We start from the raw sequence: 72,089 nt of genomic DNA, 5'->3' as shown, positions 1-72,089 counted from the left end.
GAATTGAATTGAACTGTTGGACACCAAACTCATGTTAGAAAATTGGTTAGAGTTAGACAAAACACCTCAGAAACACCCATGACTCCACTCCATAAATTCCAAAGCAGTAGAGTGCCTGTTTTTCCAGGAGCTAATTTACTTTGCCATTCCTTTGCCAATGGAAAAAGTTAAATGCAAACACCCCCAAAGGCCACAGACCAATAAGTCATAGTCCAGTGCTTGAGGGATGAGGAGGTATATTAGTTTCCTCAAGCTGCCTAACAGAATGTCACCGGCTGACTGGCTTAAACAACAGAAATGTATCTTCTCACAGTTATGGAGACTAGAAATCCAAGGTCAATTTGCCACTGGGTTGCTGTCTGGTGAGGGGTTTCTCCCTGGGTTGCAGATGGCCACCTCCTCACTGTGTCTTCCCATATCCTTTCCTCTGTGTGCCTCTGGAAAGAAAGAGAGAGAGGTCTCTTCCTTTTCTTTTTTTTTTTTTTTTTTTTTTTGAGACGAAGTTTCACTCTTACCACCCAGGCTGGAGTGCAGTGGCATGATCTTAGCTCACAGCAATTTCCTCCTCCCTGGTTCAAGCAATTCTCTTGCCTTAGCCTCCCAAGTAGCTGGGATTACAGTCATCTGCCACCATGCCCGGCTAATTTTTGTATTTTTAGTAGAGACGGGGTTTCACCGTGTTGAAGACTGGTCTCGAACTCCTGACCTCAGGTGATCCGCCCATCTCAGCCTTCCAAAGTCTTTCTCTTCTTACAAGGACAGCAGTCCTACTGGATTAGGGTTCCACATTTAGAACCTCGTTTAACCTTAATTGCTTCTCTGAAGGCCCTGTCTCCAAATAGAGACACGCTGGGGCTTAGGGTTTCAATATACGGATTTGAGGGATGGGGAGGACACAACTCACTTCATAACAGGAGGAATGCCTCTATTTGTTCTCCAGCACCAAGCTGCGCCACTGCTTCCAGTTACTGAATCAGAGAAATACAGAACATTAGAGGTGGGAGGAACGTTAGCTGCTTCATCTAATAGTGAGGAACTTGGGTTCCAGATGGGTGAAGTGGCTTGCTCATGGATATAGCTACTGAGTGGTAAGTTTGAGAATGGAACCCAGACTCCCTCCTGCCGGGTCAGCACTACTCTCCACTGACTTGCACAGGCTCCCAAAGGGGGCTCCTAAGAGAAGACATCAAGGGTTCAAATCTTGAGTTACTAGTAAGGGAGGGCTTTAGAATATTACCTGCTACCTTATCATGAAAGGTTTTCCTCAAGGGAGTCATGAAATATATGATCAGTAAAAACTCAATATATACTCCTAAATACAAACGCTTGGGATTTTCTCCCATTAAACTGATGATCACGGTGTTAGCCAAACTGGATTCAAAGATTTTAGCCAACTCTGTATGTATAGCATGAGCAACTCCCCCTGAGCCTATGAGGGTTTTCTCAAACTTACAGGTGTCAGCGACCCCTCTTACTCCTTGACCTCATTCCCCAGGAAACCTGCTATTACCATGTTACAGCCAGAAAGATCTAGTGTCCTCCCCTCCCCTGGGTCATTCTCAAATCTCTTTGGTGAATCAGGAGTCAAATGACCAGGCTTGCCTATACGCCAGTTCCTATTTTTGTCCCAGCTTTGCAATACCAGGTGCTTCTTGCTGGCAATCAAAAGCAATTCTCTCGTGAACTTCAAATCGTGTTGACAAGACACTCACATGGCCCAGGCCTATGTGAGGCAACAGATCTCTGCAAAACTCTTGAGTGGTTTTCCAGGACCATCTTGACACCAATAGCTGAGCCAGGTGTCCCCTAATAGCTGTGCTACCCCACCTTATCACACCGCAGACGCTGAAACCCAGGACTCCTTCCAAACTCCGCTTTGTGCATTCTGTATCAGCCCTGACCCTTACCCATCTCTCCAGGACTCATCTTCTCTAATTCTCCCCAAATACTGCAGCCCAGTTAGCCTCTTGGATTACGTTTTATATTTCTCATCTTCAAAATTAAAAAAAAAAAAGAAGTTCAAGGGTTGTACTGTGGCCATAATTAATCTTTCCAATTCGTACTGGCACTCTGGGAAATAGCTTATCTCAAGTAATGGAAGGAGAAAATTCTCCTTCTCTTTTTCCTGAGTTTAATGGTCTTGTCATGCTCCAGCCAGAGGCCTCTCTGCACAATCACCATCCTACTCCACCCTTAGGGGTAGGAGGAAAGACAGAGCTTGCATCCCAGAGTGCTGCCCCTCCTGTCCCCACAGGACCAGGGAGGAATCAGAAAACAGGGGCTGACTCCATTACTGTACTGGGAAAATGACACCCACAGTATTCTCTCCCTCAACTCTGCCATGAGTTGGTGAGTTGGCACATTTGGTCACCTTTAGCCTAGCTTCTAAAATAAACCTCCAAAGAAAACTTAATAATGGAATAGGTGCAGTTTTGTTACTGTTTTCCCCTCTTGACTCCTCCATGTGCCTTTTCCTGGATAAGGAGGATGCAGGCACAGCGCCATACTTGCAATAGAAAGAAGGTTGATGTTGGACACAGAATCTGAGCTTCTGAAAAGTATGAATATGATGCATGGCACATAGAGCCAATCCGAGGGATTGGGCAAGGCATCCTTGAGGAAGTGAGTTTTAAGCTGAGATGTAAGGAATGGAGAGAAGTTCCCAGGGCACAGGGAGTTTCTAGCAGAGCAGGCAATAGATGCAAATGCCCCTAGTAATGAAGACCATAGTGCTTTCCAGAAACTGAAAAAGACTCATGTGGTTGAACCAGAGAAAAGGAGAGGGAGCTCAGCATGGCAACAGGCAGGTGAAATAGACATGGAGCTCCAAAGAAAAGAAGCTAGATATGAGGCAGCCATGTGGGAAACTTGTGTCCTCTTTCTGCATGAAGCTCTCTTGAACTGCAGACACAGAACATAAGGTGCAGGTGGTCCTTTCCACCAGCCTATCCCCTCTTCCTGCGATTTTCATTTCTTTTCAAACCCAGAGCCCACCTCATCCCCTCTAAAAAGTCCTCCCTGATTTCCCATGTCTACTGCTCACCTACCTGTCCTGACCTTCATGGCACTGCCCCGTTTCCTTTGTCACAATCAGTGGCTTTCCCTACCCCAGTTGATGCTAAAAATAAAGCAGTAGAACAATAGAAAGCAGAAATCGCTCCAACTCCTGGTCCCCTTTTCCTGTAACCTGCGGGAAAATGCAAGCCTCACAGGATTTTTCAAAATGATGGCTTTTAATGCAGAGGGAAGAATTTCCTGGCTATTAAAAACACATTAACAAATGGTATCCAAGCATCCAGGTCCTTCCTCATGCATGTCTCAATACAAATTTCCTCCCTTGTTCCAAAGAAATAATTATTTATCATCACAAAAAAATGTTTTATCTACCAAAAACTAAAGCAAACATACTGAAAAAATGAAAAATGGCTTTTGTGTACAAAAAGGAGGTGTGACTAGTTTAACAAAAACATCAGCTTTGTGTCTGATGGTATCACAGCCTACTCCCCTGTAACTGCAATGAAACATATGAACCCATAGATGGCAGAAGGTGACTGCTAAATAAATATCTAGTTCCAGACCTCTCAGAATCAGTCAGGTCTAAACAGCTCTAGGCGAGAGCTTCGGGTCCGTCCATCTTTGCAACAACCACTGTACTGGTAGTGCAGCTTCCACTTCCCTGTTACAGTTGGATAATGAATCATAGAGGAGGACTCAGATTTCGCCATTTTCAAAAACACTTTCTGGCATTTTAAATTCCATGCTATATGAAAATTAGCCCAATTCTTCAAATCCTGATGCAATCATCCCAGCCCCATCTTCAGTGAGTAACATCTGGTACACATGCACTACATTAGAATCCCAACTGGCGAGGCACCGTGGCTCATACCTGTCATCCCAGTACTTTGGGAGTCCAAGGCAAGAGATTCACTTGAGAGCAGGAGTTCTAGTCCAGCCTGGTCAACGTAGCAAGACCCCATCTCTACAAAAAAATAAAAACAAATAAAAATTAAAAAATTAGCCGGGCATGGTGGCACACACCTGTGGTCCCAGCTACTCGGGAGGCTAAGGCAGGAGGCTTGTTTGAGCCCAAGAGGTCGAAGCTGCAGTGAGCTATGATCACACTATTGCACTCCAGCGTGGGCCACAGAGCGAGACCCTATCTCTAAATAAATAAATAAAAATTCCAACTCTTCCTCATGTCTGCCCTTGGCCTCTGAACTCCCTCCATGTTTTCCACAATCTTCCTCAGTTTTAGTGTCAAGACCTGGCCACAAACACCAAATCAGTCTGGGGCAGTGACTCTCAGAACTTCAGGGCTTACTTCAGATTATAACTCAAAGTCTTGATATATTTGTTTAGTGATAAGAGTTTATCAAGCCTGATCTTTGTTTTAATAAATCCTCACAATGGTGCCATGCACTCAATTCAGAAGGGACAAACAAATTTAGATACCAAGTGGCTAGCATTTTCTAGCCTCTGACATTGGGCCAAAATGGTCCAGTGAATTTTCAACCCATTCAGCTGTGCTTCTCCTGTATTCATGTGTGTCCTCCTAAACTGGTTCTTTTTTTTTTTTTTTTTTTTTTTTTTTGGTAATTTCCAAAGTTTCAGTGGTGATCCATGGTCAGTTTGCTATTAACTATTATTGTTAAGATAATTTTAGTCAGGTATGGTGGCACGTGCCTGTAGTCCCAGCTACTGGGGAGGCTGAGGCAGGAGAATCGATTGAACCCAAGAGGCAGAGGTTGCAGTGAGGTGAGATTGTGCCACTGCACTCCAGTCTGGGTGACAAAGCGAGACTCTGTCTCAAAGAAAAAAAGAGAAAGAGAGAGAGAAAAAGAGAGAATTTCCATTTCTTAGGTATAAGCATAATGTCAACACCACTACCTTGACCTCCCATTACAGAGCACTTCCAGGGTGCAGGTACCTTCCTAAAGTACTTGCTTCTACACATTAATTCAGGTGAACCTCACAACAACCATATGAAGTAAGCAAAAGCATTGTTATTAAGCTTCAATTTACAGATGAGGAAGCTGAGCACAGAGAAGTTTAATAATTTCAATGAAGGTCACACAGAAAACAGTAGAGTTGGGATTTGAGCTCAAGCCACCTGGCTCTGTCTGCCATGTTCTTCACCACTATGATAAGGCTCACTTTGTACTATCACAGGGCACAAAATGAATACAGTTCATCTTCTCTCTCCCTATTGAATTTGTGACAGATTGGTTTGAGGGTGAGCAAGGGAGTGGAAATAGCTCCTGCCTGGAACCTTATGGTGTGGTCTTTACGAGTCCAGACTGATCAAAGAAATCCACTATAGACCCAATAAGGCTGCCCACAAGCACTCGGTGAGGCTTCCTAAGGGCAGAGCCAGAAGTTTGATTAGAGGAGTTCTGGTTATCAGCGGAAGAGTGGGTTATATCGCTGGCTTAGCCTCCTATTTTTGTTTCTCATTTCTAAAATGGGGATAATTCCATCTAGCTCACTTCAGCATACATTGAACAGAAATCCCCGAATAGATACAGTGGGCAGCAGCAACCAGCTGGAGAGTCACCTGGATCCAGAGGAGGCAGCCCCTCTAGATCAGGTCCAACGTTGGTTTCAACAACCATAAGTCTGTAAAAACAACATAAAATACAAAATGTGAAGGGCATCTGGCAGCCCCTCAAAAGGTTAAACACAGAATTACCACATGATCTAGTAATTCCACTTCTAGGTATATACACAAAACATTTGAAAGCATGGACTCAAACAGATACTGGTACACCAGCGTTCCTGGCAGCGTATCCACAAGAGCCAAAAGCTGGAAATAACCCAAATGTCTACCGACAGGTGAATAGGTAGATAAAATGTGATATATCTATAAAATAGAATGTAATTCACCCATTAAAAGCAATGAAGTTCTGATACATGCTTCAACCTGGATGAACCTTGGAAATACTATGCTAAGCAAGATAAGCCAGATGCAAAAGGACACATACTGTATGATTTCATGTACATAAGGTACTAACTTCACAGAGACAGAAAGTAAAGGAGAAATTCCCAGTGTCTGAGAGCCAGGGCGGTGGGGAAGGAATTACTGTTTACCAGGTACAGTGTTACTGTTTGAGATTGAGTGATGAAGCCAGCTGGACTTCTGGGTCATGTGGGGACTTGGAGAACTTTTCTGTCTTACAAGAGGATTTGGTAAAATGCACCAATCAGCACTCTGTAGTTAGGACTGTAAAACGCACCAGTCAGCACTCTGTGGTTAGCTAGAGGTTTGTAAAATGTGCCAATCAGTGCTCTGTAAAAATCCACCAATCAGCGCTCTGTGGCTAGCTAGAGGTTTGTAAAATGGACCAATTAGCACACTCTAAAATGGGCCAATCAGTGTTCTGTATAATGGACCAATCAGCACTCTGTAAAATTGACCAATCAGCAGAACAGGGGTGGGGACAAATAAGGGAATAAAAGCAGGCCACCCAAGGCAGCAGGGGCAACCCACTTGGGTCGCCTTGAAATGTGTAGAAGGTTTGTTCTTTTGCTTTTAACAATAAATCTTGCTGCTGCTCACTGTTTGAGTCCGTGCCGCTTGAATGGCGTGAACCCAGGAGGCCGAGCTTGCAGTGAGCTGAGATCCGGCCACTGCACTCCAGCCTGGGCCACACAGCGAGACTCCGTCTCAAAAAAAAAAAAAAAAAAAAAAAAAAGAGTTAAACACTCACTGCGAAGGTCTGCAGCTTCATTCTTGAAGTCAGCGAGACCAAGAACCCACTGCAAGGAATTAACTCCAGACAGAAAATGAGGGAAATGTTCTGGAAATGGATAATGGTGATGGTTGCACGACATTGTGAATATATGTAATGCCAATGAACTACACACTTTAAAATGGTTACAATGGTTTTATGTTACGTATGTTTTACCGCAGTAAAAAATAAAATACAACTTTTAAAAAATGTGAAGTGCCTGGGACATCTGGGAGACACTGCCAGTTACCTAGCCAATATCCGTTCTCCTGTATTATTTTATTAACAGAACCCGGATTTGGTGGCGACAGCAATGAGCACAGCTAAAAATCTGTTTCCCAGGCTCCCTGCAGATAGGGGTGGCCACATGACTATAAGCTGTCCAGTGAGATGTCAGCTTCCAGTGTTTGAGTGGGGCTTCTGGGACAGTTCATTAAAAGGTAGGAGCGGGAGGTGTCAATTCATCTGTCATGCTCCCTTTCATCTTTGACCCCTACGTCGTTCTTCCAGCATGAAACAGGCGCAATGGCTAGGGCTCCAGCCACCATCTGGGAGGATGGAAGTCAACAGTCGAGAGGCAGAGCAGAAACAGAGGCTCCTGACCCAAAAGGCAGTGCGGAGCTGCTATACCTTTACATGGGATGCTTATCCCTGAACTTCATGGTACCTGAGGGAAATGAGAACTCATGTCTGGTTTAAACCAGTGTTTTTCAGGTCTCTGCTACCTGTGGCTGAACACAACCCCTAACTGATTCAGCATGTTAACCGCTACTGTTGTCATTGTTGCTATTGGTTTTATTATCAAGAAAGAAGTGCCCCGGGCCAGGGGTGTTTTGACAATGTCAGAAACACTTAGAGGACCCGAGATGTGAAATGAGTTGTCCATAAGCATAATTCATTTGAAGCTGGAGGATCTGCAGAAACAGCCATGCCTGTCCCCGTCCACAGATGCCATCATAGAAAATGGAGACATCATGGCGGGTCCCCTGAGGCAGTCATTTTGATTGATGCGCCTTTCTCCTCAGAGAGTGCAAGTGTGAAGTGTTTTTTCTCTGCTCCTCAGGGTAGACAATGGACTGGGAGGCATCTGGCGCTTCCCTGCTAGATTTAAAGGGAAGCTGAAGGTTTCTCTAACAGCATTTCTCCAGTTCTGATGAAGAGCTCATCAGCATAGACTGGCTGACATCACCGGTGTGAGTCATCCACCACTTCCTAGCTCTTTAACTTCCTCTGCTTCACTGACCTTTGCCTGCACTGTGCCCCATGCCACCCACTTCCTGGTGCGGGCACACCCTGGACCTTGTCCTCAGCAGGAACTGTGCCACCAGAATCTTGATGTCTGATATTCCGGGCCTCACTGCCCCACACTCCTCTTCTACTCCCTACCCCTCCACTTCCGTTCTTTGGCCTCCTAATGGTCAGTCCCATGGGATTGTACGTTGGGTCCAGGAAATTCTGCACTATCTATCAATATTTTAGATGCATGTGTCATTCGACCCAGGAATTCTATTCCCACACACTTACCCTACAGATTCCTGGAATGTTCTCAGTAACACATGTACAAAAATACTTAGTTCAGAAGAAAACAATTTTTAAACAACTTAAAAGACGTGTTAAATAAATTGTGGTGCATCCATAAAATTGAGTGCTATGCAGCCATTTTAAAAACTGAGGCAAAGCTACATGCAGTAATATGAAAAGTTCCCCAAGATATATTTGTAAAAGGTGCACAATATATTATATGCTACTGCTTGTGTAGGGCAATTTATGTAAAAACATAAATAACATACATGTGTACACACATATATACACATATATATTAACTGTACCTGTAATATGCATACATATATAATTACCTACCTGTATAATATGTACACACACATGCACACACAACACTGTTGTACTATCTCTGAAAGGATATATGAGAAAGTGCAGCAGAAGACAGAGGTGGGTAGTGAGAAAAGGAGACTTACACTTGTCACTGTGTACTTTTTATACTTGAATTTTATACAATGTGGAGTATTATCTATTCAAAATAATTTTCAAAAGGATGTTCATCAAGTAATTTTCCTTGGCCGGGCATGGTAGCTCATGCCTGTAATCCCAGCACTTTGGGAGGCCGAGGCGGGAAGATCACTAGGTCAGGAGTTCCAGACCAGCCTGACCAATACGGTGAAATCCCATCTCTACTAAAAACACACACAAAAAATTAGCCCGGCATGGTGGTACATCCCTGTAATCCCAGCTACCCAGGAGACTGAGGCAGGAGAATTGCTTGAATCCAGAAGGCGGAGGTTGCCATGAGCTGATATTGCGCCATTGCACTCCAGCCTGAGCAACAGTTGGAGACTCTGTCTCACAAAAAAAAAAAAAAAAAAAAAGAACTTTTCCTCTACTTCCTAGGAGAGAAAGTAGGGAAAAATTTTCCTCATAGCTTCACTGCCTCTCTGCCCTAGCCACACACCCATGATCAATCAGGAGCAGACACGGTCGCTTCCCTGTCTTTACTCCTTCAGGCCTTATCTTTCAGTGGACACTGGTGGATGGATTTCCAGCAGCCACCAACTCTTAGTCTGTGGTCTTTCTCTGGCCACCAGAGTCATGAGCAGCTCTCCACCCATGAGCACCCCGGAGCAGACCAACCATGGCTGATGGGAATTGATGACAGGCTGGTGAACACGGGTGCCTGTCGGGGGAGATGACTCGGGTGTATTCCACACTGGCTCCCAGAGGGCATCAGCAGGATTAAGCTCCAGTTGTCCACAGTGCACACGCTTTGTTGGCTTCTTTCCCTCCTCTGCCTCACCCCTCCCCTCCTCTACCAGGATCACCTCCCAGTAAACTTATTTGGACCCAGACACACTCATAAAGAAAAGACGGTGTAACAAGCTATAGGGAGAGACGCTGGGACAGAGTCTCCCTCATAGCCATAGGAAGGAACCAAACCTGCTGACACCTTGATCTCAGACTTCCAGCCTCCAGAACTGTGAAACAATCAATTTCTGTTGTTTAAGTCACTCAGTCTGTGGTACTTTGTTAGGCAACCCTAGCAAACTAATACAGATTAGGTGTCCTGTATCCAAAATGCCTGAGACCAGAATTACTTCAGAATTCAATAATTTTTCAGATATGGGGATATTTGCATTATACTTACCCATGCAGAGCATCCCTAATCCAAAAATCAAACATCCAGAATGTTCCAGTGAGCATTTCCTTTGAGCATCATATCAGCACTCAAAAAGTTCCAGATTTTGGAACTTTTTGGATTTGAGGCTTTCAAATTATGGATGTGTAAGCTATATAGTGGGTATCTGCTAGTTAGATGGAAGGTCAGGGAAGGCCTCTCTGAGGAGGTAGTATGTAAGCTGAGGCCTGACTAAAGGAAAGAGCCAGCCATGCATAAGTCTAGGGCAGACCATTTTAAACAGAAGGCACAGCAAAGGCAAAGGCCCTAAGCTGGGAATGGACTTGGAAAGTTCAGAGAACAGAAGGAAGGCCAGTGTGGCTAGATTTCGTGAGTAAAGGGGAGAACAGTACAGGAGGAGGTTGGAGAGCTCAGCTAATGATTCAACCATCCTTCTGCCTTGTTTTCACCTCCTTATTCTCACCTCCTCCTGCTTCCACTCTGCATTTTTCTCCAAGTCCCACAATCATTAGATATAGTTATGACAACTGTCACTGTGGAGAATAAAAAAAGGAGAGCACTAGGAATTAGGATTTTAAGTGGCATTAATGATGTAGTTAAACTAGAAGACACTACTCTTATGTTATGCGAAATACTTGGTGGATGGCATATTTGCTTGATGAAACACTAATTTCCTAGTGGAGAACAGACCAAAAATCCCTGGGCCGGAAATCAAACACTTGTTTGCCATTCGTTCTTGGATAATAAGTCATTTACTATCTCTGTGTTTCAGTTTTCTAATCTATCAAATGATTATGAAATTAACACTGTCCCTACCCAACTCGCTACATACAAAAGAAGACTATCCTCAAAAGTATCAGAAGGGAAAAAAATGAAATCAAATAGAATACTGAAAGAATACCCTATCATGATCAAATAGTACTGATCCCAGAAGTAAAAAGATATCTGAACATTTAGGTATCTATTAACATTCACTATATTAACAGATCAAAGGAAAGAAGTCAAACAATAATCAAGAAAGATGCCCAAAAGTCATTTGAAAAAATTCAACATTATTTATGATTTAAAAAAAACTGTTATCAAGTTAAAGAATTTTTCTTTTAATTTCCGGCTTGCTCAGTTAGTAACATATCCTATGTGTTTCTTATAAACATAGTTGTAGGGTGAAGCATTTCAAAAGCCCTTGCTTTTAATGCTTTGTAATTTTTGTAAAAGCTACAAAAAATGGTTTTCAGTGATAACAAGCATGAAGGAATAAAATTTCATTATTTAATATTATTTTAAAGGCTTATACTTATGTCGCTATTTTTGTGCATGTCATGGCCTTAATTTACTAATGCACAGTCTTAAGTCAGAAATGCCATCTCCAATAACTGTGTGAAAGAGCACCTGCTCTGGAAGTAGGAATGAGGTTAGCAATAGACAGCCAGGGGCACAAAATGAATTTGGATGTATCTTTTTTTTTTTTTTTTTAAGGAATTGGCTGCAGACATTCCTATCTCTTTCTAACAACTCAAGCTGACTGTATCTAATTGGAACACAAAGGCCAGTCATTCAGCGCTCCCACCCCTGGCTTTTCCCGCTGCTTGCACACCATGGAATGAATGCTGGCAGCCCTGAATCATTTCCAAGTCACTGGGAATGCACTGAGGTCAGCAGAGCTTGTATTTATGTCAACTTTCTTCAGTGCAAAAGTGATTTGCCTGTGCTTCAAGCTATAGAATCACAGCGCATTCTTATTGAAAGGGGTCTGAGCAACTCAGTCTAGAACAGTGGTTTTCAACCCTAGCAGCATATTAGAATAACTAGGGGCCTTTTAAAAAACTTAGTGATGCCCAGACTTCCCCCTCAAAGTGTCTGATTTAGTTGGTCTGGTAAGAGACCCTTTCTTTTGTATTTTTGAAAACCTCCCCCGGGTGATTCTAACATATAATCACAATTTAAAACCACTAGTCTAGTTTTGTCTTTTCATTAAATGAGCAAATGTAGACCCAGGGTGGCCAACTATATAATGGCAGATAACATCTACTTACAGGTTATTCTTGTGATTATATATATTAAAAAAAAAAATGTGTCCAAAACCTTTTTTCCCAAAACTTGGAAATAAGGCAAAAAGACGACTTGTGTCCATTCAATCCCTTATTAAAACATTGCTTTTAGCCCATCCAAGGATCATCTGACCCTCTAGTGGAAAGTAACTTTTACCATTACTACTATTAAAGATCTAGACATTTTTAAGTCTGTAAAGGATTTGATGTTAATTTGTGGAAAACAAATATGATGCAAATGAGTTTTTTATCATAGAGATAAAAATTATTTCTGTTCAGCTGAGATGATAACTCCAAAGGTTATGATTTTATTGCCCTGTGGGACATTAACCAGTTTTGTATGTAATTTAGCAATTTTATTCCAGCATATTTTTCCATTCTCTCTTTCCCCATCTCTCTCCCTTTCTCTCTCTCTCTGCCTCCCCCCCTCCCTCTAATACGTCATTCACCTGTCCCTCCCTGCCTTTTTTTTTGAAACAGAGTCTTGCTTTGTCACCCAGGCTGGAGTGCAATGGTGCCATCTCGGCTCACTGCAACCTCCGCTTCCCAGATTCAAGCGATTCTCATGCCTCAGCCTCCCAAGTAGCTGAGATTACAGGTGTGTGCCACCATGCCTGACTAATTTTTGTATTTGTAGTAGAGATGGGGTTTCACCATGTTGCCCAGGGTGGTCTCAAACTCCTGGTCTCAAGTGATCCACACGCTTCGGCCTCCCAAAGTGATGGGATTACAGGCATGAGCCACTGCGCCTGGCCATTTGCCTTCTCTTTGTGTCACTTTCCTAACTGGCTTTATCATTCTTCTGGTTACCTCATTAATGAGAAATGAAACTTTGACACTTACCCACTAAGGGGTAATATGAAAACTATGAGTATAAATTTATAATTGTTTTGACACTTACAGTTGATGTAAATTTTAGTAAACCATCTTAAACCATTCAGAAAGCTTTAATTGATCATTCAAGGTATACTTTATTTTGTCTGTAAAAATATTACTTATCAACCACATTCAGAAGCCATAATGTTCAAGACTTCCACTTCAGGCAAAGTGAAGTACAAAAGACCTAGTTCATCCTGTCTTGAAAAATGCTAAAAAGTAAATGGGCAAAATATCAGAAAGTATAGTTTTTAGACACTGAACATCAGACAAGACAGGACAGTGATCCCTAAGAGTAGGAAAGCAAATAAGGTGAGCTCTATGATTGTTCCAGCTCACAGCCTCAAAAATTTCCAAGACAGTGCAGAGAGGAGGTCTCAGTTGAGAAGATGGAGCTGGGAGTCTGGAATCAGTAGTGAGAAAAATCAGCCTTAGACCAAAGGCAGCTCTCATCCCACCTCACGAAGCTTAAAAGCAAACTTCAAATTGTTTTCAAGTAATTTACATGTATCTCAGAACAAACATTAAAAATATTTATGAGAATATAAAAAAAAACAATACCCAACAAGGTAAAATTTACAATATCTGGCATCCAATCCAAATTACTGGGTATGCAAAGAAGCAGGAAAATATAACTCATAATTAAAAGAAAAATTGTTCAGTAGAAACAGACCCAGAAATGATAAAGATGTTAGAATTAGTAGAGAAAGACATTAAGATATGTAGTTATGGTTAGGCTCAGTGGCTCACACCTATAATCCTAACACTTTGGGAGACCAAGGTGGGAAGATCGCTTAAGCTCAGGCATTCCGTACCAGCCTGGGCAACATGATGAAACCCCAGCTCTACAAGAAATGCAAAAATTAGCTAGGTATGGTGGCACGTTCCTGTAGTCCCAGCTACTCAGGATGCTGAGGTGGGAGGATCTCTTGAGCCCAGGAGGTCCAGGCTGCAGTGAGCTGAGATCATGTCATTGTAGTTATTGTAATTATATTCCATATGTTCAAGAAGGTGGAAGAAAGATTAAGCACATTAAAAAGAGGCATGACATCTATTAAAATGACCCAAATAGAACTTCTAGAAATGAAAACTACAACACCTGAAATTAAAAATACATTGGGTAGGATAAACAGTGGATTCAACACTAAATAAAATGGTATTAGTGAACTTGAAGGCATAGCCATAGGAACCATGCATAATAAAACTCCTGGAGAAAAAACACTGAGAAATGAAGAGAACGTCAGACACCTTCAAGCAGTCCAATACACATATAATTGGAGTACCGCAGTCCAATTAGATATTATTTTCCTGTTGGAAGACAGATGTGAAGACAGAAAAAATATTTAAATACATTTTTTTAGATGTCAATTTGTCTAAAGCTATAAACTCACAGATTTGAAGCTCAACCAACACCAAGCTTAGGAAACAAGAAGAAAATTTCATGAAGGCATAATGTTATCAAATTGCTTAAAATAGAGAGAAAATCTTCAAAGCAATCAGAGGAAAAAACCATGAAGTTGTGTTGCCTCCCCCAGATTGTGAAATGTTCAATTCCACACACCCTGGCCTTGGGAAACCACAGGAGGTAGAGCTCGGGACTTGTGGACCTAGAGAACATGGCTTTGCTTCCCAAGTAGAGTTCAGAATGCAAACAATATCTAATATGAACTATAAATATTTTTTCTCATTTATTAACATTTCCCCTTAGCAGGGCAGGAGCTAAGATGAGTTGACATGTCAGGTACAAATTTTAAGGAGCACTAAAAAAAAAAAAATTAAGTAACATTTTCATGTAATATTTTAAAGAATAAAAATGAATGTGGCTGGGCACGGTGGTTCACACCTGTAATCCCAGCACTTTGGGAGGCCGAGGTAGGCGGATCACGAGGTCAGGAGATCAAGACCATTCTGGCTAACACAGTGAAACCCCGTCTCTACTAAAAATGCAAAAAAATTAGCCAGGCATGGTGGCGGGCACCTGTAATCCCAGCTACTCAGGAGGCTAAGACAGGAGAATGGCGTGAACCCGGGAGTTGGAGCTTGCAGTGAGCCGAGATTGTGCCACTGCACTCCAGCCTGGGCAAAAGAGCAAGACTCCGTCAAAAAATAAATAAATAAAATAAAATGAATGCAAGAAAAATAAATTATTATCAAAATATCACATTTTTAATGAAGACAGGATCTGACCCTGTGCTTGCATGACTCACTTCCTTCTCCTTGGTCCCAGCCCTACTCTTTAGAAAGAGACCTGACATATCTTTAGGGCAATTCCTTCATATCTCCCCCACGCACTGCCCATAGTAACTCCAGCCCTCCACCCACTCTTCACTGATTTCATTTTGGTGCCAAGACAAGAAACCTTAAGGCCATCTCCTTTCTTTCTTTCTTTCTTTCTTTCTTTTTTTCTTTTTTGAGATGGGGTATCACTATGTTGCCCAGTCTAGTTTCAAACTCCTGGGTTCAAGTGATCCTCCTGCCTCAGCTTCCCAATGTGCTAAGATTACGGGGATGAGTTGCCACACCTGGTCTTTCTTATTAGTTCATGTTTTCTTCATGTTTCTCCCCTCTAGAGTCACAAGAGAATTATCTTCTTCAAGTACAAATTATATTCCTAAAATGTTTGTCTCTGTACTAGAAAGGGTTATCAAGGAATTGAAATCTTTTCACAGGGGGTTTCTAAGCAAATGGATAAAGGGCAAACAAAAATAAATGCCAAACTTTACTTACTAGCAAAAAGTGGAGTTTTTTAGTTCATTGACACAGATTTTGTGTGTGTGTTTTAACAGGGCTATTGTGTTGCTATGGTTGCAAGTTTGCATTGGTATTTTCACTAGGAGACAGTGTGGTCTGAACATTCCTCCCACTTTTCGCATCTGCCCACGTGTTCCACACAGGGATTTGGTAACCTGGCTTCTAGCCCTAGCCTCCTCTGCCATCCCAGGGAGTGTGCATTTTTCAGCCCTTTCTCAGAAAATCTGAATTCCTCTGAGATGTGGTGAAGTTAAGTCCTGAATCCTGCTCAGAGTGCAGATTGTCAAACCACAGAATGTTGATCAGCTTCCTGTGTGAGGCTCGATGAATTTTTACCTTTTTGGCATGATATTTATACATGAGATCGCTATGAGATAATTAATTTAATAATGACCTCTTCAAAATAAATTTAGAAATTAATTTTATCACTAGAGAAGATATCGAGCTTAAAAATTCTGGGTGTTTTTCTTAAAGCAATCATTATGAAATATTTTGCAAACTAAGAATGACCTCTTAATGATTCTTCTAAGTTTTAGATATTCATATATCTTTTTTGTTTCCTCTCTTCCTCTCCCTGCTCCTTTTCCTCATCTTTTCTTCTCGTTTCCTTACCAGTTTTTCTTATAACACTTATACCCATCGTCCAAGCTTGCCTCTCTGAAATTTGATTCTCAAATCTGATCACAGATGTCTCCTAAGAAGTAAAGAGGCAGTGGGGACAATGGTCCCAAGTATTGTGTCTTCTGAAGACCTGCCCAGTGGCAGAAACTGAAACTGGTCATCCTCAAGCTTGGGAAGAACTTCTAGCCAAGACCTTGGTTCGGGCCCTTATCATTTTTTAGTGGCCTCTATTCCTGCATCCCTTTTCCAGCTTTTCTCCATACTCCAACCTGAGTGATCCTTCTAAACTGCAATTCCTCCTGCATGGCTTGAAATCCTCTAGTAGTTCCCCAGTGTCAACTAGATGAGGTCCAAGCTCCATAAAATGGCATTTGAGGCCTTTAGTGATCTGGATCTTCCTCCCACACTGACCTTGTCTCTCAGGTTCATGCTCCTCCCTATCCCTAATCTTCCCTTCCCCTGCCTCCCATACACACACACACAGACACACAGACACACACACACAGCCATACCAAACACACTCCTTACCCAGCCACACCAAACTCCATATCTCCCAGTCCCTGTAATGCACCATGTTTTCTTATGCCACCATATAAAGCTTTCTCAGCCTAGACTCCCCATACTATAAAATTATGATATAGTTTCAAGACTAATCTTTTATCCTTGAAGAGTGTACATAGCACTCTTCCTTTCATTGTCTCATTACTTTCATTGTCTCGGTTTTTTGTAGCCAAATATATTTATAACTGTTCTGACTATAAATTAGAATTCTCTGCAATGTAATTTCATGATATTACGTGCCAGCAGGAAACTGAACACTTAAGTCAGTGATCCACATGTCTGACAATATTTGAATGCTTAACACTGTGTAGCTCTGGTCTAAAAAGAAATGAGTCATTGTGGGTCCTTGGGTTGCTGTTCTCTGAAATCTCCAAGTACTTTCAAGAACATGCACATTCTCACATTCACTGGCCTTCCTCGGCTCCCACATGGCATCATTCACATTCTGATGTTCTGCAAACGATGCTTTTTATATGCAAAAGCAGCAGAAATTCGGGTTGCCTGAGCCATTGGCGAGTGCATAGTGGTTTGAACGCTCCCTGACACAAGTCAACCACTCTCCCGAGCACTCCTGAGCAGTGACCACAGGGCCGTTCTAACCCAACTACCTGGGAAGGGCTGTGATGTAATGGACAGAGTATGAGAGTGCAGGTGACGAGACCTAAATGCAAATGCCCACTCTATACCTCTGCTTCTATCATGTGGCCTCAAGCAAGTCATTTCCCCTCTGTGTGTCTCAATTATCTCATCCAAGACCAGTGAGTTGGGCAGTATCAGTATTTTTCAACTAGAACCACAGACTGCCTGCATTGGAACCACCAGGGCTGCTTTTTGGCAGTGTAGACACGTCGGCCCCTCTCCTGACATACTGAATCACATTCTTTAGCTGAGGAATGAGAAGGGAGTTTAGAGAATAGGAGAGATCCAGAGTCAACATTTCTAATAGCTTCTAAAGTAACTCTTGTGCTTACCAAAATCTGGGAGCCACTGAAATAGATGATCTCTTAAGCCGGGCTGTCTACCAGGCTCTTGCCATACAGTGCTAACTTTCTATCTGTTGTAAGATGTATTACAAACAAAAAAAAATGAATGATTTTTCTAAAGTATTATAATTTAGAATTGCATTTAGAATATAAAATTGAGAATTGCATTTAAATTTAATTACAGGGGATTCAATGTAATCACTATAAATTGCACCACTTCTATTCATTTTCCTTTTCATTTGCTTGAGCAGGAAAGCAAGGCACAAATTTACCCCTAAAACTCCAGAAATAGTACCTAACCTGCAACTTATTTTACCTATTCACAGGCTATTGGAGCAGATCTCTTTGGTGCCAGACATCACCTGCCCTGAATTCACCTCTGATTTCAGCCATGGCAGTGGTGGGGCAGCTCATGAGAGCTCAAATTTATCTTCAGCTGGCAGTGTCCCACCTCCAGCACTCACCAAATAGTTTGTTTGATTTTTTTAAATAACAGCCTATCAAGATAAAATTCACAGTCCATAAAGTTCACTCGTAAAGTGTTCAATTCAGTGGTTTTAGTATATTCTCAATATTGTGCATTAATCAGTGCTATCTAATACCAGAGCATTTTCATCATCCCAGAAAATACCCATTAATGGTCAATTTCCATTTCTTTCTCCTCCACCCCTGGCAACCACTAATCTACTTTCTGTCTCTATGGATTTGTCTTTTCTGGATATTTCATGTGACTGGAACCATACAGTACATGGTGTTTTGTGATTGAATTCTTTCACTTAGCATAGTTTCCAAGGTTCATCCATGTTGTAACATGTATCAGAACTTCATTCCTTTTTGTGACCAAATAATATTATCTTATATGAATGTACCACATTTTGTTTATCCATTCATCCCCTAATGGACATTTGTTACCACTTTTTGACCATTATGAATGACTTCGTTATGAGCATCCATTGTATGTGATGAGTTTTTTCTTGCTTTTTTCAGTACTCTCTTTGTCTTTCAAAAGTTTGACTATAATGTATGTACCTAAGTGTCAATCTTTTTGAGTTCTCCTGCTTGGAGTTTGTTGACCATTTTGGATGTGCAGATTAATGTTTTTCATCAAAGATTGGAAGCTTTTAAGCCATGATTTCTTCAAATATTTTATCCCCTTCTACCCCTTTCTCTTCCTCCTCTCCTTGGACTCTGATTATTTGTATGTGGTATGCTTGATGGTGTCACACAGGTCTTTGAGGTTCCATTCATTTTTCTTTATTCTTTTTCATTCTGTTCCACAAGCTAGGCACTCTCAGTTGACCTGCTTTCAAGTTCACAGATTCTTTCTTCTTCTAGTACAAAGCTGCTGTTGATACCCTCCAGTTAATTTTTAATTTTGGCTATTGTACCTTTTACTTATTCTCTTTGGATTGCTGTAACAAAATATTATAAACTGTGTGGCTCATAAAGAACAGAAATGTATTTCTCACAGTTCTGGAAGCTGGAAGTCCAAGATGAGATTGCTAGCATGGTCAAGTTCTGGTATGGCTCTGCCCTCATGACCTAATCACCTTCCCAAGGCCCCACCTCCAAATACCTTCTCACTGGAGATTCAGTTTCAACATATGAATTTGGGGGACATAAACATTCAGGCTATAGCAACATTCCAAGCCCTGAACTTCTATTTAGTTCTCTTTTTTCTTGTAATTTATAACTCTTTGTTGATATTCTGTATTTAATGGACCAACATTCTTATACTTTCTTTTAATTCTTTAGACATGGTTTCTTTGAGATCCTTAAACATACTTCTGATAACTAATTTGGAGACTTTGTATAGTAAGTATAACGTCTGGGTTTCCTCAGGGGCAGTTTCTATTGACTGCTTTTTTCCCCCACTGTGTGGGCCATACTTATGTGAGGCCTTGGAAATAAACAGCCTTGAAACCGAGAACTGTGAAAACGCAGCTGAAAATAGCAGCTACTGCAGGGTGCAGAACAGGCTCGGAGTTCCCCAAAAGCCCATCTCTAGAGAGTTGTCACTATTTGACCTGTCAGCTTATCGGTTTTTTTCTTGAAAACTAGATATTTTAAATGATGTCACCTCTGGAAATCAGATTCCCCTCCCTTTCCAGGGTTTGCTGTTGTTGCTCTTTGTTGTTTTTTTCATTGTTGTTGTTTATTTAGTGACTTTCTTTGACTAATTCTATTTAGTCCATATTCTTTGTCCTCTGCAGCCACTGGAGTCTCGGCTTGGTTAGCTTAGCGGTCAGCTAATAATTGGACAGAGATTTCTTTAAATTCTTTGAACCAGTGATTCTCCCAGCCTTTGCCTACAGTATCTGTGTGTATTTTGGGGCACTCCTTCAACATTTTATTTTTTTTATTTTTTATTTTTTATTTTTGAGATAGAGTTTTGCTCTTGTTACCCAGGCTGGAGTACAGTGCCATGATCTTGGCCCACCACAACCTCCGCCTCCCAGGTTCAAGTGATTCTCCTGCCTCAACCTCCTGAGTACCTGGGATTACAGGCACCCGCCACCACACCAAGCTAATTTTGTATTTTTAGTAGAGACGGGGGTTTCTCCATGTTGGTCAGGCTGGTCTCGAACTCCCAGCCTCAGGTGATCCTCCCGCCTTGGTCTCCCAAAGTGCTGGGACTACAGGCGTGAACCACTGCGCCTTAGCCAACATTTTAGCAGCCATTTCCAATTCTGCCTTTACCTTCACTTCCTGCATGTGCAGAGCTTTAAAGTCAGCCACAGGTGAGAGCCTAGGGTCTTCTAGGCCTTTCCCGAGCATGTACACAGCCCTATGCATGCATGTGGCCTTCTAGATTTGTAGAAACACAGCAGAACTTTTCAAAATCCCCTACAGATATCTAATTCACCAGTGTTCCTCTTACATTTTGTGCTTAGCCTTCTGTTAGCCTGAATTTGTAATGGTACCTCAGGTAATGCAATGTTAAACAACTGCCTTTTGTTTATTGTTGATAAATGCCCTATGGGTGGGGCTGGTTGCATGGAGCAACCTCTGAGTCAAATGAAACAAAGACAAGCCCTGAGCTGTCAGGTCAAAAAGTGACAGCTTCTCTAGGGATGGGCTTTTGGGGAACTCCGAGCCTGTTCTGCACCCTGCAGTAGCTGCTAGGCTGTGTTTTCACAACTGCTGGTTTTAAGGTTGTTGATTTCCACGGCCTGACCGAGCTGTGAGAGTGGGATGGAATTAGGGCAACTTGGAATGCCACAGGTCTTGCTTTTCTTACTGAGATTCAGCTGTTTTTCATGAGTAAGCACCCAGATTGCTGTAAGCCTTTAAGTAATTTCCAGAGTTCTGAAAAAGTTGATTTTGACAGTTCTCACTGCTTGTATGAAAGAGCAGATTTTTGAAGGTCTTTATTCCACCTTTCTAGAAGATCCCTCCACCCTGATTTGTTTTGTTTTTGTTTTAACTCATGGCTCTCTCTGGATTCCACCTCACCATGTGCAAGCATAAACCCAGAATTTCAGAGCAGTAAAGCTCAGGGCAATCCTCAACAGCATATGACTGGAGAACCCTTCAGGTGGATGCTTCTGAGACGCATTCGGCATGCTTCTCCACGGTCCAGGGAGAATCAAGGCCCCTTTGCTTAATGTGACAGACTCCATCATGTGCTCTTATCTTAGCTTTTCCTCCTTTCCCACCTTATCTCATCACTCCTTACTCCTGCTTCATAGAATCACCTCTCAAATAAACTGCCTGGGCCGGGAACAGTGGTTCACTCCTGTAATCCCAGCACTTTGGAGGTTGAGGCGGGTAGATCATTTGAGGTCAGGAGTTCAAGACTAGCCTCAAAAATAATAATAAAATAATAATGATAATAATAATAAACTGCCTGCATCCAAGTCTTTGTTTCAGACTCTGCTTCAGAGAAGGCCCAAACTGAGACAGCTACCAGCTCTGGTGAACTGCACATAGTTCTGTCACTCATGAATAAGTGTGGTGCTTTGCTTTACCACAATTTGCTGTTTTTGATCAAATCTGGATACATTCAGTGGAAGTATGTAGCATTCATGTGTATCCCCGCAAAAAAGGGGGGAATGGGCATTAAGAAGAGGTATTCTAAAACACTATGATTTCTAGGACAGAAAAAGAACAGCCCACACATCAAGTTAGGAGGAAAAAACAGGGTATCTCCATATGCCACAACTCCTGTGTTCCCTGAACCTGATTTTATAACCAGAAAAGCAGTTTCCCTTGCACTAAGTTCATCCTGCAACCAGCTAGAATGAGGCAAGCTCCTTCTTGGTTGAGCCGTCAGATAATTACCACAGAGCCATGAGAATGGTGATTTGGATGCTGACAACAGAAATAATCGTCACTATTACTGACTGCTGACCATGCTAGGCACTGTGCATGCATTTTCTCACAGAGCCCTCATCATAACCGCTGAAAGCTTAGACTACTCCAGCTAATGAGTTACCACCTGATGGGAACATGCATCTGGGTTACTTTGCCTTATCGGGTGCCAGAAGGCCATGGTGTTAGTCTAAATTGAATTTGGATTTACGTAAAGTGCATGTGTATCCCCAGACTTCCAAATGTTCTTTTAACTATATAAAGTCTCACTGGCAGCATCCTTCCATCTGGAGATTCTTGTTGCTATTCCAAGTGGCTACAAGATGCATTAGCCACTGAGACACATGGTTACTGTTACCAGGTACTCACAGAAAAACTTGCACCTAGCAGTTTCCACCAAGAAGCCTAGCAACGGACTCTGGAAAGATTTAAAGGGTCCATGTCATCACCTCACATACAGGTAAGGGGTGACTTACCTACCAGCAAGCAGCTTTTCAGCTACCACTAGGCAAGGGGTATGGCCTGTCTCAGTGGCACAGCTAGTGAACATATAGGTCAGGCCACCCTGATTCAGGGACCAAAAGACATCTTTCAACTAAGGATTTAGCACAGACAATAAAAACTAGTTTAAAAATTGTAGAGACATAAGAGACACACTGAATCTTCTTTTAGGGATAAAACACACACTGTTTTCTATGCTGTTAATTGTAAGCAGCATCTAACATACTGTGGCACCAGTTCCTCCTCACCAGAATTATTGTGAAACCATTCCCCAACAGTGGTTAGTACTAAACTGAGCACCTAATAGGAAGAATAAGAACAACGACAATGTTCTAATTTTTTTTAGTATCTGTTAGGTGCCAGGAACTTCACATTCATTATCCCTTACTTTCAGAAGTACCCTGTAAGCAAATTAAGTAGTACCCCTGGATTGTCCCCATATAACCTGCGAGAAAATTGCCAATCAGAGAGGTTAATTTGCCTTAGTATATGATATTTAAATGAATATTTTTATGAGCAAATAAGTGAGGATGAATGAATGAAATTAAGTAATTAAGTGAAAGGGGAAGCTGGGCTGTTCTAGACCTGGTCTAGTAATGCTTCTGCTTTTGTCATATTAGTAATGAAATGGTCTAGCTTTTTTTTTCCACCCTGTCTTCAATATTTCATGTCAGACTGGCATTTCCTGATAGTGGATCCAAAATACTAATTTCAGAGCATATTCGTATTTTCCTGTCTGCAATGCCTTATAGTTCTGTTTTTTGAATACAGAGATTTTTTGACCCAAATAAAGATATTTTATTTCTGCCCTTAATAGTCCATATATGGATGAAATGCCATAAATAGTGAAAAAACTCTAAAATACCTTGACAACATGCTTATAAATGTTTTTTGTCAAAGTTTTGCACTTAAATTTTTTAAGTTTCTCAGGTTTTTTTAGGTTTATTGGTTTCTCTTTTATTATAAAATATTATAAACTCATTACAGAAAGGTTGACAGCACAGAAAATAATAGAAAGAACTATTTATAAATACACATAATATCACTTTTGAAAAACAACCAGTGTTAGTATTCTGGTGCACTCTATTTCCTTTTGGTCTTCTTTCTATGCATAAGATTTTTTTTCTGCAAGGGCAGGAGATATTTTTATACCTATCATTCCTTGTTTCTCTTAACCTTTAGTCTTGAAAAGGGGTTTATCATCCTATAGTCTTTTTAAACATCATTTCTAATGACAGCCAAGAAAGATACGTATTGCATTATTATCTGGGTGACAATATCTATGTCCAACAATTGCAGAATAGTTAAGTCTATCTACCTGAATGCATCTAGTACGAAGTAATTTCTAAATTTACATTTATTTCCTTAGAAGTTGGAGATACATATAATTCTTCACCCCAAAATTTATGAGCTCTGCCCCATCTTGCTTTGTGGTGTCTCTGACTATTAAATATTAACTTTGCCAGGTTTGGTAAAAGCCATTCCTTAGTTTCCTCGCTAATAGTTTGCTATTTATCTATTTGATGTCCACAGTTGCTTAAATGTGCTGCCTTGAATATGCGAGAAAAGATGGTAGATATTCCTAAAGGCTCTTCCAAGTCTCAGGCCTGCCAAAGGACCAACTTGCCAGTTTGTCCCTGCTTATTGCAGCAAGTGAAACAATACAGTTCAAAAACATAGACAGGCAAGGCTAATTATACCCCTCCTACCCCCACTTCACTTCCACCCTCGGAGGAGACCCATACTACCAATCCAGTGGACATGCTTCCTCCTTTTTCCTTCTTCCTGGTTCATAACACCACTGCAAGCATGCATAAAGATACATGTTAGAGGTTCTTACTAAGATAGTTCCAGATGAAACTACACAGTATTTGCGATTTGCTTAAAATTGTTTATTTGCTTAATTTGCTTGAAAATTTATTAATATGTAAATATACACACACATACATCCTTTTACATAAATAGGATTATATTTTACATGGTGGGCCCTTTTAAAACAGCCTCTGTTTTTCTAACATGTTTCGATCTCTTACATCCATGTCCTTCCAGTCATCCTGCCCTACTCTCCACCCTCATACCTCATGTTAACAACCAGTGTGTGCCCTTCTGTACTTTTATATACACATAGCCACATATAAGCATATTTACCCATATACATATACACATAGATATTCATAAATCATCAGATATATGGCAGGATTTTGACACCGGTTATTTTATAAGCATGGGGTCCTAGTATGCTTATCTCTTTCTGTATCTGATTTTTCTTCTTCAACAATACTTTGTGGCAATCACTGTAAGTCAATTGTTTTCATTCTTTTTAATGATTTCGTGTTATTCCATGATGTAAATGTACTCTTATTTATCTATTTCCTTATCTTTAGGCATTTACACTATTTCCAGTCTTTTATCACTAGAGCAATGCCAAATAAACATCTCATATTAGTGTTCTTACCTACTGCTGCTTATATTTCTTTCTTTTTTTTTTTTTTTTTTTTTTTTTTTTTGAGATGGAGTCTCATTGTGTTGCCCAGGCTGGAGTGCAGTGGCATGATCTTTGCTCACTGCAACCTCTGCCTCCTGAGTTCAAACGATTCTCCTGCCGCAGCCTCCCAAGTAGCTGGAACTACAGGTGCGTGCCACCACGCCCAGCTAATTTTTTTTATTTTTAGTAGAGATGGAGTTTCACCATGTTAACCAGGATGGTCTCAATCTCCTCACCTCATGATCCGCCCGCCTCAGCTTCCAAAAGTGCTGGGATTACGGGTGTGAGACACCACACCCAGCCTGCTGCTTATATTTCTATGACATAGGTTCTCCACAATTGGGATTGCTGCATTAAAGGATATATGAATTTTTAGTTTTAAAAGATGTAACCAAATTGCTTTCTTCACAGTCTATAAGAACTTAACAACATAAATATATAAGAATTTGCCTTTCCCTATCTCCATCAAGAGTGGGTGTCTCGTACCCCTCCCAAGTAGCTGGGATTACAGGGATTACAGGCGTGCAAAACCACTGTCCGCTAATTTCTGTATTTTTAGTAGAGATTTCACCATGTTGATCAGGTTGGTCTCGAACTCCTGACCTCAGGTGACCCATCCCCCTTAGCCTCCCAAAGTGCTGGAATTACAGGTGTGAGTCACAGTGCCCAGCCAATTTTAGCTACTTTCTACATTAGTTTTCTCTTAGGTTATACACACTCAAATAGTATAGTGCATTATCCACTTTGATTTAACTATACATAGTTAAATGGATATAGTTATCCATTTCCGTTTAACTATACATATTGGAAGATTCATTTCATACCACTAATTTCTCCCCAAAGTATCTTCTTCTATCTTGAGGTCTTTGGATTTATTTGTTGTTTGCTTAAAATCTTTCCGCAAGTAAATTACTCCGATTTTGTTAAGGTCCTCTTTGATTATTTTATTTACTCTTTTTCTCTGTATGGCTGCTGGCCCCAGTGGTGAAGTGTTATTTTCTTTGGTCTGTTCTTGAAGATACTTTAGCAGTAGCAGTCTTGAGAGCAGTAGAAGTGCAGCAAGCTCTGATCCTCTGACCCATTGCATCAGTGAAAAGGTTTCTAAGCCTCTGCTGAGGAATTGGGAGGATGTTTCTCTTCTCCATGGGCCTCTCATGCTCACTCAACCTCAGAAGTGGAGAGAACCCAGCCTTCCCCCTCAGCCTCCTGGGGACCAAAAAGACAGGCACACTCATGCTAACCAATGTCAACCTTCTCCCTGAGTGCTCAGGGATGTCCATGGTCCAAGCCTTCCCCAGGAACTGCTGCTTTCAAATCTTCTCCAAGGCTTTGCCTGGATTTTATTTGGCTTTAGGGTAGTAGCAGGGTTGGAAGTTCAGCTACAGGGCTCATGCCCTCCAGGTTGCACCTACCTCCCAGTCCCAACTCCTAGTTAGCTGGGAAGAGGTTGGAGGTTGGAGTCTTCAGTAATTAAAGAGAAGGGAAGGTGAGACTTGCTGAGCCATCATCTTTCCAGCATGCCCTGTTCCATGTTTAATATATACCTTGGTTATGTAAATATCCACAACGATTTAGTGTTGTCCTTCACTGATGTAAGATGTACTCCTCCTTCAAGCAGCCCCCTCACCTTACCCAACACCACCTGACCCAACTCCATCTCCTTGAAGAGCTTCCTGCTTACTTGATGCACCGGTAAATCCAACTCTAAGGGACCTGGTTCAGAAAGCACTGGGGGCATTTATCTTCTTTTATTTGAACACCTTTTCTCTAGGGGTTAATTCCCCACTGTCTGTATCTTGAAGTAGAAGCCAGAAAGACCCAATAATTTGCCTCATCCTTAACACATAAAGGAGATTGGTTTCGCCAATCAGATGCTTTCATCAGACACTTTGACTCTTGTGGTGGTGACACAAAGATCGAGGGATGGCTGAGAAACTGTATGTGTCTCCAGATGATCTGGAGAGTCTTCTACTTGATTAGGTTCATTTGAATTTAATCAATGAAGTCATCGTCAGCAGATCAGTTAGCACAAAGTTGGTTTATTTGTTAGGATTTGGTTTAGCAAATAGTCCCAAAATAATAGTAACTTTAAAAAACAGCTCTTTATTTCTTACTCATATGAATAAAGTCCGGAGGTAAGAGGTTGTAGGCAGGTATGAGTCCCTCTATGGAGTCAGAAACCCAGATGCTTCTATCTTTGCTCTGCAGCACTGCAGTTCTGTCCTTGTCTGTATTTTCCAAGGTGACTTGCCATTCCATCCACACTCCAGACCCCAGGAAAGAGGACCCCAGTGGGGCACTCTTTTCCCTTTGAGAACATTTTCACAAAGTTACAAATTAACCTATGCTCACATACGATTGGCCATTATTTAGTCACATGGCCATAGCTCACTGCTTATATCCTAGGTACCTTTGTACACAGCTACAAATCTTGTCGCTATGGAAGGAGTGAATAAATACTGGTACAACGGAAGGCTCTTCACAGTTGATGAATAAAATTAGCTTTCTATGGAAAACAATTTTCTACTTTAACAGCTTTCCTCATTGATCATTCTACAAATGTAATCTTTTGTAACAAACATTCAAAGTCCCAAGATTATCAGTCAGCGGATTTTGAAACTATTAAAATTCCATTATTTCAGAAAAAAATCTTTGCTCTTTTTATCAAAGAGCAGTAGACAGAAACTCAATATAATAATAAGAAAGGGAATAGAAACTAAATTAACCCAAATCGGTATGGTCCCTGGTAGGCAAACATTTTCTAACTTGCTTTCTTATCTCTCACAACAAGATGTCAAGAAGCCAGCTCAGAGTTTTGTATTCCCAAAGTACATGTATCAACAGCTTTTTATTATCTCAAGATTCCTATTACTAAAGATTTTAATTTATGACTTCAGCTCAATTTTAATCATGGCTGAATTAATGAATTTGGGGCTTTTTTTTTTAGGTCTACAGTCATCCATTCTTCTGTGCCAGGGTCAACTCCAGTTGTTTTATAAGAACATCTAGAAGTGCTGTCTGCTTACTGGGATTCTCCCACAGCACATGATTAGAGAAGGGGGGGTGACTGTATTTAGATGTAAATTTTCAGTGGATTTCTCAGGTTCCTCACAGCCTTAAAGGCTTGTCCAGGAGTATAACCTGGAGCTCACTAGAAGTAACAGTTGTAAAGGACATCTTGATTGCATTGGGCACACTAAAAGTTTATCCTCAAACCAAACCATCAGAAATTTGCACACTTGTATTGTGTGCCTTGTAGAGTTAATTTCACGGATGTGAGTTTTGACATTGCGTCATAGATATTAAAGTGTATTGTAAAGAATGGCCCTTTGAAACTTGTTATTGTACCTGCAGTAAAGATGATGTCAAGGACATTATTCACCGACTTGCCCTGTGATTCATAAAAAAAAATTACTATTGTCTCATCATAAAGAGTAGTAGGTGGAATCCAGGGTGGGTTGGCTTCTGCTGCCCTGGCACATAGGCCAAAGGGCAATTGTCAGGATAATGAATTTTAACACTGCCTAGAGAACAGATGTTTGGAAATCACAGCCTTTGCTTGTAAGATAAAACCCAGAACACAACTGCTAAACTTTGAATTTACCTCTGTGGAAGGATCTCCAAGTGTGTTTACCTGAAATAAACACAGACACACACAGACACACACACATACACACACACACATACACACACACCAGTGAAAGAGGAGAAACAGGAAAGCAGATCAGCCCAGGAGAAAAATACATCAATGAAGTCCATTTCCACCAGAAGCCCTCCCTCCTTGCTTTGGCAATCATGGGAGACCCAGCCTGCCTTCCTGCTACTGCCAGACAGCCTATAGGAAACACTGCTTTTAACAATAATTGTCACCCTGGAAAAGTTTTCCCCAACACTTGTTGTTGGCAGCTTGGGGCAGAAATAGGAGCTGGATTGATTTTTGCTTTTTAGCAACTGCTAAACCTGCAGTCTGAAGGTCAATGAATGAAAACAGGAGAATCTGCATTCAGACTGACATATAAAAGGAGAAAGGGGATAACAATAATAAATAATAACAGAACCTACTTCCTAGAGTTGTGAGGGCTAAATGAGGTAATACAAGCAAAGCCTCTGCCTAGCATATGGTAAACACTGTGTAAGTAATTATTATTATCAATTACAAAGTTCAAGTCTACCTTTAGTATCAGTCAAAATAAACTGGCCTTAATATATTATGTAAATAGTCAAGTCCTCCAGCCAGCCACGGGAAGGGAAAATGAGGAAGGAGACAAGGAAATAAAGTCTAGACCCTAAATTTAAGATTAAAAAATTATCTTTTAAGGTCTGGCATTCTGTCTTGTTACAAGTTAGTCTAAAATTGTACTACATTAAGTCCACTAAGTTCATTTTAAAAAAATGATATTTTAAATAAATACTTCCTAATCAGAGGGTAGAAAACTCCTAAAGAGTTTAGAGGATTATGTCAAGGAGTGAACAAATCCATAGATACAGATATATTTGTACGTCAGGATCAACAAAAAACAAATTTGTAAAAATTAACCAAATTCTTAGAGGCTTCTTATCATTATCTCCCCAAGCAAAACACTATTATGTGGAAAAGTGATAAGGAAATTAGGGCACATGGTGTTCTTATTCTTTTATTTTTATTTTTCCCAACCCTTTGGTCAATGTACAACACGATGTTCTTCAAAGAGATTAACGCTTTTCTATTTCCAATAATGGCAGGCCAGTTTTTCAGACCAATCCTTTCCCTGAAAATAAATGAAGGTATGTATCTATCATTTTATGGACTTTCTTCCTGGGCTATTCTTGGCACAAGGCACACAAGCATGAATAAATTGTGATCCCCACGTTCAAGGAGTTCATAGGAACTCTTCAAAGTAGGAGTTTTCATACATAATTTCAGAGGTGACACAGAAAAATCAAAGTGGGGTGAGTGAAAGAAGCAAATTTTTTATTTTTTATTTTTTGGGTTTTTTTGGTTTGTTTTTTTTTGAGACGGAGTCTTGCACTGTCACCCAGGCTGGAGTGCAGTGGCACGATCTCGGCTCACTGTAACCTCTGCCTCCCGGCTTCATGCCATTCTCTTGCCTCAGCCTCCCAAGTAGCTGGGACTACAGACGCCTGCCACCACGCCTGGCTAATTTTTTTGTGTTTTTAGTAGAGACGGGGTTTCACCGTGTTAGCCAGGATGGTCTCGATCTCCTGACCTCGTGATCTCCTGACCTCGTGATCCGCCTGCCTCAGCCTCCCAAAGTGTTGGGATTACAGGCGTGAGCCACCGCGTCCGGCTGAAAGAAGTTAATTTTGAGCTATACTTGAAGGCTAGGAACTCCCAGAGTGGTGTGGGGAAGGTATTCCAGGTAGAAAGCGTAAGCAGTTTCCAGAGGGAGGGATTTAAGTCCTGGGCATGCACAGCAAGTGAACTGGCTGGGCTAAAGCAAAAGGAGCCTATTAAGGAATATAAAAATCCAGGTACTTCCATATGACCCCTACAGTACCTAGCACAGGAATTCGAGGAGTAGGTCATAAATATATTCTGGTTCATTACTTAAGTCCACCTGACTCCAAGTTTCGTGTATACTATAGTAGGCAATGAAGCTAAAGAGACATGAAGGGGTAGAGAGGTGAATCATCATGTGGAGGGAATATTATTGGCCTTCAATTCTGAAAAACTGGGGAACTGAAACTAAACTAAAAAATCTGAACAAACTCTTCTGGTATCTTAGTTTATTTTGGTCTGTCAAGTAAAGGACAAGAGATGTGCAGAGAAATTCCTCCAAGATTCTGAGTTAGAAAGGTACTAGTGACTTCTGTTGAGACAACCTTCTCCTTTTCCACTTTTTCAATTCCTTGGCCTGCTTAAACAATTTCTGTGGCTCTCCTTTCCATAAGCAACCTTGCTATCTGACAGACGTGGGTTATGGGGCCTATCCATGATTTTAACTGGCTCATGAAGAACTTCTTTTCTTTTATTAAATCTGAAGGTTATTTCTTGAGCAATTAATTCATGGTGATAAAATATCCAGCAATATATTTACCACCAATCTTTAGAATAAACATGAAAATATTTAGATTTTGTCATCTGCTTTTGTTGCTCTGAATGAAATAGAATTTTCAAAGGAAGCGTCATCCTGGTAGTCATAAGTAAATGACTAAATTAGCTTTGATTTTTAGAAGCCTATATTGATGCTTGCTTTTCTGAAAAATTCACAAATTCTAAAAATACGCAACTTAAACACTTGAATTATAGTGGTCAATATGGATTTACAATCACAAAGCTTAACTAGTTTCATGGCCTACAGAAAGCCTTTTTCTAGTTCTTCCCTTTGGACATAAAGGCAGAACCTCTGTGTTGTAATATTAAATGGAAACATCCCAGAAAAATAATCCTCCAAGTTTGTCCAAATTGCTGGTTTGGCTTTAAGATCCAACAATTTTCTTTCAGATGTACCCCAGGGCACAATGAATTGTCATCGGGTTTTCCATACCGAGAAAAGTTTCAAAGTTGCAGATTGAAAACGTCCATTGAAACAAATGCATTATGTCACTTGAAATAAGGGCATCTGTACATATTTCACAAAATAATTTTCTTTGTTCAGCAGAGGAAGGCCAGATGATGCAATATCTAGCTTCCAGCTGTGCCTTCCTCACTGGCAATTCAGCCTCTTTTAGTGCTATTTGAAAGATTCCTGACCACTTACTGTGCAATTTTGATGTGCTTACACTCAATTCTTCATCTCATCACTGACAAGGAAGAGGGAACAGAAATTGTATGAGAACGCATGTGTCCACAAAGCAACAGAATGATGGTTATCTTTCCCTTAGGCATTACTTTTTAAACACAAACAGCACCAAAGGAAGAGGGAAATCATTCAGAGGCCTTGGGGATTCAAACGAAGGAAATCCTCCCACAGGATGAAGCTACACATCCTATAGAAAGTACACAAACAGCATTATAAGCTGGCCGTTGTTATGACTTCTCTGAAGTTTTACCTTTTCCAAACTCTTTAAACCATGAATTGTTTTATTCCGCCAAAATAGATGAGCTAATAATTTGGTTTCCTGCTACTAAAGGAGGTTAAAAGACAAGCAGAGAAAAGTCCCATAAATAAAACATAACCAAAATATTTCAGTAGATTTAAATATAGTCTTGGGCACTTTAGAATCGATAATATTATCAGGGCCAAATGTTGAATAACAAATAATCAAAATAAGAGTGTTGAGCTGAAATAGCTGTCAAATCGGCCATTTAATGAAGGAGAAAAAAATGTTCCAGTTGTTTCATGATGTGAAGACATCTGAGCATCTGATAACATTTATAACTTTTCAAATTGGTATGGAGGGGAGCATTATTATTGATTGCCATTGTCTAGCCTTTGATTGTTCTGAATCTAGAAAACTGGACTTTTACTTATTTTCTGAAACTTTGCCCCAAGATAGATCTCTATGCTCCAGTTTAACAAAAAAATTTTTTTAATAAACAAACAAGATTCATGGCTTCGAAATGTCTTACGTGGATCTTCAAAGGCTTCATGGTACACCACCATTGGTGGGATGTGTCCCTGGTTTAGACTCTTAGAAGCAATCATGGGTTTTTCCCTCTTACCCCTGCCCTCTGACCTGCATCCTATCATGACTAGAGATGTGCACCAACACCAAACCCAAAAAGCTAACCGTTTTTTTGGTTTGTTTTTTGTTTTTGTTTTTTTAGACGGAGTCTCGCTCTGTCACCCAGGCCGGAGTGCAACGGTGCTATCTCAGCTCACTGCAAGCTCCGCCTCCCGGGTTCACACCACTCTCCTGCCTCAGGCCTCCCGAATAACTGGGACTACAGGCGCCCACCACCACGCCCAGCTAATTTTTTGTATTTTTAGTAGAGACGGGATTTCACCATTCACAGGATGGTCTCGATCTCCTGACCTCATGATCCGCCCGCCTCGGCCTCCCAAAGTGCTGGGATTACAGGCGTGAGCCACCGCACCCGGCCCCAAAGTTAACCATTCTTTAACCCAAAAAGCTAGGTGGGTTTTTGCTTGTTTGTTTTGTTTCTGTTTTCAAATCAGGCATGACCTGTGGCAACCAGCAATGAGAAAAATGGAAGGAGCTCTCTAATCTTGTCCGCAGCTTCCCTGCCCATCACTCATGCACACCCACATCCCCCTCAGGCCCACAGGGTTACTTTGTGATGACCACTGGCATGTTTAGATTTCTCAGATGTAGGAAGAACTTCAAAGCACAAATTCCTTTCATGGGGACACAAGTTTTAAACTATGTTTCATAACTGTGAGCAATAGAAAAAATGGGACCATCTAGGGATACACTTAACATTCCTGGGACTCTGGACATACCAAAATGCTCACATAATTCTGTAACTGGAATGTTATCGTAAGCTTTTTGCTCTAAGCAATTCATGGCAGATAATTTAAATAGGCATTGAATCGAATGTGTTGTGAAGAGAAATGCTGCCTGTGGCTCCCTGGTTCTTTAAATGAGTCAGTATATGCAAGCATCTAGTGTAGTTCCTGGCTCACATTAGACCTTGAGTCCTTCTTCCAAATGAGGCTCAGCTCCACAGAGGCTGTGAAATGCCTCCAGCTAGTTTCCCACCCATTGCAAACAGATCTTGGCCTAACACCTGCTCAAAGTCCACTTATGTCATCCCATCTGTATTTCTAACTCAGATCTACAGACCACCTCCATCTCAAACACTTGGTGGGATGAGAGTTAAAAATGCAGATTTCTGGGCCCTTCTCCAGGCATACAGAACCCAAAGCTCTGGGAAAGGGGCCTAAGCTTTGATGCACCTTTTTATCAAGCTCCCAAAGTCATTCACTAAAGCTTGAGAATCCCTGATGTAGAGCTTCACAGTTCTATCCCTCTATTAACTTAAACCTTGGAAAAAGAATTTCTGCACAATGTCAACAGAGCCTGTTACAAAAATAACTTCATTGTTACTTAAAGTTATGCTCTCTCTGTCTTTATGGATGTCTGATTCAAGAGCCATCTGAGGGCTCATTTCAGTATCTTTTATACTGAAGTTAAGATTCTGTTCACTCCATAAATCTCTGAATTTTATACAAGAACCCACACCATTCATTGGTGATTTCATTTATTTGCAGGGAGAAAAAAAATCTATCTGCTGATGGATTTATTTGGTTCCTGTTGTCAGAAAATGAAAAATATATAACTGTGTTTCTCTTACAGCTTTGTCTACTGGAAATCTTGTAGCAATTTTCTTGCCCAAGTGTGGCAATCTGTTCAATTCTGTGCTCCAAATATATTTACTCTTTCTTCGCCTTTGGGGCGAACTCTGTTTCGTTTCACATTTTAATGGCATAGGCAGTGACTTCTGAACCACTTTAGACAGAGTATAAATTTTTACAAACTAGAGAGCATTTTCTTGCAGTGTTGTATTCTTGGCATGCAGCAATTCCTAAATAGCCACGTGAGTCCAGATAAGAACTTGCTTGTTGTAGGATGCAGGACTAGTAATACTGTGTTCTGTCCATTGAGTCTCTTCATCGGTTTGGATACTTGGGTCCAGTTATATTTGTTTTGCTTATCTGCTTTTATAAATGCAAGCCAGAGACAAGGAATTATGATGCACTTCCAATGCTTTCAGAATCCACTCGCCCTTTGTAGACTATGAATTTCTGAAGCAACATAGCGTCTCCATGGCTACCTGACAAAATCACTAAGGCTGCCAGCGCCTGCTTCTATGCGTGTGAACTAAACAAATTACTACAGCCAACAGAAGACGATTTGCATCTCCAACTCCTATAGGGGGAGATGTTGAGCATCCAACTGAAGCCCAGCAATATTCCTGGCAGTGGCTGTATCAAGATTTGCTTTGGTGGTAGCCAAACCCTCATGCATAGGACGTAGCCCCATGAGTCATTTTCACCCCCAAACCTCCTACTGTTTATTAATCACTTATGGTAACCACACACTCATGGCAAAGTTTTAGTTGGAACAGCAATGAATTTTGCTTAACTTTGCTTCCCTGTGTGAGTCCTGTGCTTCCCTCAGCACCCAACACCAAAGCACTAGTTACTTAACAGAGCCTTTCAAGGTCCCCAGAAGTTTCTTTTTAAATTATTTTATTTATTTCATTTTTATTTTTACAAAATTCAGGGGGTAAAAATATGGAACACTTCAAGAATTTGCATGTCATCCTTGCACAGGGACCATGCTAATCTTCTCTGTGTCATTCCAATGTTAATGTATGTGCTGCTGAAGTGAGCACCCAGAAGTTTCTTTATACATACCTATCATGAGACAGCTTCCATTTCAGTCCAACTCAAACACAATGAAGAAATCCTCTTTGAAATATCCCTGCTGAACTGTTATTATCCACACCACCTAATCACAAAATTCCTTAATGGCAGTATAGCCTAGGGTTTAAGTGCACACACTTTGGGTTCAAAAAGACCAGGATTCAAATCCTGGTCCTGCCTCTTACTATATGTGTGTCATTGGGCAAGTTACACAATCTCTCTAAGACCAGTTTCTTCATCTTCAAAGTATGGATATTAGTAGTAGTATTTCAAGAGTAGTTATTACAACTAAATGATTTAAGATTTTAGCACATAGTAAGCACTTAATAAAACAGTGTTTATTAGTACTCAGAGCAATCTGCTCTGAGATGAACAGCTCTATTGATAGCAAGTTCTTTCTTATACTAAACAGATAAAAATTTGTCCCATTTGTCTAACTCTTTCTGCCTTCAGAAGCTATCCAGAGTAAGTATATTCCTTCTTCCACACAACAGCACTTTAAATATTTGAGGGAGCTATTGTGTGCCTCCTTTCATATATTTGAGAACAGGTATCATTTTTTTCCAGTTTGACTTTATCTAGTTCCTTCAACTGTGTCCCACATGACTTTGGATCTGTCATCATCTGTGGCAGAGCTAGCTAGATGCTCCCCAATCCCATTTCCTCTTCTTGGGCATACAAGAATACCGTAGCCATTAGGTTGGGGCATGTGACTGGGTTTTGGCCAATAAAACAAGGTTGAACATATGTGTGCTACTTCTATGCTAGGCCATGTGTCTTATGAGATCTTCCTTGATCTCTTTCACTCATTGGCTTGCTTAGTGCAGAGGATCCGGTGGAAAATTCTCAGGACACATAAGAGGCATGGAATCTGTGAGATGGAAGAAGCCTGAATCCCTGCGTCAGCACATAGAAGGCTACCTCTCATGCACCTGTCAGACTGTGGCATGAGTGTTGTATTAAACCATTAAGACTTGAGGGTTGGGCCAGGTGCAGTGGCCCACACCTGTAATCCCAGCACTTTGAGAGGCTAAGGTGGGGGGACTGCTTGAGTCCAGGCGTTTGAGACCAGCCTGGGCAACATAGCAAGACCCCCATCTCTACAGAAAATTTAAAAATTAGTTGGGCGTGGTGGCTCTCTTGTAGTCCCAGTTACTTGGGAGACTGAGGTGGGAGGATAGGTTGAGCCCAGGAGGTCGAGGCTGCAGTGAGCCATGATCACGCCACTGCACTCCAGCCTGGGTGAAAGAGCAAGACCTTGTCTCAAAAACAACGGCAACAACAACAACAACAAAAAGGCTTGAGGGTTTATTTATCACTGCAATATATCCTAGCCTGCCATGGCTAATATATCTTTGTAGTTACCATTCTCTGGACACGCACTAGCCTGTCAATGTCACTTTTAAAAGATGATATCCAGAAACGAACACAATTTTTCAAATGTGACCTAACCCTGATGGAATAAAACTGGAAAACTACTTCCTTCTTTTGTTGTTGTTGTTTTTTTTCCTGAGCACCATATTTATTTTTTTTCAGTGCTTTCCAAAGTTGCCTTATGCTTAGCAACCACATTACACATACACAGGTGGCACAAGCTACATTTGTAGTTAACTAAAAACACTGCAGTATTTTTCAAGCCAACTGCCATCAAGCTAAGTGTGGCACAGTCAGTGTTCACCAAATATCCCATTTGCTTTCCTGCAATTCCCAGCCTCCTCACAGTTTGGTAGGGGCCATGTTTATAGTTTCAGGAGGAGAAATACCATGTCACTCCTGGGCCAAGGCAGTTAAAAGTCATTATGTCTCTTCCATTCCTCTCTTCCCCTGCTGCAGAGACCTTGGAGGACACATTCCACATGAAGGTAGGCTTCCCATCAGACTTTGCATCAACGAGAAAGCAATGTTTGCTTTTTAAAATACTGAAATTTCAGAGTCTGTTCGTTGTCGCATCTAACATTAGTTAACCTGACTTCTCAGTGAGAGGTGAAGCCAGCTGGACTTCCTGGGTCGAGTGGGGACTTGGAGAACTTTTCTTACAAAAGGTTTGTAAAATGCACCAATGAGTGCTCTATAAAATGAACCAATCAGCACTCTGTAAAATGGACCAATCAGCACTCTGTAAAATGGACCATTCAGGAGGACATGGGTGGGGACAAATAAGGCAATAAAAGCTGGCCGCTTCAGCCACAGCGGCAACCCACTCAGGTCCCCTTCCACGCTGTGGATCCTTCATTTTTCGGTTTTCACAATAAATCTTGCTGCTGTGCACTCTTTGTGTCCCTGCCACCTTTAAGAGCTATAACACTCACTGCGAAGGTCCGGGGCTTCATTCTTCATTCTTGGTGTCTTCATTCGCAAGACCACGAACCCACCAGGGAACCAACTCCAGACACACCAGGCTGCTGCTTGTGAACTTTAATTTTTGCACTTTTGCACTTCAATTCAAAACTTTGTATTTATTTTTGTTAACTTTTAAATTTTTTACTCATGAATTACATACCTACAGAAAAGTGCCATAAGTGAATTAATTCAATAAATTTTCACACACCCACTGAATGCACATGTGTAACTAACAAAAAAAAATACCAACACCTCAGAAGCCCCTTCACGCCTTCTGGCATCTACTGTCTGCCCAGCAGTAACCACTCCCCTGCCTTCTAGCAGCACAGATTAATTTTTGTGTTTTTGCGTTTTATATACATGGAATCATACTGTGTGTACTCTCTTGCCCAGTATTACATTTGTAAGTTTCATCCACAATGTCTTATATGGCTATTGCTGGTTCATTTTTGTTGTTAGAAAATGCTCCATTATGTAATTATACTGCCTCTTCATTCTCTTAATGGTATATTTGATAAAACAAAATTTCCTAATTTTAATATAGCCTAATTAACCAATTTTTTTCTTTATAATTAGCACATTTTATGTCCTGTTTAAGCTATCCTTGCCTACTCCAGAATCATGGAATCCTTCTACTACATTTCCTTTTAAAAACTTTATTGTTTTACTTTTAAAATTTAGATTGACAACTCATCTGGAATAAAATTTGGGGGCATGGTATGAGGCAGAAATCAAAATACACTTTTTTCGTTTGGATATCCAGCTGACCCAACACCTTTTATTGACAAGACTATCCTTTCTGTTAAAGGATCCATTGAAGGACTTTTTAAAAATCGTGAGTCAGGCAACATGCATGTGTGGATTCTGTTTCTAGACTTTCTATTCTGTTTCTTTTGGTCATTTTGCCTCTCCTTTGCCAATACTACATGTTTTAATCAGCCTTGATAATCTGATGACATATATCCTTTAATTTTGTTCTGCTTCTAAAATGCTTTTACCATTCTAGGGTCTTTGTATTTCCACACGTATTTTTGAACTATCTGGACAATCTCTGCAAAATAATCTGTGGTATTTTGACTAGAATTCTGTTGAATCTATACATTTATTTCCGTAGAACTCACTTCTTCCCACCCCCCCGCCCCCCGAGACTGAGTCTTGCTGTGTCGCCCAGGCTGGGGTGCAGTGGCATGATCTCAGCTTGCTGCAACTTCCACCTCCTGGGTTCAAGCAATTCTCCCTGCCTCAGCCTCCCGAGTAGCTGGGATTACAGGCACCTGCCATCACGCCTGGCTGATTTGTGTATTTTTTAGTAGAGATGGGGTTTCACCATGTTGGCTAGGCTGGTCTTGAACTCCTGACCTCAGGTGATCCACCCGCCTCGGCCTCCCAAAGTGCTGGGATTATAGGCTTGAACCACCGCACCTGGCCAGAACTCACTTTTTTATAATACTGAGTCTTCCAACCCATTAGTCCGGTCTCTTCCTCTGCTTGTTTAGACATTCTTTAATTTCTCCCAATGTTTTGTAATGTTTAGGGTAAGAGTCTTGCATGTGTCTTTTGTTACATATATATCTAGATAGTTAATAGTTTCTGTGTGGCTGGGCACAGTGGCTCACGCCTGTAATCCCAGCACTTTGGGAGGCTGAGGCGGGCAGATCACAAGGTCAGGAGGTCGAGACCATCCTGGCTAACACAGTGAAACCCCGTCTCCACTGAAAATACAAAAAATTAGCCAGGCATGGTGGCGGGCGCCTGTAGTTCCAGCTAGCTACTCGGGAGGCTGAGGCAGGAGAATGGCGTAAGCCCGGAAGGCAGAGCTAGCAGTGAGCCAAGATCAGCCACTGCACTCCAGGCTGGGTGACAGAAAGAGACTCCGACTCTACAAAAAAAAAAAAAAAAAAAAAAACATAGTTTTTGTGCTGTTGCAAATGACATTTTATTTTCTATTTGTTTGTTGCTGGTATATAAAAATATAATGATTTTTGTATGTATGTCTTGTATCCAGAGACCTTGCCAAATTCATACATCAATATAATTTGTCTGTAGATTCTTTTAGACTTTCTACATATGCAATCATGTTATCTGTGAATGATGACACTTTGTTTCCTCCCTTCCAATCCTTACGCCTCTCTCTAGTGCATTTTATCTTTCATTTTAAGTCTAAAATTCCAACTGGTTGAGGTAATTTCAAATCATGATTTTACAGCCCAGAATATTGTCTGCTTCCCCACAATTTGTCAAATTTGTGGGTAACAAAGGTGCATGCTGTGTGCTCATTCAAATCAGTGTCCAGTAAAAATGTTTAAATAAGGCTGAAAACAAAGCCATGGAGAAGACCCCAGGAGATTTATTTCCAGGTTGAAACTAATCAGTTAGTTCTCTTTGGATGCAAGTATTCAAACTATCACTTGATCCATCTAAATGTGTCTCAGTCAGTATCCATTTCTTCTCTAAAATATCATGAGGTATTTCATCACATTTTACTTGAAATCAATGTATATTATGGACTGACAATTCTCTATCTCTTTAGACTGAAGATCTTATGAAAGATGTAAAATGTTTATTTACTCCTCTCTTAATAACTATGCTTGGTGACGACTACTTCTTTTTCTTTTTCTTTTTTTTTTTTTTGAGACGGAGTCTCGCTCTGTCACCCAGGCTGGAGTGCAGTGGCCGGATCTCAGCTCACTGCAAGCTCCGCCTCCCGGGTTCACGCCATTCTCCTGCCTCAGCCTCCCGAGTAGCTGGGACTACAGGCGCCTGCCACCTCGCCCGGCTAAGTTTTTGTATTTTTAGTAGAGACGGGGTTTCACTGTGTTACCCAGGATGGTCTCGATCTCCTGACCTCGTGATCCGCCCGTCTCGGCCTCCCAAAGTGCTGGGATTACAGGCTTGAGCCACCGCGCCCGGCCGACTACTTCTTTTTCTAAGTAACCATAAAATATCTGCTTGAGAATTTGTTCTGGCATTTTACTAGGAACCTGTGTTTTCATGGATATGAATTTGCTGGAAGCCACTTTTCTCTCCTTTGGAAGGACTTCATGTACCACAGCTGCTTATCTCTAGTTTCCTATCATGTTTCCTAGCCTCCACAGCTTTTAAGAAATTATTAATAATGATTTGAGAGTGCTAATAATGCAAGTGACTTCAGTTCTATGAGTTATAATCTGTCTGTGGTTGAGAATGTAAATTCCCTTAATGCAGCAAGTAAATGTCTAATCATGTCCTCATTTAATGTATCGGTCACGGTCCGGGTAGGACATAGAATCCCCTCCTCACCCCAGAGGGATAACATGAAGAGACTTTAATAGAAGGACAACTTACAGGGATGAGGGCAGAGTTAAGGAAATAGACAGGGATAGTGCAGCAACCAGAGATAATGGAAAGCTGGTTAAGACTCTGAATGAGTCAGGGTGGCAGAAAGAACTAGATGACCCACTTAAACTAGGTAATTGAGGGAAGGGAACACTTACAAAGCAGTGGGCAGTGTTTACGATATACAAGAAGTGATGGTTCAATATCTTGGGGGCTAGTAAGGACAGGGGAAGTGCATATCCCTGGGTCTGAATGAATAAGTGGAAGAAACTATTGTTAGACTCCACAGAGATTGTAGTATAGGACAGCTCTGACAGCAGCGCTGTGTGGCCTTTGGTAGAGGCCCACAGCCCACAGCCAACCCAGCACTGTTGGGGAGGGGTATGGGAGGTATATGAAGACAGGGGAATGAATGCCCCAATCTCACCCTCCTCATTCTGAAATCCTGCTGATGCCTCTTATTGGCCGAGCCCACTTGGATGCCAGAGGAAAGGGAAGTTTTTAGTGAAGTCTATACAGGGGAGCCACCTGAGCACAGAGCAAGGTGGAGGATCGGGGTGAGTGGATTCAGAAGAGCAAAGAATAGCCAGCACAGCCCCTTAAGCCCAAAGGGTAAGAGAAGGAAGTGTAGTTGCTAGAACTGTCTGCAAACTGAAACTGGAACAGGAGGAGGGTCCATTGGTGTGAAGGAATGAGACACCAAAGTCAGGGAGGGTGCTGGGAAGAAACACCTCAGCCTCTCTCTCACCCAGCTCTGGACTGCCCACCAGTACTCCCCACTGGCCAAACCCAACAAGAAGCCAACTAGCAACAGAGCACATGTGGCACAGAGAAGGGTAGAGATGAAGATGAACCAGCACCCTTAGCCTGAGGAATCCCCTTAGCCATTTTTACTTCACATGCCTCAGTTGAGAGGTTAGTTTATTTCACATGCCCCAGTTCTAAAAAAACAAGGAAATAAAATCAGAATTGAGTGACTTTCTCTTTTTAGTGTCATCTGATATACCAACCTGGCCAAATAGTAGGCTCTCCTTCCTTTTTCTCCTATTAGGAAGCTCTTCAAAAGTTCTTTGTGTTATCCTTAGAATTCCTCACGAGTCACTGCATTCAAAGTTTCAGATGCTCACACATTTAAAAAATATTTATAAGCTTTTGCCAAGTAGTAAACTCTGCGCTAGAAAATCACAGGATATGATTTTGAACAAGCATAGCCAGAGTTCAGTGCACAGGTGACCTCGACTCAAGGGCCCTACAGACCACTCTTCCTCCGACCGTCCTATGGACAATCTCTTTCTAACCTGGGAAAGTCCCGTGCTGCCTAGACACTCTGCCCCTATCCAAGAAAGCTGTCTTCCTTTTTGTTTAAGGACTCCTAAAGGCTCAAATTCTTGGAAACAAAAGCTAGAAAGTCTTGGATATTTTACCACACTACAAATCTCTTCTGAGACAAGGAAGCTTAGGGTCGCTTTCTTTCTCAAACAGAGATAGTGGAAAAAGAGAAAACACCATGAGAAAAAATGTAAGAACTGATGACTCAGTGACATTTGGCTGCTTTCTCATCTTCCATTGCTCGGATGTGTCCTTTTAAACTCTGAGTTCGCCAGTAAGCTCCTCGACCACTTCGCTGTCTCTGTTAGTTGTTTCCACTTCTTCCTCACTGTAATCATTTTCAACACATTCTCAAGATTTCATTTTAAGAAATGCCCATCCACTTTGTATCATCTATCCTTTTGGAGTCTCCGGCCATGAGAAAACCCCAAAAAGCATTTTGAAATCAGTTTTCATATGTAGGACAAACCCAATGTTGGCCTCAGTGACTATTCTATGGCCTGTAAAATGGGTATAATCACTTTTTCCCCCAATGTTGGCTTACCTTTCACAGCAACTATATATTCATTACTGATCAATTGTTTCAGAGACATGGTTCTTCTCTTTCTATCCTCGGTATCCTGGAGGATTGGATCATCAATAACTCTGTTTTTTAAAAGAGAAAACACATATAAATTGTTTATTTTAGGAGATTGAGACTTCCAACAAAAGTCCAGTGGTACTATTCGGTGCATAAGAACAAACAACTATATACCTGACAATAAATAATAGCACATTAAACATACCAATGTGGCGTTCACAAGCCAAAGTTGCCCACGAGGGACTCCTGTGTCTTGTGGAAATAGTCCTGCATTAGTACTTTCACCCTGGTTAGCCAATGGCTGGGAGCAGCCCACAGGAAGTTTGGCTTCGGTGTGAACAAAGTGCTTTCCAGTAGGGTAGCAGCTGGGGTCATCAGGCAATTGTGTTCCCTGCATCAGGATGTCTGATTAACGTGTTTGCATGGCCATCACAACCATGTTAATAGATCAAAATTAGAAAAGCCGTAAGATTAGCTTTTAAAATGAAAAGATGAAAAAATACTTGTTTTAGCTCAGTGTTCATTTGTTATTTTTAAAAACTACTTAGCAAACTGATGTGATTCCGTCCTGAGCGGCTCTTCTCTTGAGCAGTGGTCGTTTGTCTCCGTCTGCCTTTTCTCCCACCTAAGTGCATGCTGCCACCTGATGGAAGATTCAATGGACATGGACATGAGCCTCCTGAGGCCCTGGAACTATCTTTTCAGTTGTGAACTAAAGCCCAACAAAGATGATCACTTTAAGGTGGATAATGATGAAAATGAGCACCAGTTATCTTTAGGGGCTGGTGCAAAGGATGAATTGCACATTGTTGAAGCAGAGGCAATGAATTACGGAAGGCAGTCTAATTAAAGTAACACTAGCAGCTTTGAAAATGTCTGTACAGCCAGCGGTTTCCCTTGGGGGCTTTGAAATCCCACCACCAGTGGTCTTAAGGTTGAAGTGTGGTTCAGGGCCAGTGCATATTAATGGACAGCACTTAGTAGCTGTGGAGGAAGATGCAGAGTCAGAAGACGAAGAGGAGGAGGATGTGAAACTCTTAAGTATATCAGGAAAGTGGTCTGCCCCTGGAGGTGGTAGCAAGGTTCCACAGAAAAAAGTAAAACTTGCTGCTGATGAAGATGATGATGATGAAGATGATGATTTTTAAGAGGAAGCTGAAGAAAAGAACCAGTAAAGAAATCTATTTGAGATACTCCAGCCAAAGATGGACAAAAGTCAAATCGGAATGGAATAAACTCAAAACCATCATCAACACCAAGATCAAAAGGACAAGAATCCTTCAAAAAACAGGAAAAAAATCCTAAAACACCGAAAGGACCTAGTTCTGTAGAAGACATTAAAGCAAAAATGCAAGCAAGTATAGAAAAAGGTGGTTCTCTTCCCAGAGTGGAAGCCAAGTTCATCAATTATGTGAAGAACTGCTTCCGTACGACTGAGCAGGAGGCTATTCAAGATCTCTGGCAGTGGAGGAAATCTCTTTAGGAAAATAGTTTAAACAATTTGTTAAAATTTTCAGTCTTATTTCATTCCTGTAACAATGATATTTGGCTGTCCTTTTTATAATGCAGAGTAAGAACTTTCCCTACCGTGTTTGATAAATGTTGCCAAGAATGTGTTGTCCAAAATGCCTATTTAGTTTTTAAAGATGGAACTCCACCCTTTGCTTGGTTTTAAGTATGTATGGAATGTTATGACAGGACATAGTAGCAGCAGTGGTCAGACATGGAAATGGTGGGGAGACAAAAATATACATGTGAAATAAAACTCAGTATTTAAAAAAAAAATACTTAGCAAGTAGGACCCGAAGTGAACATACTTCAGTGGAAAAGCACATCTACCAAAAAAAAAAAAAAATCCAAAAGAGTATGCGGAAAAACTATCATAATTAAAAAGAGGGTTTGGCAAGAATGTTAGATATAAAATCAATACATAAAAGTCAATTGTGTTACTATACAACAGAAACAAAATATTAAGAAATGTATCTTCAGTAAAGTTTTTTAACTTTCTTCTTGAAGTTATTGCATATATTTTCCGAATTTACTTCTATATACCTTATTTTAATTCTTTTTAAAGTGGTATAGTTTTAGAACACTAAATATATGCAGAGGTATGCTGTGTATTTAGATGTGAAAACTTAGCGTATAAATATATATAAGTATATAAATACTTTCTCCCCAAATTGACCTTTAAAGTTAATGAAATTCCAATCCTAATACCAACAAGATTTTTCATAGAACTTGGTAAGTTAACTCTAAAATTTACATAAAACAAATACCCAAGGTACTCCTAAAGAGGAGCATCAGAAAGCAAGATGTATTATAAAGCCATAGTTATTAGGGGAAGTCAATTTTAGGTCAACAAAATAGAATTAGCTGAAACAAAATAGAGAGTCCATAAATAGATCCACATCCATATGTGGGTGACATTACACATCGGTAAAATGGTGGAATGAAGATCACGGAAAAAATAAAAGTGTATCCCAACTTCATACTGTCTTCAAAATAATCAGTGTCAAATAGATTGTGGACTTACATGTGAAAGACAAACTTAAAAACCTTTAAAAGAAAACGTTTATGATCTCAGGTAAGAGATTTTTTAAATGGAACCCAAACACACAAACTTAAAAGGAAAAGACTTTGAGCAGAAATTATCAATTTTATCTCAGCCAAGAAGACATCATAAACGTCATGTAAAGATAAGTCACAAAATGGAAGTATGTGCTTGTAACACATAAATAACAAAGAACCAGAATTCAGAAAATATGAAGAACTCCTTAAAGTAAAAGAGAAATAGGGAGAAAAAAAAAACACAGAAAAAAATGGATAGAAGGCTTATACTGGAATTTACATAAGAGAAAACATATAAAGCCAAAAAACATAAAATGTACTTAAGTTCATTTGTAACCTGAAAAATAGGAAGTAAAAAACATCTTTTTTTTTTTTTTTTTTTGAGACAAGAGTCTTACTCTTGTGGCCCAGGCTGGAGTGCAGTGGCCCAGTCTTGGCTCACTGCAACCTTCGCCTCTCAGGTTCAAACAATTCTGCTTCAGCCTCCTGAGTAGCTGTGATTACAGGTGCCCACCACCACGCCCAGCTAATTTTTGCACTTTTAGTAGAGATGGGGTTTTGCCAGGTTGGCCAGTCTGGTCTCAAACTCCTGACCTCAGGTGATCTGCCTGCCTCGGCCTTCCAAAGCACTGGGAGAGATACTCTTTTATACCCATCAGACTAATAAAAATTAAATGAGTCCTGCTGGCAATGATGTGGGGAAATCTTTAACAACTATATTGTGGTATAATTGATATACAAAGAACTAGACACATTTAATGCAGGCAAGTTGATGAGCTTGAAATGCAAACACCTGTGATATCATCACAAGATAATAGACACATCCAACACTGCCCAAAGTTTTCTTGTGTCCCTTTGTTTTGTTTTTATTGATTTTGTTTTGTTTTGGTTTTGGCAGAACACACACACGAGATCTATCCGCTTAACCAATTTTTTTCTTTTTATTTTTGAGACGGAGTCTCTCTGTCTCCCAGGCTGGAGTGCAGTGGTGCAATCTTGGCTCACTGTGCAAGCTCTGCCTCCCAGGTTCACAGCATTCTCCTGCCTCAGCCTCCCAAGTAGCTGGTGTATCTGAAATTGGTGGGTTTTTGTTCTCACTGACTTCAAGAATGAAGCCATGGACCCTTGCGGGGAGTGTTACAGTTCTTAAAGATGGTGTGTCCGCCATTTTTTCCTTCTGGTGGGTTCGCAGTCTCGCTGGCTTCAGGAGTGAGGTTGCAGACTTCGCAGTGAGTATTACAGCTCTTAAAGGCAGCGTTGACCCAAACAGTGAGGAGCAGTAAGATTTTTTGTAAAGAGCGAAGCAGCAAGATTTATTGTAAAGAGCGAAAAAATAAAGCTTCCACAGTGTGGAAGGGGAACCGAGCCAGTTGCCAGTGGTTGGCTCAGCAGCCTGCTTTTATTCCCTTATCTGATCCCACCCACATCCTGCTGATTCGTCCATTTTACAGAGAGCTGATTGGTGCGTTTACAATCCCTGAGTTAGACACAGAGTGCTGATTGGTGCGTTTACAATCCTTTAGCTAGACACAGAGTGCTAGACAGAAAAGTTCTCCAAGTCCCCACTAGGTTAGCTAGATACAGTGTACCGATTGGTGTATTTACAAACCTTGAGTTAGACACAGAGTACTGATTGGTGTATTCACAAACCCTGAGCTAGACACACAGTGCTGATTGGTGCATTTACAAACCCCGAGCTAGATACAGAGTGTTCATTGGTGTATTTACAATCCCTTAGCTAGACATAAAGGTTCTCCAAGTCCCCACTAGACTCAGGAGCCCAGCTGGCTTCACCTAGTGGATCCTGCACCAGGGCTGCAGGCAGAGTTGCCCGCCAGTCCCGAGCCACGCCTGCACTCCTCAGCCCTTGGGTGGTTGATGGGACCAGGTGCCACGGAGCAGGGGGTGGCACCCAGGGAGGCTTGGGCTGTGCGAGAACCCACCGCGGGGGTGGGGGCTCAGGCATGGCTGGCTGCAGGTCCCAAGCCCTGCCCCGTGGGGAGGCAGCTGAAGCCCGGCAAGAATTCGAGCCCAGCGCCGGAAGGCCGGCACTGCTGGGGGACCTGGCGCATCCACCACAGCTGCTGGCCTGGGTGCTAAGCCCCTCAATGCCCTGGGCCGGCGGTGCCGGCTGGCCACTCTGAGTGTGGGACCCGCCAAGCCCGCACCCGCCAGAACTCGCACTGGCCTGTGAGCGCTGCATGCAGCCCCGGTTCCTGCCAGCACCTCTCCCTCCACACCTCCCCAGAAGCAGAGGGAGGCGGCTCTGGCCTCGGCCAGGCCAGAAAGGGGCTGCCACAGTTGCCGTGGTGGGCTGAAGGGCTCCTCAAGCACCACCAGAGTGGACACCGAGGCCAAGGAGGCACCGAGAGTGAGGGCTGCTAGCACGTTGTCACCTCTCACTGGGACTACAGGAACCCGTCACCATGCCCAACTAATTTTTGTATTTTTAGTAGAGATGGGGTTTCACTGTGTTAGCCAGGATGGTCTCCATCTCCTGACCTCATGATCTGCCCGCCTCAGCCTCCCAAAGTGCTGGGATTATAGGCGTGAGTCACCACACCTGGCCACTCTTAACCAATTTTTAAGTGCACAAGACTGTACTGTTTACTCACAATATTGTGCAGATCTCTAGATTTTACTTCTCTAGCATAACTAAAACTTTATACTCTTTGACAACACCTCCCCACTTCTCCCATGCCCTACTCCCTAAACCACTATTGTATTCTCTGCTTCTATGAGTTTGACTATTACAAATACCTTATACAGCTAGAATCATGCAGGATTTGTCCTTCTGTGACTGGTTTATTTCACTTAGCATACTGTCCTCCAGGTTCAACCATGTCACAAATGACAGGATTTCCTTCTTTTTTTAAGGCTGAATTGTATTCTATTGTATGTATATACCACATTTCCTTTATCCGTTCATCTGTTCATGGATATTTGTGTTGTTTCTGTATCTTGGTTATGGTGGAAAAAAAAAAAACTGCAATGAAAGTGGGAGTGCTATGATCACCTCAAGATCTTGATTTCAATTATTTTGGTTGTAAACCCAGAAGTAGGATTGCTGGATCATCTGGTTCTATTTTTAATGTTTGAAGTGTTCTCCATACTGTTTTCTATGGTGTCTGCACCATTTCATATTCCCATCAACACTTTTTAAAAATAATAACCATTCTTACAGGTGTGAAGTGATATCTCATTGTAATTTTGATTTGTATTTCCCTCATAATTAATGATGTTGAGCATCTTTTCATATACTTGTTGGCAATTTGCATGTCTTCTTTAAAGAAATGTCTGCTCAAATCTTTTGCCTTTTTGTTGTTGTTGTTGAATTGTAAGAGTTTCTGGCTGGGTGTGGTGGCTCACGCCTGTAATCCCAGCACTTTGGGAGGCTGAGGCAGGTGGTCACGAGGTCAGGAGATGGAGACCATCCTGGCTAACATGTCAAAACCCTGTCTCTACTAAAAATACAAAAAATTAGCTGGGTGCGGTGGCGGGCGCCTGTAGTCCCAGCTACTAGGGAGGCTGAGGCAGGAGAATGGCATGAACCCAGGAGGTGGAGGTTGCAGTGAGCCGAGATCACGCCACTGCACTCCAGCCGGGGCAAAAGAGCGACACTCTGTCTCAAAAAAAAAAAAAAAAAAAAAAAAGAGTTTCATATATATCTTGGAAATTAACTTCTTGGCAGATATATATGGTTTAAAAATATTTTCTCTCATTCTTTTTGTTACCTTTTCATTCTGTTGTTTCCTTTGCTGTGAAGATTTGTAACTTGATGTGGTCCCACTTGTCTATTTTTTGCATTTGTTGCCTATGCTTTTGCAGTCATATCCAAGAAATCAAAACCAAGACCAATGTCAACAAGCTGTTTTTTTATGTGTTCTTCTAGGAGTTTTACAGTTTCAGGTAATCCTAAACATTGCTAATGGTAAAGAGGATTGACACAATAACTGGAAAACAATTTGCCATTATCTAGAAAAGTTGAAATTTAACACAACCTAAAATACAGCAATTCCACTCCTAGATATATATTTTTTAAAGAAAATATTCCACTCATGCACAAGGAGACATGTAATAGCCTGATTCCTTAAAATAGAAAGAAAAGAAAATAACTAAAATTGGAGACCGGAAGGATATATTGAAACAATGGAAAAACTGTAACAATGGAAATGAATAGCATCAGTATAGATAACTATCTCAAATCTAATATTGAGCAAAAAAGCAAGTTGCAGAAGAAAACATAGAATATGATTCTACATAAAGGTCAAAATATGCAAAACTGAAAAACATACTTCTTAAAAATGCATACATATATGTTAAAATTAAAGAAAAGAAAATGATAAAAACACAAATCAATGTTTATCTCTGATAAGGAGAAAGGAAGATAGAATAGAGAAGGGATGCAAGGAACTTCCCATGTAGACAATCTTCCATGCAATAGAAAATAGTTATTTTCTATTTCTTATTCTAGGACAGGCATATACAGGTTTTCATTATATTATCATACATTGAACCACATATATACGTGTGCACACATATTATACATTTATTATTTGAACTCTTTTTATGTGGATGGTGTATTTTGCCAAAACATAATAACACTTTTGAGAAGAAAACAAGACAAGCTCATGAAGGCTTTTGACCCTTTACGTTTCTTCCCGAATGATACATAGATATGATTCCTGAAATGAAGCAGATACCTTGCAAGTTTGAGGACAATAGCCAAATCCTAAAATGGTGGCATCCGAAGACAGAAAAAGCCTGGGCTTTGATCATGTGATTCAGCTCCTGTACCAGCCATGGACAACCTACCAAACTTCTTGTGATGCTGTTACCAAAACCCCAAGGATTTGGTTTATGTCCTGCTTGCTGCACAGAAAGCCACTTGCTGAGATGCCAATTACTGCTGGGGAAGAAGGCTTTAATCAGGTGCTGCAGCTGAGAAGGTGGAAGAGCAGTCTCAAATCCATTTCCTTGACCAACTGAAATTAGGGGTTTACATAGCAGGGAAGAAATGTAACTTTGTGTGGGAAAACAGGAACTACTGAGAGGTAAGGGAGCAATTATGACAAGTGAGGGGCCTGGCTTCTCATTGTCTGGATGGATGATCTGGTGAGTTTCAGTGATTTGATACTTTTTGGGAGGCCTGAGGGTTGTTTTCTAAGTTAGGAACTCACATAAAACAAACGTAAGTTTCAAGCTTTAAGACCAGAAGGGTTAATTGCTATGTTTACCAAAAAAAAAAACAAAAAAAAAACCTGTCTATGGGACTATTGGGTCAATCTCTATGTGAGCAATTTGTCACTAAAGTAGAGCTGTATTTTATACTCATCTGAATGAAATCGTTAAGAACAAAGTATTAATGAAATTCTTAGGATTCTAGTCCCAACTATAGTTTTCTCTCATGATCTTCTGATGACATTCTCGTCAATGACACGTTTTTGTTTCTTGGGGTGTTTTTTGTTTGTTTGTTTTGTTTTTGAGACAGAGTCTCACACTGTTGCCCAGGCTAGAGTGCAAGGGTGCAATCTCAGCTCACTAGCTCACTCCAATCTCCACCTCCTGGGCTCAGATGATACTCCTGCCTCAGCCTCCCAAGTAGCTGGAACTACAGGCATGCACCACACAATTTTTGTATTTTTTGTGGAGACAGGGTTTCACCATGTTGCCCATGCTAATCTCAAACTCCTGGACTCAAGGGATCCACCAGCCTTGGCCTCCCAAAGTGCTGGGATTACAGCCTCGAGTCACCACACCTGGTGATATGTTGATTCTTGAATCAGGCCTAACAGCAACAGACCAACAACAAAGCATTCACATTTCTCTGGTGCTAGTAGTTCCATTTTAAATTACACTTTCTATTTCAACCACATGCTTCATTAACTATATACATCTATTGGTGTAGCTCATTGTGCTGCTAAATCATTACTACATAGATCCATGCAAATTCTGAAATATCAGGAAATGCAAAGCTCCTACGGAGAAATATGTTCTGGAACATTATCTGCAAATGTCTCCTATAAAAGACCATTACAAGAAATGTTTTGTGGCTGGGCACAGTGGCTCGCACCTGTAATCCCAGCACTTAGGGAGAGCGAGGCAGGTGGATCACAGGAGGCCAGAAGTTTAACACCAGCTTGGCAAACATGGTGAAATCCTGTCTTCACTAAAAATACAAAAATTAGCTGGGCATGATGGTGCATGCCTGTGATCCCAGCTACTGGAGAGGCTGAGGCACAACAATTGCTTGAACCTGGGAGGTGGAGGTTGCAGTGAGTCGGGATTGTGCCACTGCACTCCAGCCTGGGCAACAGAGAGAGACTCTGTCTCAAAAGAAAGAAAAAAAAAAAGGAAAGAAAGAAATGTTTTCTGTATCTATGAAGAATATATGTTTAGAGAGCTCCTTACTTGAGGTAGAAAAAAAGTATAGCTTCTGGGCATAGTGTGACCTGAATTTCTCGTCTTCATTATTCATAAGCTTTTTCCTTTTTATGATTGTTTTTCTTTAAGACTCACACTATGAAAATATCTGCTTGAATTCAATAGCTTGACCAAATAATTACGTTTCTTGACCCATCAAAGTCTTGTAGTCTAACGATATCATGCTTCATGTGGCTATACAAACACACAACACACACACACACACACACGAGATTAAACCTTTTGTTCTTGAGAACATTATTGTGGAATTTTTAATTTCACATGCCAGAACCTTTAAGAATTCTTGTTTAAAACTTTTCCCTATGACTATTTAGAAATCCTTCTGGGATTTAACAAACTGTATTGCCCTTGTTTTGTCTATGGTTTTATCTTGTTTTATCTATACAGAGATAAGATACTTCACATGTCAGTAGTTGAGCTTTTTGTGTTCTTTCTTCCCAATGATTAAAGTATTATTTCTGACTGGGCGCGGTGGCTTATGCCTGTAATCCCAGCATTTTGGGAGGCCGCGGCAACCAGATCACCTGAGGTCAAGAGTTCGAGACTAGCCTGGCCAACATGGTGAAACCTCGTCTCTACTAAAAAATACAAAAATTAGCCGAGCATGGTAGTAGGCACCTGTAATCCCAGCTACTTGGGAGGCTGAGGCAAGAGAATTGCCTGAACCCGGGAGGCGGAGGTTGCAGTGAGCCAAGATCGTGCCATTGCACTCCAGCCTGGACAACTCCATCTTAAATAAATAAATAGTATTTCTACTTAAAAAAAAAAAAAACTTTAACTGAATAATTTAAATGATCATAAACATAGAGTCATTATGAAATCCAATAAACTTTTTCTCCAATTTCCATTGGCGATATAGAAGATGATTAGGTTCTGTAACCTGCAGTCTGATCATCACATTGCAATATCTGTCTCTCTCTTTCTCAGTCTCTCTCCCTCTCTCTTCCCCCTCCCAGCCAGTTATATACATTTCATCAAGTACATACATTTACATAAAAACACTTTCAACAGCATAATAAATATAAGCCTGCCATTTAAATGCAGAAGACTAAGGTTCAACTCCCTTCTCTTCTCTACATGTTGCCATAACAACCACTTAAACGCTCTGTGTCTCAGTTCCCTTATCTGTGAAATGAGAACAATATTGTCTACCTCAGACTGCTGTCATAAAGACCAACAGAGAAAGTAGATGTGATAGCATTTCATTAACTGAACAGTGCTATACAATTAAGGTATTTTTATTATTATTTTAATTATCAGCTTCAAACTGGATGAAGACAAGTACCTTCATTAGAGGACAAGGGTTGAACCAATATGAGTTCTGGACCAACTTCCCAAAATGTGGTACAGAACAATAGTTCCATAAATTATTAATACATATTATGTAAAAAATTAAAATGTTTAAAAAGTAAGATGATCAAAATGAGTTGGAAAACATTTGTTTATCCAAGTTACATCAGCTTTTTTATTATGGGACTTTTCAGAACCTTTAACATGTTAATGTACACAGTGACAACTGAGGACAACATCATCTATAGTGTTTCTCCAAATTTTTGACCCCCTCCATTCTCTTTCCTTTTGCAAAATACTGTTTCTAGCAAATAAAACTTTATATTTTGCCCCTTCCTCTTTTGTTTCTGCATTCCTACTTCCTGTTACCTAATTCTCAGAATATCTTCTCTAATTTTTGTTATGTTGGAGTTCTGTTCCCAGGTAAGGAATAACAAATGTCCCAAAACAATGTTTTATTAAGCAAAAACTACACAACTATTCCCACCCTATATAATATGATGTAGTATATAGGAACTCAAGGAAACAAAACATTAACATAAACCCAAAGCAACAAAAAGATGGTTTGTACTGAAGCAACACTTCCCCCTTCTCAGTCTATAGAGCAGATTTTCTTAAAGGTAATTAATCACAATTTGTTTATGATGTAATACTATAATATGAAGTCTTAATCACAAGTGTCTTTTCTATATGTTTTTAAAACCTAATGTCTCAGTTACATATTTGCAGATTACATATAGTTTTTGGTGCCTGTAGTCTATATAACTATAGTCATTGGTTTATGTGCTAATTAAAAACAGAGCAGGCCAGGAGCAGTGGCTTATGCCTGTAATCCCAGCACTTTCGGAGGCCGAGGCAGGTGAATCACCAGAGGTCGGGAGTTCGAGACCAGCCTGACCAACATGGAGAAACCCAGTCTCTAATAAAAATACAAAATTAGCCAGGCGTGGTGGCACATGCCTGTAGTCCCAGCTACTTGGGAGGCTAAGGCAAGAGAATCGCTTGAACCAGGGAGGCACAGGTTGCAGTGAGCCGAGATTGCGCCATTGCACTCCAGCCTGGGTGACAAGAGCGAAACTCCATCTCAACAACAACAACAACAACAACAACAAAGCCTTCAGCCAAGCCTGATCTGTCCTCTCACTCTACCCCCGGCCCAGACAGTATGAACCTCACCACTTGCTTCCCCACCAACTATGGGTCCCTTGGTTCTGTCCAGGCGCCTAGCTACCGCACCCACCAGTCAGAAGTGCGGCCAGCGTCTATGCAGGCACTGGAGGCTCTGGTTCCCGGATCTCTATGTCCCACTCCACCAGCTTCCGGGGTGGCTTGGGGTCCAGGTGGGAAGTGACAACATGCTAGCAGCCCTCGCTCTTGGCGCCTCCTCTGCCTTGGCGTCCACTCTGGTGGTGCTTGAAGAGCCCTTAAGGCTGCCACGGCACTGTGGGAGCCCCTCTCTGGGCTGGCCGAGACTGGAGAGGGCCGAGGTTGGAGAGGCCGAGGCTGGCCCAGGCTCCCTTTGCTTGTGGGGAGGTGTGGAGGGAGAGGCGCCGGCGGGAACCAGGGCTGCGCCCAGTGCTCACAGGCCAACATGAGTTCCAGCAGGTGCGGGCGTGGCTCCGTGGGCCCAGCACTCAGAGCAGACAGCCAGAACTGCTGACCCAGGGCAGTAAGGGGCTTAGCACCCAGGCCAGCAGCTGCAGTGGGTGCATCGGGTCCCCCAGGACAGCCCTGTGTTAGAGTTCTCGCCGGGCCTCAGCTGCCTCCCCACGGGGCAGGGCTCAGGGCCTGCAGCCTGCCATGCCTGAACCCCCCACCCCAAGGTGGGCTCTCCCACCACCCGAGCCTCCCTGACGAGCTCCGCCCCCTGCTCTGCCACGCTGGGTCCCATCAACCACCCAGGGGCTGAGGTGTATGGGTGCATGGTGCAAGACTGGCAGGCAGCTCCACCCACCACCCGGTGCGCGATCCACTAGGTGAAGCCAGCTGGGCTCCTGAGTCTAGCGGGGACTTGGAGAACTTTTATGTCTAGCTAAGGGATTGTAAATACAACAATCAGCACTCTGTGTCTAGCTCAGGGTTTGCAAATACACCAATCAGCACTCTGTGTCTAGCTCAAGGTTTGTAAATACACCAATGAGTACTCTGTATCTAGCTAACCTAGTGGGGACTTGGAGAACTTTTATGTCTAGCTAGAGGATTGTAAATGCACCAATCAGCACTCTGTGTCTAGCTCAAAGTTTGTAAATACACCAATGAGTACTCTGTATCTAGCTAACCTAGTGGGGACTCGGAGAACTTTTATGTCTAGCTAGAGGATTGTAAATGCACCAATCAGCACTCTGTCAAAACAGACCAATCAGCTCACTGTAAAAATGGACCAATCAGCTCTCTATAAAATGGACCAATCAGTTCTCTATAAAATGGACCAATCAGCAGGATGTGGGTGGGGCCAGATAAGGGAATAAAAGCAGGCTGCCCTGACTAGCCTCTTGCATTGCTTTCCAAGCTGTGGAAGGTTTGTTCTTTCACTCTTTGCAATAAATGTTGGTGTTGCTCACTCTTTAGGTCCACCCTGCCTTTGCAAGCTGTAACACTTACTGTGAAGGTCTGCAACATCACCCGTCAGCGAGACCACAAACCCACCAGAAGGAAGAAGTTCCAGACACCTCTGAAGGAACAAACTCCAGACATACCATCTTTAAGAACTGTAACACTCACCACGAGGGTCTGTGGCTTCATTTTTGAAGTCAACGAGACCAAGAACCCACCAATTCCAGACACACAAGGTTGTGGCTGCAGGGATGGTCGGGAGTCTGGCAGGAATGGGAGGCATCCAGAATGAAGAGACCATGCCAAGCTTAAATGACCACCTGGCGTTTCTCTACCTGGACAGAGTGAGGAACCTGGAGACAGAAAACTGGAAGCTGGAGAGCAAAATCTGGGAGCACCTGGAGGAGAAGCTACCGTAGGTCAGAGACTGGGACCACTACTTCAAGACCATCGAGGACCTGAGGACTCAGATCTTCACAAATACTGTTGACAATGCCCACATCATTCTGCAGATCGACAATGCGTGTCTCGCTGCTGACGTTAGAGTCAAGTATGAGACAGAGCTGGCCATGTGCCAGTCTGTGAAGAATGACATCCATGGGCTCCACAAGGTCATTGATCACATCAGTGTCACTCAGCTGCATCTGGAGACAGAGATCAAGGCTCTCAAGGAGGAGCTGCTCTTCCTGAAGAACCATGAAGAGGAAGGAAAAGGCCTACAAGCCCAGATTGCCAGCTCTGTTGACTGTGACACTAGATAACCCCAAATCTCAGGCCCTCGCCAAGGTCATGGTGGACATCCGGGCCCAATACAATGAGGCGACTCAGATAACTCAGAGGAGCTAGACAAGTACTGGTCTCAGAAGATTGTGGAGAGCACCACAGTGGTCACCACGCAGTCCGCTGAGGTTGGAGCTGCTGCGATGATGCTCATGGAGCTGACACATACAGTCCAGTCCTTGGGTATCAACCTGGACTGGATGAAAAATCGGAAGGCCAGCTTGGAGAACAGCCTGAAGCAGGTGGAGGCCTGCTACACTCTGCAGATGGAACAGTTCAATGGGATCTTGCTGCACCTGGAGTCAGAGCTGGCACAGACCTGGGCAGAGGGACAGGGCCAGGCCCAGGAGTACCAGGCCGTGCTGAACATCAAGGTCAAGCTGGAGGCTGAGATTGCCAGCTACTGCTGCCTGCTGGAAGATGGCGAGGACTTCAATTTTGGTGATGCCCTGGACAGCAGCAGCTCCATGCAAACCATCCAAAAGACCCCCACTTGCCTGATAGTGGATGGCAAAGTGATGTCTGAGACCGATGAAATCGAAGTTCTGAGACACTAAGCCCCAGAAGCAGGGTGCCCTTTGGGGAACAGGAGGGCAATAAAAAGTTCAGAGGTCAAGAAAAAAAAAGCACATAGTCGGTGTTTGCACTTAGCACATTTTAGTCCTTAGAAGAGCCCAAGTAACACGTCGTTATTTAGGGCATGAAAATGTTCAAGTACACTCTCAAAGTGACAGATGTACTGTCCTACGTGCGTGCACTCATATCCTCCCAAAGCACACACCTTCCTCCCCTTCTCTCGAATGTTTTCAGGTGTCTATGAGTCAGATCATAAGCTTTTAGGCCAAACCCAACTCCGTTGCCCCTCTTTTTTCCTTTTGTATTATATTTAGTACTTATAATCCTTCCCAAACAGCCAGAGGCCACCCAGGTGTAAGACATCTCTGACTGTGGTAGTTGTCCTTGTAAACATCACCTATACCTCCCCCAGCATGACCCCCACACTCCCACAGACCTTCATGGCTCATTTTCTCCACTCCAGCCAGAACAGTCAAGCAGAAGCCTCACCTAATTTATAAATGACTACATTCTGCAAAAACCTGTCTGGAATCAGAAAACAACCTTGGGTGTGATTTGAGTGTGAAAACCACTATACTCACTTGTTGGTTAAAAAAGTTATGATGTGTCAATCTTTTCAATTTTAAAGGAAGGAAAACAGGTGGGAAGGAAACCTCATACAGTATTATATCATCTCCTTTTGCTACTGTGCTTTGATGCAGAAGTTAGTAGACTTGTAGAGTCTGAAATAGAAGAGATCTTAAGATCAAGTTGATTTAAGCCCCTAGCCCATAATTAAAATGTCATCTGTACTTGCGAGAAGAGAATAGGCTTGGAAGCAGGACAAACTGGGTTGGCCTTGTCATTTCCTGGTCACAGACCTTAAACAAGTTACTTAACCTCCCAGAGTCTCAATTCCCTCAGATAAAGAAATGAAGAAAGTAGTGTGAAGGGTTATTGTGAAGACTTGAGCTAGTATATTTAAGATATTTAACAATGTGCTTAGCACTAAATAAATGATAGCTATGATTTTTATTTACTTACTTAATTCCTACATAGTTCACAAATGATCACTCAGCTTCCTTAACACCTCTTCAGTGATGAGGAACTCCTTGCTTCCCTAGTTAGTCCATTCCATCTTTGGAAAATTCTCCAAGAGTTACAGAGTACATTCTTATTGCTGGGATTGCTAGCTGTCTAAGAAGAAAGAGGCTTGGGGTAGGCGATAGCAAGGGCTCTGTTGATAACTGACAGAGGAGGCTTTGGATTGAGATAGACCAGAAGATAAAATAAAATTTAGTCTCAAATCAGGTCAACATCTTCTCATTAGCCCTCCGATACATCCCCTGAAGCCCCCTAGGCTTGTTCAGAGAAGACCTAAAGAATGTGACTGTCTAATTGCTGGCAAAAGTGTGGGAGGTTGGGGTGGTGAACACTTTGGAGCCTCCAATATCTGAACAATGTATATAGACCTGTAATTAATGAAAATTAGAAGCAAACATAGAGTGTCTTAGCTTGGGTTCCTCAAAAAGCAAAGTGGGAAACAAAGATGTCTATATGAATACTTTACTGGGGAGTGAATCCAGGAGGCAGTAGTCATAGCAAGGTGACACAAAACCTGGGAGAATGGAAAGCCAAGTCAAGGGTAAATACCTGAAACTGGGTAATTTATAAAGAAAAGAGGTTTCATTGACTCATGATTCTGCAAGATATACAGGTAACATGGCTGGGGAGGCCTCAGGAACTTTCAATAATGGCAAAAGGTGAAGATGAAGCAGGTACATCTTAGATGGCCAGAGTAGAAGGAAGAGAATGAAGGGGAGGGGCTACACATTTTTACACAGGCAGAGCTTGTGAGAACTCACTATCACAAGAACAGCAAAGGGGAAATCGGCCCCACGATCCAATCACCTCCCACCAGGCCCCTCCTCCAACACTGGGGATTACAATTTGACATGAGATTTGGGCAGGGACACAGATCCAAACGGTATCACCAACTATTACTGCAACAATACTATATAACAAACAACCCCAAATTTTAAAAGCTTACAAAACAAATGTCAGTTTTTCACTCCTGGGTCTGTAGGTCAGCTGACCATGCTCCACTCCAGTCTGTGAGTGGGTTGGGTTCAATTCTACTCCATGTGTATCTTCTCCTTGGACCAGAAACTTCCTGGTCCATGCTTTCTCACGGTGAATGGCAGAAACATGAGACCAAGTCAAACAACACAGACATTTACAGCTTCTGCTTGCATCCCATGCACTCACATTCCATAAGCCAAAGTAAGTCATACAGCCAAACCCAAAGTCGAGGAGGCAGAGATAAAATCTCTCTCTCTTCTACTGGGAGGTACTAAAAATAAAAACACTTGACAATAAGTTTCAATGTATAATTCTATTACAGGGAGGGAGTGAAGATTGAAAGTCATAATCTAATCTGTCAAGCATATATGGGCACCAACTGTGTTTCTGAGGAATATACACAAAGATATCAGCTCAGAAGCCCCAGAGCAGGTGAGCAGCATTCGGAGGGCATCTGAGATGAGGTACTGTCAGGTTGAAACTGCAAACTGCTTGCCTCAACAGAAGGAGAAAAAAGACAGGCAAGGTTGAGATTTGCAGTGATACATAAGAGATGTCCAAGGCATAGAGTCAACTCTGATGTCAATTAGAGTCTTATAACATGACAGAGATAATTACTTCATCCTACTATGTAAGAAGAAAGTGCCACTTCTACTGGAAGTTGACTCTCCTGCCTTTCCTGTGTAGGTGGAAGGGAAATAGGCAGTATAAATTAAATCAAGGAATCATCATTTCCCCACACTGCTCTCTTAGGAAGTTTGGAAGTGGAGTTAAGAAGAAGCTTCTGCCCCTTTTATAAGCAATGAGTTGTTAACCAAGGCCCTGATGTTAGATAGGGGAATACCATGTACCCATTAGTAGACCAGGCCTCTCTCCCTAACACTTTGACCTGGGGTGAGGAATTTGAGGACAATACACCCCATTGCCGTATTTTAAACAGATGACGCCTCTTGAGCCCAACCAAAGCCCTTTATTCTTGCTTTCAACATACATCTCTTGCCATTTTGGAATGAAAGAGAGAGGGGCTTCAACTGTCTTAAATTGGTTCTTCTGAGAATTCAAGTAATTGGTCCTTATTCTATACCTCTGGGCCTCATAAAATGAAACTCATTTATCTCTCTTCTACCCAGAAAGCTTTCAAGACTGAAAACAAATTAACAAACATTATATCCAAGTGTCTCGTTGGATGTCATCACGTGTTTGACATACTAATTTGTGATGTTTAACATCACAAATGCACAACAACTAACTGAATTTTGTTGTTTGTCTGAACAGAAATGATGTTAGATTTGTGTATCTTTCTGTGGGTTGATTCAACATGAGAATGGATTCAAAAATACACATTCCTTCACAGTGCCTGGTTTTAACATCATATCAAGGAAAGGGACACTGAGGAAGGTAATAAAGACAGTCTTGAATCACTGACACCACCCCTTCCCCATAGCCTGGAAGCAGCAGAGACAAAATGTGTGTGCTTGGAGGAGAAAGAGTGCAGTGATTGTGGGACTTCACGTTGGAACTCAGTGCTGTCCTGCCACAGCAGAAAGCAACACAGGGCAGAATTCAACCAGAACCCACAGAGGGAGCATTTAGACCAACCCTAGCCAGAGGAGAATTGCACATCCCAGTGGTCAGAACCTGAGTTCCAGCAAGCCCCACCACTTCAGGCTAAAGTACTCTGGGGTCCTAAATAAACTTGAAAGGTAGTCTAAGCCACAAGGACTGCAATTCCTAAGCAAGTACTGATGCCATGTGGCTTGAAGCCAGTGGACTTGTGGGGCATGCGATCTAGTGAGACACCTAGTGAGACAAAGCAGCCAAGAGAGTGTTTGCATCACCCCTTCCCAGCCCAAGGCAGCACAGCTCGCAGCTCCAGGAGAGGCTCCTTCCTTCTGTTTGAAGAGAGGCATGGGGAGAGTAAAGAGGACCTTTTCTTGCAACTTGGATACCAACTCACCCACAGCAGGCTAGGGCACCAGGCAGAGTCCTGAGGCCCCCATTCCAGGCTCTAGCTCCTGAAAAACATTTCTAGATACATTTAGGTCCAGAACGGAGACTGCTGCCTTGAAGGAAAGGACCCAGTCCTGGCAGGATTAATCACCTGCTGACTAAAGAACCCTTTGGCCTTGAGTAAACGTCAGTGGTAGCCAGGCAGTACTTACCACAGGCCTTGGGTGAGACTCAGAGCCATGCTGGCTTCTGCTGTGACTCAGTGCATTCCAAGCTGTGGTGGCCTCAGGGAGAGACTCCTTCTGCTTGAGGAAAGCAGAGGGAAAATTAAAGGGAACTTTGTCTTGCAGCTTAGGGACCAGCTCAGCTACAGTAGGGTAGAGCACTGAGCAGGCTCTTGGGGTCCCAGATTCCAGGCCTTCGTTCCTGGAAGGCATTTCTAGACCTGCTCTAGGCTAGAGGGGAGCCCAATGCCCTGAAAGGAGAGACCCAAGCATGGCAGCACTCACCACAAGCTGACTGAAAGTGAACGTCAGCCATAGCCTGACAGTATTTGTCATGGGCCTGGGGCAGTGTTGGACAGGGAAAGAAACTCCTTTTGCATAAGGAAAGGAAAAGGAAGAGTGGAAAAGACTTTATATTGTGTCAGCTCAGCTGCAGTAGGGTAGAGCACCAAGTAGATTCGTCAGGTTCCTGACTCCAGGCCTTGACTGCCAATGGCATTTCTGGACCTTCCCTGGGCCAGGGGGAGCTCACCACTCTGAAGAAAAAAACACAAGCCTGGATGGATTCACCACCTGCTGACTGAAGAGCCCTTGGCCTTGAGTGGACATTTGCAGTAGCCAGGCAGTAGTCACTATAGGCCTTGTGTAAGACTCAGTGTGCTGTGCGAGCTTTAAGTCTGACTCAGTGTAGTCCCAGTGCTGATGGCCACAACGGTGCTTGTGCCACCCCTCCCCCAATTCCAGGCAGCTCAGCATGGAGAATGGGACTTCATGACTTCATTTGTTTAGGGGAAAGTAAGGGAAGAGAACAAGGGTCTCTGTCTGGTAATCTAGGGATTCTCCTGGATCTTATCCAAGACCACCAAGATGGTACCTCTATAAGTCTGCAAGAGACACGGCATTGCTGGGCTTAAGGTGCCTGCTAATGCAGGTCTGGTTATAGCGATCAAGGATTTAAATCACAACACTCAATTTTCTTTGAATACTTGGAAAGCCTTCCCAAAAAGGACAGGTACAAACAAGCCCAGACAGTGAAAACTACAATAAATACCAAACTCCTCAATGCCCAAACAATGATAAATTTCCACAAGCATCAAGATCATCCAAGAAAACATGACCACTCCAAATCAACTAAATCAGGCACCAGTGACCAATCCCGGAGTGACAGAAATATGTGATCTTTCAGATAGATAATTCAAAATATGTGTTTTGGGAAAGCTCAGTGAAATTCATGATAACATAAAGAAGGAATTCAAAATCCCATCAGATAAATTTAACAAGGAGATTGAAATAATTTTTAAAAACCCAGCAGAAATTCTGGAGCTGAAAAATACAGTTGACATATTAAGGAATGCATCAGTCTCTCAACAGCAGAATTGATCAAGCAGAAGAAAGAATTCATAATCTTGAAGATAGGCTATTTGAAAATACACAGTGAGAGGAGAAAAAAGAATGAAGCACACCTACAAGATCCAGAAAATAGCTTTGGAAGGGCAAATCTAAGAGTTATTGGCCTTAACGAAGAGATAGAGAGAGAGATTGGAGTGAAAAGTTTATTCAAAGGGATAAAAAAAGGGAATTTTCCAAACCTAGAGAAATATATTCAAGTACAAGAGGAGTATAGAACACCAAGCAGATTTAACCCAAATAAGACTATTTTAAAGCATTTAATAATCAAATTCTCAAAGGTCAAAGATAAAGAAAGGATCCTAAAAGCAGCAAAAGAAATAAATAGCATATAATGGAGCTTCAATATGTCTGGGAGCAGACTCTTCAGTGTAAAACATACAGGCCGGGATAGAGTGGCATGACATATTTAAAATGATGAAGGAAAAAACTTTTATCCTAGAATAGTATATCTGTTGGAAATATACTTCAAACATGGTGGAGAAATAAAGACTTTCCCAGAGAAACAAAAACTGAGGGACTTCATCAACACCAGAATTGTCCTACAAGAAATGCTAAAGGGAGTTTTTAATCTGAAAGAAAAGAATATTAATGTGCAATAAAAAATCATCTGAAGGTACAAAACTCATTGGTAATAGTAAGTACACAGAATATTACAACATTGTAATTGTGATGTATAAACTACTCATATTTTGAGTAGAAAGACTAAAAGATAAACCTACTAAATATAATAACTATAGGCTAGGTGTGGTAGCTCATGCCTGTAATCCCAGCACTTCAGGGGGCCAAGGCAGGCAGACCACTTGAGCTCCAAGAGTTCAAGACCAGCCTAGGCAACATGGTGAAACCCCCTCTCTACAAACAATTACAAAATAAAAAAGTTTGATGGATATGGTGGTACATGTCTATAGTCCCAGCTACTCAGGAGGCTGAGATGGGAGGATCATCACTTGAGCCAGGAGGTTGAGGCTTCAGTGAGCCTTGGTCAAGCCTCTGCAGTCTGGCCTGGGTAACACAGCAAGACCCTGTTTCAAAAAAAAAAAAATACACACGTGTGTATGTTTATATATATTATTTATCATATATTATATAATGTATTATTTTTTTTATATACACATATTAACCACAAAAACTTCTGAAGACATAGACAATATGATAAGAAATAAATAGAAACAACAAAAAGTTAAAAAGCAGGGGAATGAAGTTAAAGTGTAGAGTTTTTATTAGATTTTGCTTTGCTTGTTCGTTAGTTTGTTTCTGCAATCAGTTTTAACTTGTCAGTTTAAAATAAGGGGTTTTATTATTTGCAAGCCTCATGGTAACCTCAAATCAAAACATATACAACAGATACATAAAAATAGAAAGCAAGAAATTAAAACATACCACCAGGGAAAATCACCTTCAGTAACAGGAAGACAAGGAGGAAAGAAAGAAGGAAGAGAAGACCACAAAACAACCAGAAAACAAATAATGAAATGGCAGGAGTAAGTTCTTAGTTATCAATAATAATAATAACATTCAATAACATCAATAGTAATATAATCAATAATAACATTAAACGTAAATGGACTAACTTCTCCAATAAAAAGGCAGAGTGGCTGAATGGGTTGAAAAATAAGACCCAGTGATCTGCTAGGTAAAGGAAACACACTTCTCCTATAAAGACACACAGAGGCTGAAAATAAAGGGATGGAAAAAGATATTCCATGCCAATGGAAACCAAAAAAGAACAAGAGTAGCTATATTTATATTGGACAAAATAAATTTCAAGACAAAAACTATAAAAAGAAACAAAGAAGGTCATTATAAAATGATAAAAGAGTCAATTCAGCAAGAAGATATAACAATTGTAAGTATACGTGCACCCAATACTGGAGCATTCAGATATATAAAGTAAATATTATTAAAACTAAAGAGAGAGATAGACCCCAATACAATAAGAGATGGAGACTTCAACACTCCACTTTCAGCATTGGACAGATCCTCCAAACAGAAAATCAACAAAGAAACATCAGGCTTAATCTGCTCTATAGACCAAATGGTCCTAATAGATAATTACAGAACATTTCATACAATGGCTGCAGAATACACATTTTTCTCCCCAGTACATGGCTCATTCTCAAGGATAGACCATACGTTAGGCCACAAAACAAATCTTTAAAAATCTGAAACATTAAAATCATATCAAGTATCTTCTCTGACCACAGTTGAATCAAACTAAAAATCAATAACAAGAGGAACTTTGAGAACTATATAAACACATGGAAATTAAACAACATGCTCCTGAATGACCAGTGAATCAATGAAGAAATTAAGAAGAAAATTTAAAAATTTATTGAAACAAATAAAAATGGAAACACAACATACCAAAATCTATGGGACACAGCCAAAGCAGTACTAAGAAGAAAGTTTATAACAATAAGCATCTATATCAAAAAAGTAGACAAACTTCAAATAAAGAACCTAATAATACATGTTAAAGAACTAGAAAAGTAAGAGCACACCAAACCCAAAATTAGTTGAAAAAAAGAAATAATAAAGATCAGAGCAGACACAAATGTAGTTAAAACAAAAATAAAATATAAAAGATAACTGAAATGAATAGTTGGTTTTTTGAAAAGATAAAATTGACAAATCTTTAGTGATACTAACTAAGAAGAAAAGAGAGAAGACCCAAATAAATATAATAAGAGATGAAAATGATACATTACAACTGATACTGCAGAAATTCAGAGGATCGTTACAGACTACTATGAGCAACTATATGCCAATAAATTGGGAAAGCTAGAATAAATGAATACATTCCTAGACCTGTACAACCTACCAAGATTGAACCATGAAGAAATCCAAAACCTGAATAGACCATAAGAAGTAATGAGATTGAAATCATAATAAAAAATCTCTCAGCAAAGAAAAGCCCAGGACCTAATGGCTTCATTGCTAAATTTTATCAAACATTTAAACAAGAACTAATACCAATCCTACTTAAACCATTCCAAAAAATAGAAGACAAGGAAACACTTCCAAACTCATTCTACCAGGCCAGTATTACTGTGATACCAAAACCAGACAAAGACACATCAAAAAAAGAAAACTACAGACCAATATCCCTGATAAACGTTAATGTAAAAATCCTCAACAAAATACTAGCAAACCAAATTCAACAACACATTAAAGAAATCATTCATCATGACCAAGTGGGATTTCTTCCAGGAATGCAAGGATGGTTCAGCATATGCAAATCAATCAATGTGATACATTATATCAACAGAATGAAGAATGAAAACCAGATGATAATTTCACCTGATGCTGAAAAAAACATTTGATTAGATTCAATATCCCTTTATGATAAAAACTCAAAAAACTGAGGATAGTAGGAATATATCTTCACACAATAAAAGCCATGTGTGGCATACAACTAGTATCATACTGAATGGGGAAAAACTGAAAGCCTTTCCTCTAAGACCTGGAACACAATAAGGATGCCCACTTTCACCACTGTTATTCACCACAATACTGGAACTTCTAGCTAGAGCAAACAGATGAACAAAAGAAAGAAAGGGGACCCAAATTAAAGAGGAAAAAGTCCAATTATTCTTGTTTGCAGATGATATGATTTTATATTTGGAAAAACCTAAAGACTCTACCAAAAAAACTATTTGAATTGATAAACAAAATTCAGTAAAGTTGCAGGATACAAAATCAGCACACAAAACTCAGCATTTCTATATACCAAGAGAAAGCAATCTGTAAAAGAAATTTTTAAAAATTCCATTTATAATAGCTACAAATATTAATAAAATAAGATACCTATGAGTAAACTTATAGTGAAAAATCTCTACAATAAAAACAATAAAACATTGATGCAAGAAATTGAAGAGAACAGGAAAAAATGAACGGATATTCCATGTTCATGAGTTGGAAGAACCAATCTTGTTAAAATGTCCATACTACCCAAGCAATCTACAGACCAAATGCAATCCCTATTGAAATATCAATTGCATTCTTCACAGAAATAGAAAAATAAATTATAAAATCTATTTGGGACCACAGAAGACCCAGAATAGCCAAAGCCATCCTGAGCAAAAAGAACAAACCTGGAGGAATAACATTACTTGACTTCAAATTATACTACAGAGTCATAGCACCCAAAGCCATCCTGAGCAAAAAGAACAAACCTGGAGGAATAACATTACTTGACTTCAAATTATACTACAGAGTCATAGCACCCAAATAGCATGGTACTAGCATAAAAACAGACACGTAGACCAATGGAACAGAATAGGGAACCCAGAAATAGATCCATACATCTATAGTGAACTCATTTTCAACAAAGATGCCAAGAATATACATGGGGGAAAAGACAGCCGTCTCAATAAATGGTGCTGGGAAAACTGGATACTATATGCAGAAGAATGAAATTAGACTCCTGTCTCTCACCATATACAAAAATCAAATTAAAATGGATTAAAGACTTAAATCTAAGACTCAAACTATGATACTACTAAAAGAAAACATTGGGGAAAATCTCCAGGACATTGGTCTGGGCAAAGATTTATTGAGTGATACCCCAAAAGTACAGGCAACCAAGGCAAAAATGAACAAATGGGATCACATCAAGTTAAAAAGCTCTGCACAGCAAAGGGAACAATCAACAAAGCAAAGAGACACCCCACAGAATGAGAGAAAATATGTGCAAACTATCCATCGGACAAGAGATTAATAACAAGACTATATAAGGAGCTCAAAAAACTCAATAGGAAAAAATACAATAATCCAATTTTAAAAAGGGCAAAGATCTGAATAGACATTTCTCAAAAGAAGACCTACACTTTGGGAGGCCAAGATGGGTGGATCACGAGGTCAGGAGTTCAAGACTAGCCTGACCAACATAGCGAAACCCTGTCTCTAACAAAAATACAAAAATTAACCTGGTGTGGTGGTGCTCACCTGTAATCCCAGCTACTCAGGAGGCTGAGGCAGGAGAATCACTTGAACTTGGGAGGCAGAGGTTGCAGTGAGCCAAGATCGTACCACTGCACTCCAGCCTGGGTGACAGAGTGAGACTCCATCTCAAAAAAAAAAAAAAAAAAAAAAAACAAAGAAGACCTACAAATGGCAAACAGGTATAGGAAAAGGTGGTCAACATAACATCATCAGAGAAAAGCAAATCAAAATACAATAAGATATCATCTCACCCTAGTTAAAATGCTTTTATCCAAAAGACAGGCAATAACAAATGCTGGTGAAAATATGGAGAAAAGGGAACTCTCATATGCTGTTGGTGGGAATATAAATTAGTACAACCACTATGTAGAACAATCTGGAGATTCCTCAAAAAAACTAAAAATTGAATTACCATATGATTCAGCCATCCCACTGTTAGATATATACCTAAAAGAAAGCAAATCAATATATCAAAGAGATATCTGCACTCCCATGTTTGTTGTAGCACTATTCACAATAGCCAAGATTTGGAAGCAACCTAAGTGTCCATCAACAGATAAATATATAAAGAAAATGTGGTACATATACACAATGGAGTACTATTCAACCATACAAAAGAGTAAGATCCAGTCATTTGCAACAACATGGATGGAACTGGAAAACATCATGTTAAGTGAAATAAGCCAGGCACAGAAAGACAAACCTCACACCTTCTCACTCATTTGTAGGAGCTAAAAATTAAAACAGTTGAACTCATGGAGGTAGAGAATAGAACGATGCTGGGAAGGGTATGGGGTAGAGGGATGAATTGGAGATGGTTAATGGAAATAAAAATATAATTAGATAGAATGAATAGGAGCAAGTGTTCAATAGCACAAGATGACTACGGTCGACAATAACTTATTGTACATTTTATAATAACTGAAAGAGTATAATTGAAATGTTTAAAATGCAGAGAAAGGATAAATGCTTAAGGTGATAGATACCCAATTTACCCTGATGTGATCATTACACATTGCATGTCTATATTAAAATACCTCATGTACCCCATAAATGTATACACCTATGTACCCATAAAAATAAATAAATAAAATTATTTTTAAAAATACACATTCCTAGAGCAACCAAAGGTAAATCTCTTGATATCTGTTAAGATGTCCAAATTCACAACATCATAATGACACACAATTTTCCTTCTTAAAATATGACCATCCCTGAGGCGGGAGAATGGCGTGAACCCAGGAGGCGGAGCTTGCAGTGAGCCGAGATCACGCCACTGCACTCCAGCCTGGGAGACACAGCGAGACTCCGTCTCAAAAAAAAAAAAAATATATGACCATCCCTGGGCACGGTGGCTCATGCCTGTAATCCCAGCCACTCAGGCTGAGGCAGGAGAATAGTTTGAACCCAGAGTTGGAGGTTGCAGTGAGCTGAGATCGCACCACTGCACTCTAGCCTGGGTGACAGAGTGAGTGAGACTCCATCTCAGAAAAAAAAAAAAAAAAAGGTGACCTATGCATGAGCTTGTTCAGGAATACTCCATGAGTTTAAGAATTTTTATAAATACCATGAAACAGGCCAGGTGCAGTGGCTCATGCCTGTAATCCCAGCACTTTGGGAAGCCAAGGCAGGTGGATCACCTGAGGTCAGGAGTTCAAGACCAGCCTGGCTAACATGGCGAAACCCTGTCTCTACTGAAAATACAAAAATTAGCCAGGCATAGTGGCCGGTAATCCCAGCTACTCAGGAGGCTGAGGCAGGAGAATTGCTTGAACCAGGGAGGCAGAGGTTTCAATGAGCCGAGGTCGCACCATTGCACTTCAGCCTGGGCAACAAGACCAAAACTCATGTCAAAAAAATAATAATAATAAATAAATACCATGAAACAATAGAAAAATTTATGTTTATATGTTTTTTTCCCTGGAAGAAGTTCCATAACTTTTAAAATATTCCCGAAAGGGTCCATTTTCCATCAAAAGGTTATGAACAATTGAATTTAGTGGTGACTCAGATATATAATAGGAACAAGCCCAGAATATACGCACAAGGAAAAAAAACGTGGAGCCGGATTCATGAAAACTTGCCAGTGAATGAAACAGTGTGACACTCCAAAACCTCCATTTTCTTATTTTCTTATGAAGAACTAGACATTTCTTAGACCTGTCTTAGATAAAAATGGGGCAGCAGCTCAGCAGACAATTATTTTTCCAGAAATCATGTCTGTAGGCTTTTACCCTTCTTCCATAAAAGACTCCTCCCCATTGGCATTTGATGTAAGGTGAACAAGTCAAAATAGTTCCCCGAGACTTTTCAGGCTGAAGCTGAGAGAAATGATACTCTTTTTTCTATTCGATCACTCTCCCAAGTAGCTAGGAATACAGGCGCGTGCCACCACGCCCAGCTAATTTTTGTATTTTTAGTAGAGATGGAGTTTCACCATGTTGGCCAGGCTGGTCTTGAACTCCTGACCTCAGGTGATCCACCCGCATTGGTCTCCCAAAGTGCTGGGATTACAGGCATGAGCCACCATGCCTGGCCTTTTAATGTTGTTTTGTTTTGTTTTTTAATTATCAAAGGAAAGCCTATGAGAATGGCAATACCATGGTTGGAAAGAATGTACATAACAATGTACATATGTCAGAATTTTGGCCTAAAAATACAGAAGGCACATATGACTCATCATTTGTATTTGGCACTAGGAGACATGATTTCAAATATGCTGATAATGACAATGTTCTTTAGAAAAATTCAAAGATTACACACAATATTTTATGAATCTGCCAACAGATAGAAATCTTGATGAAAGATTCAAATTTGACCTTACAATTGCTTTTGAAAACATGACTGTTACAGACCACATGTTTGTGTCCCACAGAATTCATATGTTGAAACCCTAACCCCCAATGGAGTGCTATTAGGAGGTGAGGACTTTAGGAGGTAGGTAGGTCATTTGGGTGAGGCTCTCATGATGAAATTAGTGCTCTTCTAAGAAGAGACTCAAAAGAGCTTGCTTCCTCTCTCTATTTCATACCCTATAAAGGTACCACAAGATGACCATCTGCAAACCAGGAAGCAGGCCCTCACTAGACACTGGATCTTGGACTTCCCAGCCTCCAGAACTGTGAGAAATAAATCTCTGTTGTTTAAGCAACTAGCTTATGGTAATTTGTTACGGCAGTCCAGACCGACTAAGATAGATGGGAATGCCAACAAACACTATTAAAGCAACTAGATTTAACTTAAATAAGCTATAGAATGCATTAGCGAAGATAAGTAAAACAACAGAAGATCCTCAAAGAACAAATTGCAGTCTTTGTCAGAAAATGAAATGACTTCTGTATTAGTTCTAGCTCTAGTTATTTGATATGAATTGTTACCATTTACTATTACAAAAAGAAACAAATCTAAATGTGAATATTTTATTTTAAAAAGAAATTTAATTTTTATTTTAGAGCGAATGAGTTTTCTGCATAAAAAATACATGTTAAAAACTGAAACTAAAGTAGCATTTCAACAAAACATAAAGAAATTAGAACAAAACACAAAACCATTTGCAAGGATATGAAGGAAAAGATTCACCTATAAATAATCCTGAAACTAATTTCTCTAGACTATTTTCTGGTTGTTTGAGATAAAGGCACAATCTCAATTGAGACTAACAACTACAATGAACAAAGAAAACTTGTTTAATTTATAATAGTATTAAGTCAATAATGCACAAATTATATGGAAAAATCTTGATTAGACTGTGTTATTTATACTGAAATAAAGGCAAGAAAAATAAATTTTATGGGCCAGGCACAGTGGCTCATGCCTGTAATCTCAGCACTTTGGGAGGCCGAGGCGGGCAGGTGGATCACCTGAGGTCAGGAGTTCAAGACCAGCCTGGTCAACACAGCAAAACCCTGTCTTTACTAAAAAAATACAAAACTAGATGGGCATGGTGGCAGGTGCCTGTAATCCTAGCTATTCCGGAGGCTGAGGCAGGATAATTGCTAGAACCTGAGAGGCAGAGACTGCAGGGACCCAAGATCATGCCACTGCACTCCAGCCTGGTCAACAAGAGTGAAATTCTGTCTCAAGGCTGGGTGTGGTGGCTCACACTTGTAATCCCAGCACTTTGGGAGGCCGAGGCGGGTGGATCACGAGGTCAGGAGATCGAGATCATCCTGGCTAACACGGTGAAACCTTATTTCTACTGAAAATACAAAAAAATTAGCCACACATGGTGGCGGGCGCCTGTAGTCCCAGCTACTCGGGAGGCAGAGGCAGGAGAATGGCATGAACCCGGGAGGCGGAGCTTGCACTGAGCCGAGATCACGCCACTGCACTCCAGGCTGGGCGACAGAGCGAGACTCCATCTCAAAAAAAAAAGAAAGAAAGAAATTCTGTCTCAAAAAAATAGATAAATAAATAAGTAAATGTTATGACATAA

At 41.1% G+C, this 72,089-nt stretch overlaps 1 non-coding gene and 2 pseudogenes across 1 annotated transcript; 2 read left to right on the top strand and 1 right to left on the bottom strand.

The window, feature by feature from the left end:
* Nucleotides 1-35,152: 35,152 nt before the first annotated feature.
* LOC114671686 (U6 spliceosomal RNA) lies at nt 35,153-35,259 on the bottom strand. Its single transcript, XR_003721703.2, has one exon. It is a non-coding gene; the product is annotated as a U6 spliceosomal RNA (small nuclear RNA).
* An 8,241-nt stretch (nt 35,260-43,500) lies between these two features.
* On the top strand, nt 43,501-44,337 carry LOC705556 (nucleophosmin-like; annotated as a pseudogene).
* A 5,822-nt stretch (nt 44,338-50,159) lies between these two features.
* On the top strand, nt 50,160-56,470 carry LOC706445 (keratin, type I cytoskeletal 18 pseudogene; annotated as a pseudogene).
* Nucleotides 56,471-72,089: the final 15,619 nt, after the last annotated feature.

This window comes from Macaca mulatta, chromosome 12 (genome assembly GCF_049350105.2).
Source record: "Macaca mulatta isolate MMU2019108-1 chromosome 12, T2T-MMU8v2.0, whole genome shotgun sequence".
In the NCBI taxonomy this organism is placed as follows: domain Eukaryota; kingdom Metazoa; phylum Chordata; class Mammalia; order Primates; family Cercopithecidae; genus Macaca; species Macaca mulatta.
The sequence above is the reverse complement of the archived record's forward strand: the minus strand, read 5'-3'. Positions and strand labels throughout refer to the sequence as shown.